This window comes from Ursus maritimus (assembly GCF_017311325.1).
Source record: "Ursus maritimus isolate PB19 chromosome X unlocalized genomic scaffold, ASM1731132v1 scaffold_X1, whole genome shotgun sequence".
NCBI lineage: Eukaryota > Metazoa > Chordata > Mammalia > Carnivora > Ursidae > Ursus > Ursus maritimus.
This window is the reverse complement of record NW_024423319.1, coordinates 45,770,808-45,842,896: the sequence shown is the minus strand read 5'-3', so window position 1 is coordinate 45,842,896 and position 72,089 is coordinate 45,770,808. Positions and strand designations below refer to the sequence as shown.

The 72,089-nt window shown below is 39.0% G+C and overlaps 2 protein-coding genes and 1 long non-coding RNA gene across 11 annotated transcripts in view; all 3 read right to left on the bottom strand.

The window, feature by feature from the left end:
- The window catches only part of LOC103674958 (nuclear RNA export factor 3-like), a 21,353-nt gene extending 14,904 nt beyond the window's left edge, over positions 1-6,449 (bottom strand). The window contains exons 1-7 of one of the 8 annotated variants that reach the window (XM_040619993.1): positions 6,410-6,449; positions 5,879-6,088; positions 5,453-5,511; positions 5,227-5,342; positions 5,092-5,134; positions 4,462-4,526; positions 3,509-3,664 (exon numbers count right to left, since the gene is read on the bottom strand). In XM_040619993.1, coding sequence (XP_040475927.1) covers positions 3,509-3,664; positions 4,462-4,526; positions 5,092-5,134; positions 5,227-5,342; positions 5,453-5,474 — 402 coding nt within the window. In that variant the 5' untranslated portion in view covers positions 5,475-5,511; positions 5,879-6,088; positions 6,410-6,449. Of the gene's footprint in view, positions 1-3,508; positions 3,665-4,461; positions 4,627-5,091; positions 5,135-5,226; positions 5,343-5,452; positions 6,089-6,409 lie in introns of all 8 variants that reach the window. The other 7 variants (XR_005831810.1, XR_005831808.1, XM_040619946.1 and 4 more) reach the window with 7 other exon arrangements.
- Positions 6,450-8,231: 1,782 nt separating this feature from the next.
- Positions 8,232-17,694, bottom strand: LOC121100110. Its single transcript, XR_005831838.1, has 6 exons — positions 17,441-17,694; positions 15,101-15,273; positions 14,652-14,712; positions 14,390-14,546; positions 8,506-8,613; positions 8,232-8,339 (listed from the first exon to the last, which is right to left on the bottom strand). It is a non-coding gene; the product is annotated as an uncharacterized LOC121100110 (long non-coding RNA).
- A 13,827-nt stretch (positions 17,695-31,521) lies between these two features.
- On the bottom strand, positions 31,522-67,781 carry ZMAT1 (zinc finger matrin-type 1). 2 transcript variants are annotated; one of them, XM_040629933.1, is made up of 7 exons: positions 67,382-67,781; positions 52,200-52,306; positions 45,477-45,578; positions 45,225-45,399; positions 43,424-43,492; positions 35,269-35,368; positions 31,522-34,055 (listed from the first exon to the last, which is right to left on the bottom strand). In XM_040629933.1, exons 1-7 carry the CDS (start codon positions 67,659-67,661, stop codon positions 32,732-32,734), a joined length of 2,157 nt encoding a protein of 718 aa, XP_040485867.1. In that variant the 5' UTR covers positions 67,662-67,781; the 3' UTR covers positions 31,522-32,731. The 2 variants fall into 2 exon arrangements, with proteins under 2 accessions (XP_040485867.1, XP_008702172.1); XM_008703950.2 differs by lacking the exons at positions 43,424-43,492; positions 45,225-45,399; positions 45,477-45,578; positions 52,200-52,306; positions 67,382-67,781 and adding an exon at positions 40,342-41,400.
- Positions 67,782-72,089: the final 4,308 nt, after the last annotated feature.

Genomic DNA, 72,089 nt, shown 5'->3' with positions numbered 1-72,089 from the left:
GTGCACTGGGTGTTATACACAACTAATGAATCATCGAGCCTTACATCGAAAACCGGGGATGTACTGTATGGTGACTAACATAATATAATAAAAAATCATTATTAAAAAAAAAATACTGATGACCAGATCTACCCCTAGAGATTCTGATTCAATTTCTTGAGTCTGGGCATTGGAGGGGACTTTCCTATATATCCCGAATTGAAAACCACAGATCTAAGAGAATAATGTTTTGCATTCTATAGAGGAGATTGAGAGTGTTGGATTTAGCATCATGTGGAAGGCATTTCCCCCCACCCCATAGCTCTCTTCTTCCACTGTTTTCCCCACCCCACAGCTCCCTTTTTTATTGTTCTATCCAGATCCCCACAGATGGATGGACCCAGAGATTCTCCCACCTCGTCATCCTATTATAAATCCAAGATCCATGTTAATTTGAGGCAAATTAAGCAGCTTCAGCCCCACTTCCAACCCTCCTTGCCAAGAAAAGTTAAGTCTCGAGGAGCCTCACCCTCTCAGATTCTGCCTGTTAGCCTGATCCAGGGTTCAGAAGTTACTTTCTGGCCTCTCAGTCCAATTAGGAAATGTGCAAAACATGAGAATCAGAGATTTTACTAATGGAAAATAAGCATATGAAAAGATATTTAACATTTTGAATCATCATGAAAATGCATGATAAAATATAAACACACTTATCAGAATGGCTAAAAAATAGTGACAATACCAAACACAGACAAATCTATGGATAAACTGAGTCTCTCAGACTTTCCAAGAGAACGCGAAATGGGACAGGGACTCTGGAAAACAATTTGGCATTTTTTTTTTCAAAATTAAACATGTAGTAACTGGATAATACAGCAACTGCACTCTAGGCAGTTTACCCAGAGAAATGAAAATTTGTGTTCAGATGAAAACCTGTACATGAATGTTCATAACAGTTTTATCCATAATAGTGAAAAGGTAGAAACAGCCCAGATGTCCTTCAATAGGTGAATGGTTAAAGAAATGGTGGTAAATCCATACTGTGGAATACTGTTTGGCAATAAAACAGAACAGATTATCGGCACACTTAACAACTTGGATGGCTCTCAGGGGAATTATGCCCAATGAAAGAAATCCATTTCAAAAGGTTACACCCCATATGATTCTATTTATATGACATTTTAAAAATTACAGTAGTGTTTGACAGAGGTTAGAGATGTGGGGCCAGGGAGAAGGTGGGTGTGGCTATAAAGGGTAGCATGAGGGAAGCTTGTGGTAATGACACAGTTTTGTATCTTGTTTGTAGAGGTAATTACAAAACCTACATAGCTAGTAAAAGTGCATGAAGTTATACACATATATTATATACAGACTAACACATAAAACTGGTGAAATCTCGGTAAGCTTTGTGGTCCATTTCTGGGTTTGGCTATTGTACTACAGCAATGCAAGATGCTATCATTTAGTGGGGCGCCTGGGTGGCTCAGTCGTTAAGCGTCTGCCTTCAGCTCAGGGCGTGATCCCAGAGTCCTGGGATCGAGCCCCGCATCAGGCTCCTCCGCTGGGAGCCTGCTTCTTCCTCTCCCACTCCCCCTGCTTGTGTTCCCTCTCTCGCTGGATGTCTCTCTCTCTCTGTCAAATAAGTAAATAAAATCTTAAAAAAAACCTTAAAAAAAGATTAAAAAAAAAGATGCTATCATTTAGAGAAGGTGAATGAAAGGTATACATGACCTCCCTGTAAATTTTTGCAACTTTTTGGTAAATCAATAATTATTTCAAAATCAAAAATTTAAAAACAACACAGGACTTGTGAGAAAAATAAGGTTTGGAACACAACATTCAAAAAGCTTGTCAGTGACACATTAAAAACCATGAGAGACTCTGGACTCTGGAAAACAAATTGAGGGTTGCAGAAGGGAGGTGGGTGGAGGAATGGGGTAACTGGGTGATGGGCATTAAGGAGGGTACGTGATCTAATGAGCCCTGGGTGTTACATGCAACTAATGAATCACTGAACACTACCTCAAAAACTAATGATGTACTATATGTTGGCTAATTCAACTTAATAAAAAATAAGATTAGATAAAGGTAAACAAAAAAAGAAGAACTTAGTAAAAATGTTAGCATGATTTTAGGCCTGGTAAATGATTATGAAATTCATAAATACTGTAATAAATATGGTACTTTACTTGATAAAGATGTTAATTTTGTCTATAGAAATTAATATAGGAAGTGTCTCAGCTTGTGAGTTACTGTGAAGTGGTGGAGGAAAGGTTGTCTGGACACAGGGAACAAACCTTGGATTTTAGGGTACTCCAAAAATGGAGTCCTTACACTATAATTTTCAAGTGCCGCGGAGGCCTGATATAAATGCTAGAGATTGCCAGAAATGAATGGGGGAGATGAGACCTTTTGGTCATTGGCTCATGGTTGGGGCAGAGGAAGACTAATCTAAGACACAGAATGTGCAAGGTCACTCTTCAATGTGAAAATAAACAAGGATCATAAGTAGGGAAAATACAGAACAACTGGCAAGTCTACCAGGTAAAGTTTGGCTTCATGGTGTGCCAAGCCCAAACTGAGTCATAGATGTGGCCTCAGGTTCGAGGAAACATATAACAAATATGATGAGGATGAAAATAAGAACATATAAGGGCTCCTTAAAATGGCTTTGTTTTCAAGATCCTAAGTCACTGCATGAGGGCCTCCTCTGGGATCCTACCCTTGGTTTGGAAAAAGTGAAGAGAGAGAATTAGGATGTCAGCAGAGCCAGTTGTCCCGAGTTTCATCTCCAGGACCCCTGACTTCTGTCCACCTACCCTTCCTAAAAACTAAAGATCCGTTTCCTTTTATCTCTGAATTCTCAGACTTCACTTTCTGATGAGTAAATAATTTTGTAGTCCTGGTATGGTCTAGTCATTGTACTGAAAGCACCTGTTGTGGGAGAGGGCAGACGACCTCCCTTCAGATTAAAGTGGAGACACTTTGACCACACGCTGCTAAATCTATGCTACAGAAACAAGCGTCCAAGTTTACCAAGTTGTATGTACCAGAATGAGCAGGTGGCACTGCATATAATGCTGATGAAGTAGTGAAAAGGTAAATGTCTATTAATAATAGCTTATGACCTATTGAGATTCAATTGTTTAATACAGAGATCTTAGAAGAAAAAGTAGCTTAATATATACTGAGAGAAAACTATAATACTAATAATACTAATATTATAATACTACTAATAAATAATAAAAATAATAAACTAACAAAAGAAGTTTCAGAATAATATGTACAGCAGGAAAACTGAGTTTTGCAATATATTCAAATATATTAGTATAAAATTAGGGACTTTTTCACATGTGAAATTTTGTAAGAAACAAATATAATTACCTGCATAAAGATAAGAGTAAGACACAAAAATAATTTTGTAGGAAACAAATTTTGTAAGAAACAATATAATTACTGGCAAGTTTCCATTTTTCCCTCCTCTGCTCCTCCCAACTCTCTGCTATCCCCATGCACACCCAGCACTCACTTCTGAGACTTCAGTTTCATCCCAGACTGAGTGGAAAAGCCTGCACCATTTCCTGCTGCTCTGGAGAGAGGGTGGGCATCGAGCTGCAGGAAGGTCTGGGCACTGCGAGGGAGAATACACTCTGGGTTTCCTTGGGGCTGGTGCCTGCCAAAACAACTAGCCATTCACAGTGAGGAATGGGGGAAAAATGGGCCCTCATGTAACTGAAAGAAGGACAACCCCCCCACCCCGATAATAACCCTGTTTCCACTGCCACTCGGTAACCAGACTTCTTCCATACCCCTTTGTCTGCCTCCCAGACTCCTTGGCTGGTACTTCTAGCCCTCCCACAGAGTCAACCTTTGGAAATTGTCTGCCACCTTCCCTACATTTATAGGTTTATACCCAAACCAAGGACAATTTTATTTTATTTTATTTTTTAAAAAGATTTATTTATTTATTTTAGAGGGAGAGAGTATGGGGATGAAGGGCAGAGGGAGAGTGAAAGGGAGAGAAACAGACTCCCCGCTGAGCACAGAGTCCAATTCCGGGCTCGATCTCACGATCTCACGACACTGAGATCACGATCTGGGCCGAAATCAAGACTGGGATGCCTAACCAACTGAGCCACTCAGTTGCCCCCAAACCAAGGACAATTTTATACCTGCATTTACTCTGTACAATAGCCCAAAGAATGGACAGTCTAATCTTCATTTTCAGAAGAATATACTAAGTCACAGAAAGGTCATGTGACTTAACCAAGGTAATACTCCTGCTGAATGGTGGGGTCAGGAAGATAATCCACATTTTGATTCCAGACCCCATGCCCTTGACCACTAAGCTAGACACTTTTGCTTAGTGTCTACCTGTTTGCTTTCTACAATATTGAGACAATCCCAAGGACTGCAACACAACATTCCCACACCCTTGAACCCAGGCTGGGCTGGGCGTTCCACCCACAAGACAGCACTCACCTGGAATTGCTCCCAGGGGTAGCAGTGAAGGGCCAGGTAAAGGCAGAACTGAGACATTCCTTCCACTTCAGCAGCAAATAACAAACAACAAGACTCCCTTAGAGTCACACGTGCTTCACACGCTCACACAGCTTTCTTCAGTCAGGGTCTCACTTGATATTCACGCTGAAGGGGACAATGGTTCTCTGGAGGTCAGAGTGTCTGGTATGGGGATGGCAGCAGTAGAAGCAATCTGCTCCCTGTTACAAGGACACTCCTATGTGCCAGGTCCTGTGAAAACCACTTCAGTAGTTCATTTGATGCATTTCTCACAGATGCCCAAGAGATGGACATTATTAGTTCCATTATCAAATGAGGAAACTTCCAGATTAAGAGCCCAGGGTCACAGAGTAAGGACCTAGGATGAGTGCCATCAAACTCCGCAGCCTATGTTCCTAACGCTTCAGTTGTGCCTAGCAAACATGCATGACGCAGGTCAGACTACGATGGTTGGAAGCAGAGTGAAGGCAGGAGAACATAGAGGGAATAGAAGGGAAGGCATCAGGAAAGCCTGGGACAGTTCTGAGAGGGAGCCCAGCCAGTGGGGAGGGAGCAGTGGGGCATCTGGGGAGGGGCTCTATGCACACTCACCTTCCTTGAACACCCCGTTGACAGAGAAGCAGAGCATCTTCTCCTGAAAGGGAAGAGCCCAGGTGCTAAGTCATCTAAACTTCCTACCCACCTGTGGCTTTCTGGGGCTGCCCTTGGGAGGAAACAGGTGCTCACCGTCTGGAACCACTTGTCCACCATGAAGGGGCTGAGGTCATGCTGAGTTTTGGGCAGCACACAGAGGGAGCGCATGATGTCACATTTTATATGCTTCAGCAGCTGAACACGCAGGGCTATGGGAGGAGGAGAAGCAAGCGAAGGTCAGGGGTTGCCAGACCCTGGGCCCTATAATTACCCCTGCACACCCCCTTTCCCTGCCCAGTCTTCCCCATCACACACGCACAGGGGTCCTTGAGCTTCTTCATATTCCTGCTTTCCTTGAAGTATTCGCACAAGCTGCTTCTAGGAGAGACAGAGGAACAGGAGGTGGTGGTCTGGGCAGTGTGGGTGTTTCCAGGAGCTGCCCTGTGTCTGCTGGGGAGCCACAGGGCCCAGGAGCAGAGTCTGAGCTTTGCTACTCATGGGGCTGGCTCCCCGGGGTTGAAGGGAATGGTCAGGGAGAAGCAGGCCTCATTGTCGTAGGCACCGAGGAGACCCTGACGGTCTCCAGAGTCGTAGATCAAGTAGTACCTGTGGGAGAGCAATGAGGTCAGTCTGTCTCTGTGGTCTGGACCCCAAATGAGGTTTCAAGACACAGTCAGCGGTCCTGAGCTCGGGTGGCCTCACCCATCCTAGGCATCCCCTTCCCCAGATTCCCAGGAGCACTTACTGCTGCAGGAATCGCAGGACTAGACTCTTCAGCGCATCAGATCCAAAGAAGCTTCCCTGAAATCACAAAAGTCCCCAAGACCACGGCGGATACCCCCTCCTCACGCACCACCCAAAACCCTGCTTGATCTGCCCTCCTCACCTTGCAGGTTGGTAACCTCTTGTGGGCGGCAATACCAACGCTCGTTGGCGAGGGTGACTCCTGGCTGTCCTGGGGAGAGGAAAAGGCAGTGGGCAGTGCAGACCAGGAGCTGGTGCTGGACAATCAGGGGAAGGATGGGCCCCGGAGAAGGTGAGGGTCAGAGGCCAGGTGCAAAAGGGCCCTGGAAATTACATGGCCAAGACTGATGCCCCTGGAGAACGTGGTTGAAGGAGATCTGCAGCCTTTGTTGGGTTAATACGTGGATTTGGACCTCCATGAGTTTTAAGGGTCATGAAAAGTGTAACTTCTGTAACACCTAAATGGCTTCAGGGCAGGTTTGGGGCAGCATCAGTGCCAGGAGAGGAGTCAGTGATCAAGGAATACACTTACCAGGCGTAATAACTTGGGAAACAGTTCCAGGATGGAGCTGCAGAAATCCAGACAAAACAGAAAAGTCAGAGAAACTTTGCAGGTGTCCTTCATTATGGGAGCAAGCACACTTACACCTGACACACAGCCCAGTATGTCCCACCTACACTACAGTGTCCCAGCCTCCTGGGGCCCTTGGCACCTCCCTTGTGGATGGACCTAGAGGGAAAGCACACACTCCCTTCCCCTCCTCTATCTGATTCCACTCCTCCGCCCCACCCCCTCTTCCCTCTCCCCCTGCGTGGATCCCACCTAAACTGTCCTGACTCCCATCTCCAGTGCCACCAGAAGCAACATTTGGAGCCCAGTCTCCAGGGCTGCCTTCCCCTTCCAGCCTCCCTTCCTTCCTTCAGGTCCCCACCAAAGGCTCCAGACAGAAGAGGGAATGGGGTGGGAGCCCAGGGCTCTGCTACCTCACTAGGGGTCCAGCACTCTGCAGGACCATGACACCCCGCAGGGGTGGCCCAGGATGCTGGGGCAGGGAGGTGAGTGAGGCAAGACCCAGGAGGCAGGGAGGGAGAGGGGGCGGATGAAGACAGAAGAGGGGCTGATGGTAGGAAGGGAGAGACGAGAGAGACATAGGGGAGTAGAGACAAAGGAGAGAGAGAACGCAAAGCAAAGGGAAGGGAAAGAAGTTCTACCATGGTGGTGGGGGTCAGGCAGGAAGAGAGAAGAAGGGGGAAATGGCCCTCTGCCTATAGTACTTTCCTTCATCTCCCTGGCTGGCCCTGGCACCCGAGGTAGGAATGGAAAACATGCAGGTGTTGGGCTGGGGCCCATTGCCTGCTGCTTGAAACTGTGTCACCTGTGTGAGCTCAGTCTGAGCCAGACATGGGGAACGAGGCAGCCACGGGGGCAGGAGACCTACCCCAGAAGGAGTAGAGGGTCAAGCCCCAGGTCAGCATGGAGCCGAGGGTCTGTGGCCCCCTCTTATGATCACTGCCTTCCCTCCTGATGGCCCCAGTGCACCTGTGCCTGTCTCAGTCGGTTCCTTGCCTGAGGGATTATACCCGTGTCCGGCTACCCAGGGCTCCTCCGAAGGACCAGTCAGGATCAAGTGACCTGCGGAGGGAGGGGAGGGGGCGGAGCCTCTGAGAGGCTTGTCCTTCTGTCCTCTCAAGCACCTCTGCCCTCTGTCTTTCATTCCTGCCTCAGGAAGCCCTCTGCTTACTGGCAGTCACCCACTTCTGGCCCCCCCAACTCAGGGAACCCTGGTTTCTCCCAGGGAGGGCCCAGCTCCTGGCAGCGGGTCAAAGGAATAGATGTCATGTTGGCAGTCCCCCAGGACCTCGGCCCTCAGCGTGGGGCAGGAAAGCCACCAAGGCAGCCTGGAATTGGAGGGGGGATACATTTGGTTCAAGGAAAGGAGGGTCCCTCTCAGAACAAGGGAGGGAAGCCCTGTTTCAGCAGGGAGGCAGGAAGGCCTGTCTCAGCATAAGGCCCTGGGCTGGAGGACCCTTGTCAGTCCAGGTCATAGCATGTGGTTCAAGGTGGTCACTCTGGCCCTAGTGAGGAAGGGCAGCCCTGCTTCGTGGATCACACTTTGGGCAGGGCACGCTAGAGAAGGCTGGGTGCAGATAGCCTGCAAACGGACCTCAGACCAGACAAACGGGTGAGCAGGTCAGAGGAAGGGAAGGAGACGTCTAAACACAGGCGAGGGACACAGAGAGGAGAGCATAGAGCCTCTGGTCCCCCCAAAGGCACAGAGCTGCTGCCTCCTCCAAACAGGCACTGTCAGGCAGAGTTCAGAGTCCCACGGGGTGACACAGTGTACAACTGACCTTATGTTGGTTGATTTATCAGGGAAGGCGGTGCATGGGGGGCTTCCACTGGCACTCATCTCTTCTGGCTGCAGACTTTTGCCCTGGTCCAACTCCCCTGCAGACTTCACCTACAATTATGAGGAGGAAACACACGGAGCAGAGAAAGATGGCCTGGATGACCCTGCACCCTCAGCCCTTCCCTTTTCCAACAAATCCACTTCTCTGACTCTTGTCACCACCCCGTGAGCTCTCCCCACCTTCCTTTCAAAGAAGGACCTGGGTACCACACCTCACCTCACTGTTGGAGAGGTTCAAGTTCTTGATGCTGGCGACATTCTGCAGAGTGTTGCACAGGCTGTCCAGCTGGCAGGGGGTCTTGTTGCTCGGGTTCGAGGGCAAAAGCTATGATGAGGGAAGAGTTACAGTGAGGACCCCAACAGGGGATATCTGAGACCAATCTGCCTCTGCTACCTAATCTCTCCCACCTTCACCATCAGTCTCAGCACTGGGCCTGAGTCCTCACCTCGGGCATGTTCTTTTCACGGGTCTGCAGGGTGGCAGCCATGCTGTTTCTAAGACTTGGTACCATTTCAATATCATGGGTGATCAAGTCTCCGAGAAGGCGAGAGGAGGGAAACAGAAGGCTGAAAGAGGCCCAGCTGGTACAGCTCCAGCACCAACCCCTCCCCACATTACCATCCGTAAGGCTCCTTCCCAGACAGGCTCCTCTGCCCTCACCTCCCCTAGAATTACTGATGGAGACATACCAGGGGCAAAGCGGACTCTCTGGATGTTAAGAGCTTTTGCTGGGAGACTACATATCATTTGTTCATGGTCAGCTGCAGAGTTAGAGATGGGGTCAGTGGCTCTTGAAAACAAACACACTTTTAAATAACTGATGAGTCAAAATATGTCTAGACTTATTTTGCGAACAAATTATTGGTTATCTTTGGTAATAAGTCTAGACTTATTTTGCAAACAAATTATTGGTTATCTTTAGTAAAATGAGGGTGATTATAGGACAAAATGTGTTTCAATAACACATCTTTGTAGATGTTAGATTTTAATACTATTTGCTATAAACTGTACTAGGTCCTGATTCCTCCTAGGGTCCTACAGTTGTAGGCCTGGCTACAACTTTCCAAACTAATATTGTGATTTTTCTCCCACTTTCTGACTTGAAAGCATTTAAGAACAAAAACTTCCCTTTTCCTGAGGTCCTGAAAACTAAATATAAATGACTTGATGTAAAGAAATCCCCATGCTAGCTCATTAACAGACAGTCTTTGTGCTTACTGCTCTATGGGCCACTCAAAAAGATCACTGAAGACATTTGAACTGCAAACCATGAAGATCTGTGAGATTGCCACTAGCTGTCCTCACTCTATCTAAAGATGTTTTTCTCCCTATAACTTCTGTTTATTTGATGTACAAAAATAAACAAAACAAATATATAGTCCTAAAAGTCAGGATGGTGGTTATTTGGGAGGATAAAGGAAACAGTAATGATTGGGAAGATACACAAGGAAGATTTCTGGGGTCTGGCAGTGTTCCACTAAACTCAATCAATGTTCTACACTCTGGTAATGCCCTATTAAACTTGACCTTTACCTTATACTATTCACAAAATCAATTTTTGTTCAATGAAAAGGAAAAAAAGGCGAAGTAGAAGAAAAAAACTGAAATTGATTTTATGCATGGTGTGAGGTAAGGATCAAGCTTACATTTTTTCCATATGCCAATCAATTAATGCAGCACTATCAGTTGAAAAGGATATTCTTCGCCCATTGCTCTACAATGCCAAGTTTTGCCATAAGTCAGGTCTTCAGTTCCACTCATCTATTTACTTGTACTTGTACCAACATTATATGTCAGTCTGACATCTAGAAGTCTCATCAACTGGCTACCCTCAGAACTCAGAGACTGGCTCAATGTTTGATCCAAACATTAACCATTGTTTTTCTTTTGTTTCCATAGAAACACCTCTTATTTAATACCTGATTACTTGAAACATAGGTGTAGCTTTCAGAATACACCTGCATCACTGCCTCCTGAAATGAGTTTGACTAAACTGACCTATTACTAGGACTAAGAGACGGCACCAACGAGATGAAATAATCCACCTGCTCAATATTTAATACGTGACACTCCCAAGGAAGTATTCGTGGGGGGGGGGACTGAAGGGGTTCAGGACACGCCTACTCAGAATATGCCACTTTGGCATGTGGATTATTTTGAGCTGAAGGCACTTGAGAACCTGCAGACTCAAGAGAAAGTTTTGTCCCTCTTTTAACAACACACAGAAAAACCTAAAATGGGGGTCTTTCCCAGAATAAGAGTTATGAACAGAGATAAATTTTATCTGAGGGGCGCTTGGGTGGCGCAGTCGTTAAGCGTCTGCCTTCGGCTCAGGGCGTGATCCCAGCGTTCTGGGATCGAGCCCCACATCAGGCTCCTCCACTAGGAGCCTGCTTCTTCCTCTCCCACTCCCACTGCTTGTGTTCCCTCTCTTGCTGGCTGTCTCTCTCTGTCAAAATAAATAAATAAAATCTTTAAAAAAAATGTTTATCTGAGTGACACATCTATATGGTAGGTCAAACATCTGATTGCCAAACATCTGCTCCTGTTATCACGTTGTGAAGTGCATTCCTTTCCTCTGAAATCCCAGACCGCTACTCCATTCTCCTTGATTCAGAATGACATATATACCTCATTTTGCCAGACTGCCTTTGGGATTTACTTGACTGTGGATTCCTCATACTACACCTATTAAATTTGATTTTCTCCTGTAAATAACTCACTCACTCACTCACTCACTCGCAGGTCAAAGTAGAAGTCTCAGGGGAAATTTTAAAAATTTAAACTGAATGAAGATGAAAATTCAATATCAAAATTTGTGGGATTCAGCAGCAGTGAGAGCGAATTTATACCACTAAATGCATACATTAGAAAAGACAAAAATGTCCCAAATCAATAATCCAAGCTTCTACTTCAAGAATCTAGAAAAAGAACAGCAAAAGAAACCAAGACCAGAATAAGGTAGACAATAATAAAGAGTAGAAATGAAGAACTTTAAGAGAAAAATAATAGAGGAAATGAATGAAATGAGCACCTGATTCTTTGAAAAGATCAATAAAATTGCCAAACTTCCAGCAAGACCACTAAAGAAAAGAGAGAAAAGACACAAATGACCAAAATCATGGTTTAAAGAGGATGTCACTACAGATTCTGCAGACATAAAAAATATAATCAGACTATATTATGCTATGGGCAACTCTACACACATCAATTTGACGACTTAGATAAAAGTGACCAATTCCTTAAAAAACATAATATACTATAAGTCACCCTATATGAAATAGATAATTTGAAAAGTCATCTCTTAAAAGAATTGAGGTTGTAATTTAACAACTCTCCCAAAAATCCAGGCCCATATGATACTACTGGAGAATCCAATGTTAAGGGGAGAATTAACATCAATTCTACAAAATCTCCACCCAGAAAATAAAACAGAAGGGAATATTTCTCAATTCATTTCATGAAACTAGTAATACCCTAATACCCAAACCAGACAAAGGAAGGAAGAGAGGGGGGAAGGGTGGGAAGGGTGGGAAGGGGGGGAAGGAAGGAAGGAAGGAAGGAAGGAAGGAAGGAAGGAAGAAAAGGGAAGAGAAGAAGTAAGAAAGGAGGGAGGGAGGAAGTAAGAAAGATAGAAGAAAAAAACACACCCTACATATCCTGCATGAGTATAGATGCAAAAATCCTTAACAACATATTAGCAAATAGTATTCAGCAATATATAAAAAATTATACACCATGACCAAGCAGCGTTCATTCCAAGGATGGAAAGATGTTTTTCATTCTGTTACCATGGTGTATTACATTGATTTTCTTTTCTTTCTTTCTTTCTTTCTTTCTTTTCTTTCTTTCTCTTTTCTTTCTTTCTTTCTTTCTTTCTTTCTTTCTTTTTCTTTCTTTCTTTCTTCTTTCTTTCTTTTTCTTTTTTGCCTAAAGAGTAAAATTTATTTACCTATAGAATAAAATTTTTTAGTTTTTTTTAAATACTTAAATTCAATTAGCCAACATATAGAACATCATTAGTTTCAGATGTAGAGTTCAATAATTCATCAGTTGCATATAACACCCAGTGCTCATCACATCCCGTGCCCTCCTTAATACATTGATTTTGTAATGTTGAAGCATCTTTGTATAAATCCCACATGGTCATGATGTATAGTCTTCTTAATATGCTGTTGGATTCAGTTTGCTAGTACTTTGTTAAGGATTTTTGCATTTATATTTCTAAAGGATACTGGTCTCTAGTTTTCTTGTAGTATCAGTCTGGCATTGGTATCTGGGTAATGCTAACCTCACAGGATGAGTTAGGAAGTGTTCCCTCCTCTTCTACTTTTTGGAAGCATTTGAGAAGGATTGATACTAATTCTTTAAATGTTTGAGAGAATTCAACAGTGAAGGCTTCTGGACTCAGGGTTTGTTGAGAGATTTTTGAATACTGTTCCATTAAAAATAAAACAGAAAGCTAATAAAAATGGTAGTGCTGTTTCAGACCTGTTAAGTGATTATGTATGTAAATACTACAATATTTATGGCAGTTTACTTGATAAAGATGTGAAGTTTGTTTGTAAAAGTGAGTGTCTAAAGGGTTACAATTTGTGAGTTTCCCTGAAGTGGTGGAAGACAGGTTACCTGAATCAGACAGAAAGTTCTAACACCTGATGTGGATGGGTATGGGTCATAGCAAGCACCGTGAACTGAGGGAGCTGGTCGACGTTCGGGGTATGTGTGTACCCTTTTGTGTGTTCTCAGGTGTTCAGCTGGGTGCAGTTTCCTTCTTTCACCTAGTGTTTCTCAGAAATAAACTGAATTTCAGTGAAACAGATTAATGTTTTTAAAACAAACTTGTTTATAAAACAATTTGCATGTACTGCCCTCACTGATAAAATGAGTATAATAATTTTTCCCAGTAATTTTTAAATTCAGGACAAAGTTACTGGCTGGGTGGTAAGATTAGGCATGATGATAATTGTCTTTCTCTGCTTGACTCATTTGACTTAGCATAATCCCCTCCAGTTCCATCCATGTCAATGCAAATGGTGGGTATTCATCCTTTCTGATGGCTGAGTAATATTCCATTGAAGACCACAGGGTAAGGGAGGGAAAACTGAAGGGCGGGAAATCAGAGAGCGAGACGAACCATGAGAGACTATGGACTCCGGGAAACAAACTGAGGGTTTCAGAGTGGAGGGGGTTGGGGGGATAGTGTGGTTGGGGGGATAGTGTAGTCGGGTGATGGGTATTAAGGAGGGCATGTGTGATGATGAGCACTGCGTGTTATATGTTATACACAACTAATGAATTACTGAATACTACATCAGAAACTAATGTACTATATGGTGGCTAACTGAACATAATTAAAAAAAGATTAGGCATGAAATATATATATTTAATTATGATATATATGTTTAATTATTGTATGTTATATGCATATATTTAATTATATATTTAATATATATTTAATTATTGTATGTTATACATATATATTTTTAATCTCATGCCTTGTACAGCTTTTCTTGCTGGTAATTACTACTGCTTTTAATAAGAATTCTTGGTTAATATCAGTTTCCCTGCTCTCTACTGATTTTTTATATACCCAGGATATTAATGCTATATCAGGCATATATGTGGGCATTTTTTTCTTTCCATCTCATCATCTTTCCATGTGCTCTTTAATACTGTCTTTCCCCAGAGAGGTTGTTTCAAAATTTGCATAGATTTGTATGGCTAAGAATTTCTACTGTTCTCTGTATAAAAACATTTGACTAATATACTAGGGGCACAGAACACCACCCCCAGGTTTATCAGAGTAATAGAACATTCCCCGTCTCAGCAGCCACATGGCTCTGGGGAGCATACACAGCCTGGGCTTTGGAGGGGTGCTCCAGGATTTGAACCTTACCCCACTGTTTCCCAAGAGTTGTTGACCCTCTGACTTTCCCTTTCCTCCTCAGTGGAACAGTGAACACAATACCTGAATGGATTTTGCAGGGATTTGGCATAACATGCAATGCCATTCTTTATTATCAAAGTAATTAGGGATACTGGGTGGGAGAAAAAAAGACAAAAACCAGTCATTTGGGTGAATGAGTGTCACCCTTACCAGATAACGTTTGGCTTCTTGGGTGAGCTGGGCCTCTCACCTCAATTGCAGGCCAGAGAAGAAAGATCAGGATTAGGAAGATGACAAGACCAGTGTCTCCTTTCAGAGTTTTAGGTTTCAGGATCACGAATAGCTTCATGAAGGCCTTTTCTGGGACCTTGATCACAACAGGGAAGGAGTGAAGGAAGGGAGTTGGGAGATCAGCAAAACCTGGAGCCCTGAGTCTCATCCTTCTCACTTGTCCTAAATTCCCAAACCTCACCTTGGGCACAGCAAGAATCTACAAGGCTCTGGTGCAGTCAAAGTGGTTGTCATGAAGGTATCTGGGGTGGAGGAAGAAAAGGCAACATCCTTTAGGACCAAAGTAGAGATACTCTGTCTGCACAGAGCCATTTCCTGACCTATGCAACAGAAACATGTCTCCACATTTACTGCATCACAGGAAGCAGAATGAGCTCTGTGGCAGGATGTCATGGGGAAAAAAATCCTGGTACCTAAATGTCTGTCATTAAAGGAGCGGTTTCATGAAATTCATAAAAGTAATGCACAACTGTTCAAAAACAACTAGCTGGCTTATATGTGCTGAGAGGGAAGTGTTACATGTGATAATGAGTGAAATAAATAAGCAAAACAAATCCCCTGCAAATTCCCAATATTTGCTCCCTTACTGGTCCCAGCTCACACCCATCCCTGCACACTTCAGTCACTTACTATCTTATCCAGGGGCCCATAAGGGCATCATCCATTGCTGCATCTCTATCTTGCTCCTACAGGGCTGAAGAATGAAACCCAGAACTGCTTTGTTCAGACAATGTATCATACTTCCCTTGGAAAATACCTCAGCATCTCGAGTTCTTTGAGAGAAGCTAATTTGGTATCATGCTCTGAAATTGGAAAAAAACACAGAAAAAAATGAACAAATGAAAAAAGACAATGCAAAATAAAACACAAAGTAGAAAACACCAAAGACCAAGAACAAAATCCTGGGATGCTGTCATGGCTAACGAAGAAATATCACTGATTTTTATAATTGAGAAAGAAATATAGCACAGAAGACTGGAAGGCTGCCCTGTACCTCCTGGAAGATGAGAGGTGGGGAGAATTCACCACCCAGGAGAGAACAGGCACAGCAGAAGGACTTGGACAGAGGGTCCGCTGTGAGAAATTATCCCTGCTCTGATGTGTTCAGCCTGGGTTAATGTCTGTAACCCTCACCTCCCTCCTGCGCTCTAGGTGGACAATTCAAACTACCCCAAACGTGTGGTGTTAGATTTTAAGGGACATAGTGAGTTCTCCACCTGAAAAAATGAAAGACAGTCTGAAGAAAATATCCAGAATGAAGCCTGGGGAGAAAAAAAAATGATGGAACATACTGAAAAAGAGGGGACAAGAATTAAAGATAATGCAGTGAATAATTCTAACACATTTAACTGGAATCCCAGAAGGAGCGAGAGAGAACAGGGAAGTCCTCCAATTGTTAAATATGATAAACCTGTCGGTTAATTCAGATCTTTAATTTTTCTCAGCTGTCCTTTATAATTTTTCAGTGAATAGGCCTGGCACTTATTTTGTTAAATTCATTTCTAAATATTTTATTCTATTTCATACTATTTTAGAAATTGATTTCTTAATTTCATTTTCTGATTGTTCCTTTCTAGTATATAGACATTATTGCTCTTTCAAAATTTGTGTATGAGTACTAGTATTTCTTTTATAGATTTCTTACGATTTTCTACATACAAGATCATGTTACCTGCAAATAAAGATAGTTTTATTTATTCTTTTTCAATCTATATGCCTTCCATTTCTTTTTCACACCTTTTTGCAGTGGCTCGTGTCTCCAGTACTATGCCAAATAAAACTGGTAAGAGCAAACATCCTTGCCTTTTTCCTGGTATTAGGGGGGAAATAGTCTTTTGCCACTAAATAGGATATTAGTTTTATTTTTTTAAGATTTTATTTATTTATCTGAGAGAGAGAGTGAGTGAGAGAGAGTATGGGGGGCGGTAAGGGGCAGAGGGAAGGGGAGAAGCAGACTCTCCCGCTGAGCAGGGAGCCAGATGCAGGGCTCCATCCCAAGACCCAAAGCAGGGAGGCCCCGACTAGGGGCTCTGATCCCAGGGACCCTGGGATCATGACCTGAGCCGAAGGCAGACCAGATGCTGAACCAACGGAGCCACCCAGGCGCCCCAGGATATTAGTTTTAGGATTTTCTGAGAAATGGCATTTTATCAGGTTGAGGAAGTTCCTTGCTATTTCTAGTTTGATTGTATCCTGAATGGGTGTTGGATTTTGTCCAGTGCTTTTTCTGCTTCTATTGAGTCAATCATGTAGTTTTTGTAAACACTCATGCATGACACCATAGTTAGTAGACAATAGTAATATCTATTGTCAAGCTTACAATCTTAATAAAAGTTCAAAAAAATAATTACTTTTAATTGGAAGTACTTATAACTTTTATTTGCTTCTTCATTTTCCTCTTTTTATAGAAATATTAAAATTATAGCCTAAGTTTATATCAGTAATTAAAATTAACACACTTTTAGGGACTTGGATCTAGTAATTCACTCCTATCAATACGATTGCTATTTAGTTTTTCCTTTATTGTTATTTATTTTTTCAATCTGGGATTCAATCAAGAATCATGAATTTCATTTGTGTGTTTTCTAGTTTTACTGAGATATAATTGACATATAACATCGTGTAAGTTTAAGATGTATAATGTCATGAGGTGATACACATACAATGAAATGACTACCACCTAAGGTTCATAAACACATGTAGCACCTCACACAGTCACCTCCATGTGTGTACATGTGTGAGGAGAACTTTTAAGATCTACTCTTCAGCATCCTTCAAATATACCATATACTATTGTTAACTATAGTCACCAGGCTATGCGGTAGATCCCCAGAACTTATTCATGTTATAACTAGAAGAGTCTCATGCTCTACTCACTGGGCCAGCCAGACGCCCCTCCCCTGGGGACTTTTCAGAAAAGCAGCTGTACAAAGCGCCTCACCCGGGAAGGTAGAGTTCAGACTCTGTTACCTTTCTTCCGCATCGTCTGCTATCGGGGACACCAGCTACACGGTGAAGACAGCACTAGGTCGTAGGTGGAACACTCCTGCGTGAGCCCGGTTCTGCCGCTTAGGTAGCTCCGAGAGTAGAGAGCACCAGCGCGTGGTGGAACAGCGCCCAGCCCCGCGATCTCTCGAGGGCGTCGTAGATCAGTTTGGCTGCGCCGGTACTTGGCGCTGTTCCTCTTGGCAGGGCGGCTCAGGGGGTCTTGGCCAGGAGCCCAATGTTCGCGGGGTCCTCCGCAGCCCCTCGTCGCGGCCGCTGCCCTCCAGCAGTAGGGTCCCGTCTTTGTCAGCTCCGGCCCCGCGCGTCAAGGTGATTTGGTCCAGGTCGCCGGGCGCCAGCCCCACTTTCCGCTCCTTGTCGCCGGCCGCCGCCGCGTCCCCTCAGGTGGGGTTAGCGGCCCCGCCGCCGCCGCCGGCCGCCCCCGCCGCCTTCGCGCCTTGGGCCCCGACTGCCTCGCCTCCGCCGGCCGCTTCGCCTTCTCCACTGCTGCTTCGGGATAAAGGGACGCTCAGGGTGCACGGATGAGGTGGCGGCGGAGGCGGCTGCAAGTCCGGGAACAACAACGGCACGATCCGCGCGCCGCTCCCCACGCCCCCCACCCCCGCACCCCCGCAGTAAGCAAAGGCAGGCCCCCCGGGGGGCTGGGGAGGCCGCACAGCGTAAGAGGTCACATCCCGCGCGGCTTAGCCGCGGGACACGAGGGGCGCGGGTCGGCAGCCGCGGGGAGCCGACGAGGGCGCACGAGGCTGGTGCGGAGGCGCTAGGGCGCGAGGCGTCGGGACGACGGCCGGGGAACCGAGACAGCGTCGCAGTTTACTTACAAGCCGGTTGCCAAGCTCCCGCCAGCCACAGGCGTGGCCGCAGCCTCCGCCCTCCTCCGCGCTCCCCGCCCCCAGTGCCTCTCCCTACCGGCTCCAGCCTCAGCCCCGCAGCAACCGCCGCGGGCCCAGCGTGTGCCTCCTATTGCTGTTTAAATATCCCCTGGCACGAGGCTTCTTGCAGGTGGGTTCCCTAGTTGCTGCCCTGTAGGGAACCCAGGAAAGTCTGACCATGTGCCCCGTATAGATTATCTCATTTATTCGTGTGAGGAAGATAATCATCATCTCCATTCTCTAGATGAGGAAGCTGAGATACAAGAAGAATATTGTCTAGGGTCATACAGCCACTGAAAAGAAAGACAGAGGTGGTAACAAATGCCCTTCTGACTGCCAACCCCTTATTCCTCCCCAGGACACCACCAAATTCAGCTGTAATCTAGAAAATCATATTGGAATTGAGGTCCTTCTGAACCCAAACCACTGTTCTTGTCTCTCTGATATACTCATTTGGCTGTAAATCACGTGCTTACAAGATTGGAAGATTTTTTTTTTGTATTGGGAAAATTATCATACCTTAAAATATGAAGGATATTATTCCATTTAACCATTTTAAACGTATAGACCCTTTGACCATACCATTTCTGGAAATGTACCTGGAAGAAATCATTGCTTCCAAGGTTTTCTATTACAAAGAATATATAGTTGTATGGAAATTCTGAGCACTGATTGGGACAAGGAGGATGAAGTGAGGAATTGAGGAAACTGGAAGGAGAATGGTTGAAGTGCTGAGATATGATTTCAGGCCAGCACCTTTAACACCATTCAACATGATCTCATCCTCAGTTTCCTTCTTGACTTTCATTCTTATCATGCTTCCTTTTCCTCGCTTTTTCCCAGCCAAACTGGCCTCTGCGTGGTTTCATGAATATGCCAACTATATTGTGTCCTCTGGACCTTTGCATTTGCTATTCTCTCTACCTGGAATACTATTTCCAAAATACCCCCTAGACTCTCTCTGTGACCTCCTTAGGATATTTGTTTCAAATTCATTTTATCACTGAGGCCTTCCCTAGCTTCCCTATTCATATCCCCTATTCATTACTTCCTTCTTAGCTATTAGTTCCCTGATCCCAACTCTCACTATCCTCCTTCCCTACTTTACTCCTTAGCGTTTATCACTCTATCCTACTAATATTGTACTTAGTTTATTTTCTGTCTCCCTCACATAAAAACAGAGGTTTCTGTCTTTTTTTGTTAAATACTGTATCCTCAATGCCTATAATAGTATCTGCACTTAGAAGGTGCTCAAGAAATACTTGTTGAGTAAATTAAATTTCTATAAATGCATGGCAAGATTATGATGACATGTTCCCACTTCTAAGGCATCTCAGGATCTTTAGGCTCATATTATGTGCCAGGGATGGTGTTTGTTGTATGATAGATGTAATCTTACATCTGACTTATGACAAAACAACAACAACAACAACAACAACAACAACATTCCTCTCATAACGTTCTTGCCACTCTAGGTAATGTCACAAGAAATTTTCCAACAAATATATGCCAATATGAGATCTCGTTGTGCTGCTAATTTGTTTCTATTTCAATGGAGTCACAACTGCCTAATATATATATGGATGGGAACATGGTTTTCCAGTCCCTTTCTACGAACCCAGGAGTCATGTGGATCAATCTTAGTTTTCAACACAGGTGCCTATGTGAAACATCTACACAAACAGATCTTCAGTAGTAAGGAGGGAGCAGCGTATTTGTGAGAGTGACAGTGGTCTAACAGAAGGATTGAGGGAGTGGTGATAAGGCTACTTTTTCCTTTTAATTGATTAATTTATCAGGTAATTATGAAAGCATCACTGTATATTACCTGAAAAATTAACAGACAAGCATAAAGCATGAAAAGTGAAATGTCTGTACGTGAGTCTTTTCTTTAATATAGATACTAAATAAATCTCTTGAACTTTCAATAGGCTGTGGGAAGCTACGGCCTGAAGTAATAGGTTATATTAACTGGCCCTCTTTCAATGGAAAAAAAATACAGTGCTGATGCCAGTGGCATTAGGAGAACTTCTGGATTCCTTGATATACACAGGAGCTTTTAAAAGCCCTTATTTCCCTACATATTTTTTTCCCAACCTCTTTTTCTCCCAGGCCTATCAGTCTGTCTGTTGCTTGTCCTGACTGTTGCCCTTTTCTAGGCTGATGTGGTCAATACTTTCCCTTTTGAATGCTGTATTCGTTTGCTACGGCTGCCATAACAAAATACCACAGACTGGGTGGCTTAAATAAGAGCCATTTATTTTCTTCACCATTCTGGAACCTAGAAGTCCAAGATCAAGGTGTCTTCTGAGGCCTCTTTTCCTGACTTGCAGATGGCCACTTTTTGCTCTGTCCTCACGTGGTCTTTACTCTGTGTGCACATATACCTGGTATCTTTTGTGTGTTCACATTTCCTCTTCTTGAAAGGACACAAGCCAAATCAGTTTAGGGCCCATCTTAAAAGTCACATTTTAACTTAATCACCTCTTTAAAGACCCTATTTCTAAATATAGTCACAATCTGAGGTACTGGGTATTAGGATTTCAACATATGAATTTTCATGGCACAGGACTCAATTCATAACAATCCACACTCTGGATCCCCAAAATTCATGTCCTTATCATATGCAAAATACATTCACCCCTGTCTCAACAGCCCAAGTCTTAACCTATTCCAGCGTTAACTCTAAGTCCCAAATCTCATCTAAATATCTAAATCAGGTATGGGTGAGACTCAAGAGATGATCCATCTTGAGGCAAAATTCCTGTCCAGTTGCGAACCTGTGAAATCAGATAAGTTAACCTGCTTCCAAAATACAATGGTAGGATAGGCATAAGATACAGATTCTCAGGGAGCCTGGGTGGTGCAGTCGTTAAGCACCTGCCTTCGGCTCAGGGCATGATCCCGGCGTTCTGGGATCGAGCCCCACATCAGGCTTCTCTGCTAGGAGCCTGCTTCTTCCTCTCACACTCCCCCTGCTGTGTTCCCTCTCTCACTGGCTCTCTCTCTGTCAAATAAATAAATAAAATCTTAAAAAAAAAAAAGAAGATACAGATTCTCATTCCAAAGGGACAAGATTGGAAAGAAGAAAGGAACTACAGATCACAAGTCTAAAACCTAGTGGGAAAATTCCACTTGATTTTGAGGCCCAAGAAATAGTTCTCTTCGACGCAGTCCTCTGTCTTCCAGGCCCACAGGGGTGGAATTTCCACTTTCTGAGCCCATTGAGGTGGCAACCCCACTCCCAAGACCCCAGGCTTTGCCCACTGAAACCAAAGGGGTGGCCCCGCCCTCTGAAACCCAGGAAGACACTGTCTCATTTTGGGGTCATTCTTATTTTTTTCTTGAAGGATAATACATGTTCACAGCTGGATAGGTCTATTGTTCTGTAGAATCCCAGAAGTCCAATAGCTTTTCTTCATCTCATCTCATCTTTGTCTTCTTCAGTCAAAGCTGGCAGGGTTTCTGTTGGTATAACCCCATCTCTATTTCTGGCTTCTGCTGAGATTGCTGGTTAGACTGTGAGTAATGCCCATCATCTCTTTTATGGAGTGACTGTCTAATCACACCTTTGGTGTTCTCCCCCGAACATGCTTTCTCATTTTTTGCAATATGGGTAGACAGAATTTGCCAATCAAGTTCTGGTGTTTTTTGCTTAATGATTCCTGCTCCGAATTACCTCTCTCTTCTTATATTTTACGATAAGCAGCAAAGAGAAACCAGGCAATGTCTTCAACTTTTTGCTCAAAATCTCCATGCTAAATATCCAAATTAATCACTTACAATTTCTACTTTCCACAAAATACTAGAACACAATTTGGCCAAGTTCTTTGCCCCTTTGTAACAAAGATCACCTTTCTTCCAGTTTCCTATAACATGTTCCTCTTTTCTTTTTAAAATCTCACCAGAATCACCTCGAATGTCCACATTTCTACCAATAGTCTCTTCATGGCAATCCAGACTTTTTCTAGCATGCATCTCAAAACTCTTCTAGCCTCTACCCTTCCCAATTCTAAAGCCACTTCCACATTTTTAGGCATTTATTAAGCTAGTACCTCACTTCTCTGTACCAACATCTCTGTATTAGGATTCTCCAGAGAAACAAAACCAGCAGGATGTTTATTTATTTGTTGGTCTTAAGGAATTAGGTCGCATGATTGCGGGAGCTTGGTATGTAAAAAATCTGCAGGCTACGCTTCCAGGCTGAAGACCCAGTTTGAATCCAAAGTCAGTTTGTTGGCAGAATTCCTTCTTGCTCTGGGTCATTAGTCTTTGTCCTATTAAAGCCATGAAATGGTTGGATGAGGCCCACCCATAGAGAGGGGGTTTTGCCTTACTCAGAATTCACTGATTTAAATGTTAGTTTCATCCCCCCAAAATCTTCATAGAAACATCCAGAATAACGTTTGACCAAATATCTGGGCACCATGGCTTGGCCAAGTTTGTACATAAAATGAACCATCACAAATGCTGTCAGCAATGCTGCCTGGGAAGTCATTGCAGCCCTGGGAACTCTCCAAGTCAAAAGAAACAATGGAAAGCCCTTGAGATGGTCTTTCACGGAGCTGCCAGTCCACCCGAAATACAAAACCACCATTCTTTGAGAATAAGGTCTGTACTGTTCCCTCTGGCACTTAGTAACCTGCACCAGGAGTCTTCATGGATGCTGCTGATTTGAGAAATGGGAATGGTAAGAGAGGTGTTTAAAATGCCACCACTCTCTCTTCCTTAAACACTGCAGCTTCTTTCTTCATTAAGTTTTCCCCTGGTTGTTCTAAGATTTTGACTAGATTTCTGAATTCTGTGAAAGCTGACTCTAACAATTTTGCCAGCTTCATTGCTTTTGTAGATGGGCCAGGCCCTGGAGTTTGCTACTTTGCTATTTTGAGTGGCATCACATCCTTAAATTAAACCATTTTCATGGACTCCTAAAAGTAATATGATACCTAGGCATTGTGCCTACTGTGCTTAATGGATAAGATCGCCCAGGGCCTATCTAGGGTCTTTGTACCCAGAGGGCATTCTGGCTCACCACCTCTCCAGGGATAATGAACTTCCTGGAACAGATTCAGAGGTCAGAAAAATGGGGATTCAATTCGCAGCTATGCCCTGAACTCTATGATCTTGGCCAATGGACTTAACTTCTCTGAGATTCATTTTCTCTCTTTTTTTCCTCTTGGTTCTCAGAATTAATTTAAGAATTCAAAGCTCTAACAAACGTGAAAGTGCCTAGCCCAATACTGGTACCTAAATCTAATTCCAATTCTCTCTCATCTTGAAATTTTCCTTGAGCTTTCTATTTCCTTTCTTGCCACTTTTCCATGGGGGAAATTAGTGGCTGGTAATGGCTGAATAAATTACCCCTTGAGTAGTGTTTGCATTCTCACAAAGGATAGTCTTTAGCCCATAGGATTTAAACCTTTTAGATGGAATTGAAAGTCTCATTCCTTCTGGGAGAAGAACACTTTAGAAAGAAAGACTATTTCTCTCCTCTTTCCAGATACTTTGGGCATTAGCATGTGCTTTTGGTGAGGGAAGATCTCTGGTAGATGATGGCATTCCACTCTTGCAGAGTGGAGCCTTCTTTCTCAAAGGATATGATGTTTGACAAATTAGACACACTACAGTGGATTTACAGATATTAACTGCCAACAGGTAGGGAGTTGTGTGATTTGAGGCGCATCACTCAAAGCCTCACATATGTGTACTTGGGATAATGAAGGTGGCATGTGAAAACATTTTAAAAACTTGAACTTAACCAATGGGTGGCAGTATAATTATTAATTTATAAATCCACTATTATAAAGTCATAGCTGATGGCAAAATGCCCACCCATAAAGCAAGAGCATAAAAACTGTGACAATGGAAGGAATTTGTGATTTATAATTACTTCTCACTTTCCCTGAAGACACACTTTCCCTACAAAATCTCTCCTAGAAATGAAACCACAAAAATGTTAATTCCTAGATTCAATTCCACTTATAATTTTTGTGAAATTTGTTTGCTTATTTGTTTATATCAGGCTTTATTTTTAAAAAAGTGTCAAGACAGCTTACAAAGATAGAGGCTTCATGACAGGATTTTTTTAAATGATGAAATTGTAGATAAAGGAAAGTAAGGTAGAAAAAATAAGAGTGAAGTTATGAGGGATAATGACAGTAAGTTTGGTGTTGAACCCCACATGTAATGCTTCAGAGCTCCCCACACATCCTAGTCTAATAATTAGTCAGCCTTTGAACACTGCTGGTATTCATTACCTCTTGAGATAAACCAGTTTCCCTTTGGACAGCTATGACCACTGGAAAGGATTTTTCTTGGGGTCATCACCTTGTAATGTAGCATTTAGTAATGGTCTCCTAACTGTTACTCTCTACTTGATAGTCTAATCAGTATGTATCGAGAGTTCAGTATCTGTCAAAACTGCATTGACACATTATCTTATTTCATTTTTTTCCATACTCATTTTACTTTATTGATGCAGTTTATTTTTTTAATGATTTTTTATTATATTATGTTAGTCACCGTACAGTACATCCCTGGTTTCCGATGTAAAGTTCGATGATTCATTACTTGCGTATAACACCCAGTGCACCATGCAATACGTGCCCTCCTTACTACCCATCACCGGTCTATCCCATTCCCCCCCCCCGAGGCCCTCAGTTTGTTTCTCATAGTCCATAGTCTCTCATGTTTCATTCCCCCTTCTGATTATCTTATTTCAAGTTCATCCTCAAATAACCTTGTGAGATGAGTTCCTTTAAATCTCCATTTTATAGATGAGGAGAAGTAAGGTTGCAAGAGGTTAAATGACCTCCTTCCAGTTATCTTAAAGCAAATGAGTGTGAGAGTGGTCTTTCAAACTTAGGTCTTCTGAATCGGAATCCAGTGCCGCAATACTCCATGTCATTTCACCATAGCATATAGGATTTTTTCTCGTCCTTCTGCACTATAAGCTACCCGGGCATTTGATAGGTTTCTGCCAATTATTGAATAACGGATATTACACTGAAATGAATTCAGAGAAAACATGAGGAATCACCTCTTGACTTCATTGGGTGTGCACTGAAGAAATCTATAAAGCTAGAATTTTCTTTCTTTCCAGGATGGGAATGAGCCCTGCTGCACCTAACCTCTTAAAGGTGCTATCAGCTATGGAAAAGAAAAACATAATGTGGATTACTTTCTTGGTTACTTCATGCAGTATTTCAGGATAAATGAGAGCTTGATAAGCCATGGCTCTGGCTTCTCCCCATAAATGTCCCTTTATAGAGTTTATAGATTCACCCATTTTACGGTGGTTGAAAATTCGAGGAACCAAATAAATCTCTTGCTTAGAGCATTTCTTAAACTAAAGGGAAAGAGTACTGCATACTTCCTGTTTTTCTATCTCTTTGGGGAGTACCAGACACACTTCCTTTTTTCTAACAAATCTCCTTGACCTGTGTATATAACGGGTACGGTAAGATAGATGTACAGTTAATCTTTTGAAAAGAATTACACAATTAGATTTCCCTGACACACTGTTCTACCCTCAGTGAGCCAATTAAAGACTTCATGAATTCTCCCTCTTTAATCTTGCTATAATATACCTAAAATTATATAAAAATAAAAGGATGGAAACATAGACAAATCTTTAGCACGATTGCACTAATAATCTTATTTTGTTTTTAGAATAGCAGCCCTGTGGAAAATCCTTTTTTAGCTTTCCAGAATATGATTTATTATTGCTACTCCCAAACATTTGTTTTCTGAGTGCTTATCTTAAATTGAGGTGCACAGTGAAGTTACACTGACACGTCCCATGGGTCAATTGTTACATACTTGAGGTTTTTAATCCTCCCAGGACTGGATTTAAAAATCTCAAGAAACTTGAGTCTGTAGCTATATTATTAGGCTTCTTTCTATCTGAAGGCTATCTCTTTCCTTTCATGGCATCACGACGTTAGATTGACTTTCTTGGTATCAGTCATTGTGAAATTAGACTGTCTGAAATTAAGTTTTGCTTTTCTCTCAGACATTTATGACTCAGTCCTACTCTTTCAGAGTCTTTACAAGAGAACTTCGTAATCTTTTTCTATCTGTCTCTCACGCCTAGTTTTCTCTGACATCATCCTAGTCCCTGATATTACATTTGGATTACCATACAGATTATGTGTCTCCTTCCCTGCTCATCCTTCCAACTTCACACTAACACTCTTTTTTAAATGAACACATCAGATTCATTTAAGACCATCCAGTCCAACTCCTTCTCATTTTCTGCTTCGAAATCCGCAATGACCCCTGTTACTTAACAGGCAAAGACTACAACCCTCTCTGTCAAAGCCTTTCATGTCTACCCTACTCTCCCTGTGCATATTCTCTCTCATATACCCTCAAGTGGGCTGCTTTCTCTATTTTTATCGCTAACCTCCCTGCATTATGGGGCTCTTCCTGGAAACACCTAGCCCTCTTATAGTCTGGCCTCAAATTTTCTGGCCTTTAGAGTGCACATAGACTCTTTTTACCCTTATCAGACCAACACTTCTCAAGCCATGTTAAGTTGTGATTTGATTATAGTTATTGGTCTGGTGACCAGCAGGAATTGTGGTGGTAGATGCTAGGGGAGGGGACGATTTTGGCAAGGCAGAGGGCTAAATATCCTCTTCAAGCAAGATGGGAATGCTAACAACCAATTGGGAGAAATGGGTAGGGTTGTCAGATTCAACAAAGAAATAAATACAAATAATCCAGTTAAATTGAAGTTCAGATAAATGATGAAATTTTGTTTTAGTGTAATTGTGTCCCAAATACTGCATCAGACATACTTATACTCAAAAATAGCTCTTTTTCTGAAATTCAAATTTAACTGGGCATTCTGTATATTTTTCTGGCAATCCTAGAATTGGTCCACCTCTTCAGGATAGAAGGCTCATGGGAGATGAGATTTCAAGACAGAGATGGAAATCCTTTTATATGCTACCAAATATGCCTTCTGACTTTCATATGTTGCTTTAAATTGGTAATTAATTCTCTAAACCTTTCATTTTCTCTCTCCAGTACAGAATGGCACTCAGCAAGAGTCAGCAGATTCTACATAATTGCTGTTTCCCCCCAATCCTCTCAACTGCTTGAGGTATTATATTTGCATGAACGTTCCTTTTCACTACTATCACTGGTGAAAGTTTTAACAATTGTACTGCTATAGCACATCATGGACTACCTACTAGCAGTATTTTATTAATTACCAATGATTGACAGGATGCTCACTTCCTGCTCCCCAAATCTCATTTTTGTGGAGTCTGTTTCCTAGGACTACTCCTGATACCACCTGTCTTAGGTAAGGTTCTGGGGGAAAATAAGGATGAAATGGAGATTTGTTTGTAGGTAGTTTATAGGGGCATGTTCAAAAGAACAACACTGTGAGGTAGTAAGAGAAGCAGAATTAGCAGAGAAATTGAACTGTGGTACAGTTACAACAAAGGTCTCAGCTGATCCCATGGAGAACTCTGGAAATAAGATGGCCTTTCAGAGGTGCCCAAAATTGAAACAGGAGACCTTGGCCTTTGTATATATATACTTACATTATCCCACCAATGGATGCATGTTGCCCCCAGGAGAGGGCATGATCTTACAAGACACAGTTCCCTTCAGACAAGGCCAATTACCCCAAAAGTTGGGGAAATGAATGCCTTTGTCCTGAAATGTTGGGGCAGGGGGCAGGGGTGGTTCTGGGCAGCACCAACACAGTCCATTACAACAAATTTATCTCCCACTGGCTTTAATTTGTTCTATCAATCTATATAATTTTCAAAAATTTGTCTTTATTTTCCTTTTTTTTCCTATTCTTTATTTCCCTCTCTCTGTCTTTTTTTTTTATTATGTTAGTCACCATACAGTACATCATTAGTTTTTGATGTAGTGTTCCAGGATTCATTGTATTTTCCTATCTTTAACATAGTGTCTCTTCTTTCTTATATTCCTGGCAATTTAATCTCCACTAGTTATTTTTATATTTATTTACTTAGTTCTGTCTGTTTTTGTTTTACATCTTTCTGTTGTCTATTTCTGGGTTCTTTTTCTGAATTTATGCTGTGTATCAAAGCTCTTAAATGTTTTCTTTCTTTCAGCTCATTTTAAAATACTGGGTTAGGTTAGTCTTCATTTGCTTTGTGTCTGCATTTCTCTGGTGTGTTCACATTCTATTAGGTCTGGCCTTCCAAGGTGCTACTCTCACCTTTACAAGTTTATTTTGCTGTCATAATACTTCCTGGGATCTGCTTTCTCTGGATTCTTCCCCTATCCACTACTCTCTGAACTTTCCTTTCCCCTTACCCACAGTGCTTCTGTCCTGTTCCATTTGATTTCTGAAACTAGCAGTTTTCTTTTTGTATGTGGGTTTGTTCTGCAGGAAACACTATGCTGGATAGTTCTGAAATCCTCAAGGGCCTAGTTCACCACAGCACTCTTTGATCTCTTGCTGATTCTGTGTAGTTTTTTTCCATTCACCTGTAATTCAGAAACTCTGATGGCTTCTTTGAATGTTTCAGTTGCTCTCAAGCCTATTTTCCTAGTTCGATCAAGAAATGATATCTCAGTTTAGAGTGGTGGCAGTGAGGATGAAGAGAATTGAACATTAAGAGAGATATTTTGGTGATATGATCAAGGAGAATTGCTTATGGACTAATGTAAAAGTGAAGAGGTTCTCAAAAATGGTTTTTGACTTGAGCAATTGGACAGTTTTACAGAAATGGGGGAGACTGTGGGTGAATGGTTGGTAATGGCAGAAGCAGGCACTCTAGGTAGCTATCTATATTAAGTTTGAAGTACCTATTAGATAGCCAAGTGGATGTATCAAAGAAATGTCTTTGAACTGAGAGGAAAACGTCTGCTTAGATGTCACTTCCTTTGGGAAGCCTTTCCTGAATGCCCACTTCCCATTCCATTAAGCTTGTTACCCTTCTATCCACAGCATCCTTCAGCACTCCTATTGTAGCCTTTATCGAATTTATATTGCAATTTCCTATTTCTTGGTCCATTTACTCTGTCAGACTGTGGGCTGTTTGTGGAATAGAATCCATGCTCTTCATTTTTTCCCGCAGGTTCCTTCCTGGCTCAATGCTGACAGTCAGCTCTTATTATTTGTTTAAGGAATGCATATGACAAGGCGGTCAATTCCATTTTTTCCCTATAGTTGCAATTATTGAAAATTATTTTCCAAATTCAGCCAAAATTTGCCCCTCCATTTCTATTGAGGACATACCTATGAAGCTAGGTGCTATTAAGTTACTTGTCTGAATACTGACAATTTGTCTTAGATCATATGTGGTCTTATATCTGGATGAGCATATTAGTCTTTCAAACTAAGCATGTAATAAAAATCAACGTTGTTTTCATACGCAATATCTTAAAATTACACCTCTTCAAATATATTTTTGTATTGTCTTCTACAGCCAAATACAAGATTTAATATTTATATTACTAAATTTCATCTTACTAGATTCAGCCTCAACTCCTGAAGTAAAGATAATTTTGGATGCTGCACATATATTTAAATATCTTGACTTATACTGTAACCTCCTAGTGCTCAGAGGCAGAAGTTGTGAGTGGAGCAAATGTGCCAAAGTCAGACTCCAGGTCCTTGTCCCCAGCTTCAACCAGAAAATACTTTCTGGTTAATAGAAAATTAATTTTATAATAGAGTTAACATAAAGTTTATTTTTGTCAAAGCAGTTTTTGTCCTAAAAATTTTCAAAACCACTTTCTAGAGCAAGTCACTGGTAACTTCCCCAAGAATGTAGTCAACAGCACACCCTTATCCCTCCCCCAAATTGCCACCGCACCTCATTTAAATGATTTTAATGTTAAAATTTTGTGTGATTTACACACTATTGATGAAATTGTGTGCTGCTAATTTTAATAAATCATTGATCTATTTAAGTTATTTGGAAAAGATCAAAGCAATTTGGTGTCTTAGTGAATATTCTGATGATGTATAGTTTTGAATTCCTACCCTCCACCTTTCAACAAAAAATGGACTTCTGCAAAAGAATTTATCAATTCTAAAAATGCTTACAATTCAATAATCTTCTCTTGCACTTTCTGTGGAAAAAAGCTGCATTTTTTGCCAAATCCAGAAAATAGATTTTGCCATTCGTGTGGCTAATTCACAGTCTATTTGCTCTGCTCTGGTTCTTTTCCCTCTCCTTTCACCAGTATACCAGATGTGTTAAAAAGAAGAGTAGTATTGTAGCACCAGATAATCTTACACCAACAGTCTTGTGGAAGAAAAGTTAATTTGGGAACTATTAAACTCCCTTTCAGACTATTCATTAAACCTGGTATAAACCCAATCAATCATATTATGCTTCAGCTCATGTTTACCATTTCAACAAAATCTCAAGGAAAAAACACTATTAAATGTGTTGCCTACATGCAGATGCATCACCACCTAAATTTATTTACCTTTTTGATAAGATTAACACATCAAAGGAATACTATAGCCTATTTTTCCTATTCCTGATGACTCCTTGTTGGATTCTGATAATATTCCCACAAGGTCACATGGCAAGTTGATGGTACAGCTGAGACCAGAATCCTGGGATTTGGATTCCCAGGATTACTCTTTCTACTGTACCATGGTGATGTTCAAATACTTACAGGAGGTGTTAATCATAAAAAAAAAGGGAGTATCAGTGTAAAAAAAAAAGATGAAACAATTTAAAGGTAATGTACTCTCACAACCCTCTCCCACTTAGAAAATCCTTCCTTCTTCAGTTTCAAGTTATTTAGTTGGTCAAATTTTTTTTAAAGATTTTATTTATTTATTTATTTATTTATTTGACAGAGAGACAGCCAGCGAGAGAGGGAACACAGGCAGGGGGAGTGGGAGAGGAAGAAGCAGGCTCCCAGTGGAGGAGCCTGATGTGGGGCTCAATCCCAGAACGCTGGGATCACACCCTGAGCCGAAGGCAGACACTTAACGACTGAGCCACCCAGGTGCCCCTACTTGGTCAAATTTTTTAACTTAAAACTGAACTCAAGTCTGTGTCTACTAAGCAAGATGTGAAATAAATGAAATTATTAAAACCTTATATTGTGATCTCCCAAGAGGTACAAACTGTATAATTGTTTCCTCTCTCTTTCCCAAAATAAAATCATCTTTGAGTGGGAAATGACTGGTTACACAAAACAATATGTAGAAATTAAAACACTTTAATATAATATAAACATTTCCAGAATATAGACTGATTTTGTATCAGTACCTTTTGAGAGCTTTTTAAAACTATATATCATCTAAACTTATTATAGACTGTTTCATTTTCACTTTCAGAACTAGAAAATACAAAAATACACTGCAAATTAGATTTAACAAACAAAAAAATCAGTCTAAATCATTTCAGTCATTTTTCTTGGAGAAAACCAAGAAACAAATAAACACACGACAACAACAATATAATACCAACAACACTAACAAAAACCCAAACAAGGAATGGATTCTGTAATGCCTGGTAATTCTCTCATTTAAAATAAATTATCTCCCATGGGTAAATAATTCACCACCACAGCAATTTGATGAAGAGAAGTAGAGACAATGTAAGCAAAATTACATTATATGTAAGAAACATAATTTTTCTTTTTTTTTAAGAAAACGAGGAAAAGTAACTTGAGGAAAAGGCATATTGAATACTTTTACTTCACTTGGCTTTTGTTAGAGGTTAAAGTTAACTGTTCACTTAGGAAAATTCAATAACAACAATTTCATGAAACCAAACTCTTCAACTCATTTCTTCAATTCAACCTTAAGAGAACAAAACTAAAAAGTTCAAAATCCAAGAGTAGACTCATCCCAAAGCATTATCTTTCTTCAACAGATTTCCTTTTCTTTTCTATTCTTATGTTCTTCTTTCTCAGAGGCTAGGTTTATGCTTGTTTCTTCTTTCAATTCAATTTCAATTTTCTCACCCCCCCAAAAAAACTGAGCTTTCCTGAATTGACATTGACCATATTCACCTCTTCTCTTCTTCATTGAATATTTTTGTTTTTTGTCTAAATCTATTTTCTAAACTGATGTCTTCAATTCATCCTTCGGTAAACAAAATGAAATGTTCAAATTCCTAGAACAAACTCCGCCCAAAACATTGACTCTTGTCTTTTCTTCAACAGGTTTCCTTTTCTCTTATGTTCTTGTTGTGTTTTTATGTTTTTCGTACATTCTTTCTCAGAGGGTAGGTTTAAGCTTGTTTCTTCTTTCAATTCAATTTCAACTTATACACACAAAAACTAACCTTTCCTGAACTGACACTGTATCCACTGCTCCTTTTCTTCACTAGATGTTCCTGTTTCTCTAAATCCATATTCTTAACTGATTTCTTCAATTCATCCGTGGGTAAACAAAACTAAAAGCTCAAAATCCAAGAATAGATTCATCCCAAAGCATTTCTTCTTCTGTCTTTTCTTCAACAGATTTCTTTTTCTCTTTCTTGTGCTTACGTTCTTCTTTCTCAGTGGGTACACCGTGGCTTTTTTTCTTTTTTCGATGTTTAAGCTTTCCTGAACTGACACTGACTTTATCTCCCTGTCTCTTCCTTTGTCGGATGCTCTTGTCCTTGTCTAGATCAGTATCCCCATAACTCTTTCTCCTTTTATGCTTGGACTGCTCTTTCTCTGGCCTTTCTTCACCTTCCTCCAGGTGCCGCCTTCTCTTTTGATGTCTCCGTTTATGACCTGCTTGATGGTCACTGGTACTGTTTTCTGAGGAGAGGTGCTTGTAAACTTCAGATTCTACACTGTATGGGCCAGAGTTATTTTCTTGCTGACTAAGGCTCAGGGGTACTGGTTTTTCTGGGAAATAGTCTCTGATGGGTTGACAAGAGGTCATGGAGTCTAGTTTCTGTTTGCTGTCATTAGCTGGTAAGCAATGAGGTAACTGGTTTTCTACTGCTTGTGAAATACTGTATGATCCTGTGTAGGTCTGGGAAGTCTCAAATGGGAGTTTTTGCTCAAACATTCTATTTTTGGGTCTAGAATCAACCATTTCTTTGTACTTATGGGTTTCTGTAGAGCTATCACTAATCTTTCTAAAACAAGTCTTTGGCTCTAGTCCTCTGGCTTTCTGCACTTTAATATAATCTTCAAGTTCATCTTGGAAAGAATCATAAGTCCTCTTTGAATGAGTTGGTAACCAGTGATGTAATTGGCTTTCCACTGGTGAAATATTATACAGTTGTTGGTAGGTCTGGGAAGTCTCAAGTGAAAATCTTTGCTCAAACATTCTTTGTCTGGGTCCAGAATCAATTTCTCTGTACCCACGGGTTTCCACAGAGTTCTCTCTTACCTTTCTGAAACAAATCTTTGGATCTAGTCCTCTGGCTTTCTGCACTTTGATGTAATCTTCCAGTTCATCTTGGAAAGAGTCATAGGTCTTCTTTGAATGAGCTGGTGAGCAATGAGGTAACTGGTTTTCTCCTGTTTGTGAAATATTGTATGATCCTGGGTATGTCTTAAAAGACTCACATGGGAGTCTTTGTTCAAACATTCTATGTCTGGATCTGGAATCAACTACTTCCCTGTACCCACGGGTTTCCAAAGAACCCTCTTCCATCTTTCTGAAACAAGTCTTGGACTCTGATCCTCTGGCTTTCTGCACTTTGATGTAATCTGCACATTCATCTTGGTAAGAGTCTTGTGTCTTCTTTGAATTCTTCACTAGATTGATGACAATGGATTCTCTGCAAAGAAGAGAGTGGAAAGTTCTTGTTACTAGGTTATTTTATTCTGAATATTTTCTTTGCTTTAAAAAAGGTTAGTTTGGAAAAACAAAAACAAAAAAGCCCAAATTTTAAAACCTACTGCAATATAAAAAAAGCTATAAATCATCACTTTTTATGTCAAAAATAAGTAGCAGCAGGGACAGTCAGGTATTTCCCATGTACCTCACAATTTTTTACACACAAATAAATTTGCAGGGCTGAGATAAAAGGGAAGATGTGTACAAAGATGCAGACATAGCTGCTACTGTCTTAGTACTTAAAATGTAAGGCATGTTGAGATATGTAGGAAAGGACCAATAATATTTAATGCCCCAAAGATGGTCCGATCTGAATGTCACATTGTTTTAAAAGTTTTAATTAGTTCCTTGTATAGATCTATAAATGTAATGGCTATTTATTCTGGAACCGTGAGATTAAAAAAAAAGTGTCTAAATGAAGATTAATTTGTTGAATCAGACAATTTAGCTCCTAAGTATTCAGACTCAAAGTAGAAATATTTTCTACCAGAATAAAATAATGTAACAGAATCACTATGCTTTGATTTTTAAAGCAACAAACCCAAAATACAATAGTTAAGTGCCCCTCTGTCCTGCTACCTGATTTATCCAGTCAGTCCACTTAATCCTCTCCTCCTTAAAACAATAAAATAGAATGGAATAAATATTTATTGAGCTCCTATTATATGCCAGGCTAGGCACCTTACACATATTTTTAATATTTGATTATAACCACTTCATAATGGAGCTGTCCAAAGTTATACACTTGTTAGAAAGACAGATCTGATATTCCAATCCAGGTCTGTCCAACAGCAAGACACTTGTTCTTAACCACTGTACCTCGCTGCAAGGATGATGACCAGATCGCTGTATCTCCTGGAACTAAGCAACCTTCCAGGAATTATTTGAGTTTGTATGGCTCAATGAGAATGATTCTTTAGCATCTCTCCAGAGAAGGACAATGCTGTCTGGTCAGGAGGGGTGCCAATTACCCAGCTCTGCCAGTATACTATCATGGCTAGAGAAGTCCCTAGGGGATTCAAATACCATCACCTATAGCAGTATCAACACATAGGGAAACGAATGCCTAGAAAGTTTGTAAAATACATGCAAGGATACTTGACAGAAGCCCTGCTCTTTGGTATCACAGAAGCATTTTGGTAAAAAATACTTACTTAATTTGGTGTTCACTTCCTTGCATATGGGACCGGAACATTTCTAAAGATGTAAAGGTGATATTACAAATATGGCAAACGTAGCTTCTCATACTAAATGCTGAAAAAAATAGAGAGTCCAAATTAAGGAGGTCAATATGGACACATTTAGAATCACAAAGCTGGATAGGAATTTACTGAGATCATCTACTGAACATTCCCAATTTAAAGATAAGGCCCAGAGAGGTCAAAAGACTTGGTCAAAGTCAAAGATCCAGTTAGTAATAGAGATAACCTCTCAGCACCCATACTTCTTAATTTAGAGCCCAGAATTCTTTACACTATGCCACACTGCTTCTCTAGCCTTGGCCTCTTTCCTAAGGAACTGCTATCTGCCTGCCTATTGTTTCTACATGAAAGTACATCAGGCACTTCAAATTTAGTATGCCCAACCAACATTTGCCTCTTAATTCCTTAACCAACCTTTTTGCTTGCTCCTAATTCTCTTTCCACCCCAAAAAAACCTGAAAGGTCCCAAAAGATTAAACAAAAGCAAATTTTTACTCTCTTACCTGAAATCACTGTAGTGCATTAGTTTACCAAAAGTAATTTCCACAGACAGATTTTAGAAAGGAGAGAGGTTCAGTGAGCCCCACTCTCAGGATAAAAGCTGAAAGCAAAATTCTAAAACAAAACTACTAGTTACCACTTCAAAAGAGTCAAGAACTATAGAATAGGTATAGCAGCTACCTCTCTATTCTGCTTCTTAGGTAGAATTGAAAGGAGGGGATAAATTAATCTTTATTTTCTTAATCTCATTATTCTTCCACCTTCTCTTTGGTCAGAAGTAGCAAATTAGTCAATTTCATAAGCCAAATATAAAATAATCCCACCCTAAAAAAGAGGCAATATATTGATGGCTACAATAATTTTAGGGTCAAGCGAGGTCATCTTTTAAATCAAACAGCAACTTAATCATTCAAAGGATGCTAAATTAATCATTATCGAGTGTACTGGCCTTGTCCAAGCAAAGATTATTCATAGAAACAAGAAAATATTGTCAAGGGGAAAGAAAGATGCTAACTTGGAAGAACACGAGGACACTGCTAGTATTACTATTGACAGATACCTCTAGTGGACCCAGGAGAGCTCAGCAGGTTATGCCAAAGACTGAATGAATGATTGTTCATAACCATCCTCTCTCTCAGTGCTCTGATTTCATGCTCACCAAGTCACTTTCTGATTATAAATTGGTTTCCCATATTCTTTGATCCCAAAAAAGGGATACCCTGGATGATAGATCCAAGTTTTAAAAACCCTGAGAACTGAAAAAATATATATCTCCTCCTACCATAAATCAATACCAGAATGACAATGTAGTAACTTAAATTACAATGTTTCCCAGACTTCTCTGATAAGAATTACTTGGAGTATTATTCAAATATAGATCCCCAAGCCCCTCCCCTGGAGAACATGATCTGCTGTCTCTAGGAGAGGGAATTTGTATTTTAACAATACCCCAGGTAATTATTCTTAGAGAACGTGTGGGAAATACACTAAGGGAATACCTTTCTAGTTCCTTGATTATTTATCAGTGTTTGCCAAGTTTGTTTGTGGTCTGGTCAGTCCCTGATTTGAGGCTGACCTACCGTGAAGATTCTGGACTTCCTGCAAAGTTAAGGACTAAATCCAGGATTATGCATGCTCACAACAAACCTTTTCAAAAAATTATTAACATCCTTATTTAACAAGTGCGAAAACTAAGACTCAGATTTGCTTGGCCAACACAATACATTTTGAGAGCACCCAAGTTATGCAAGATAAGCAGGAATCCTGGTTTCCTCTAGGATAGTGGTTCTCAGTGCTAGCTACACATTAGAACCATGTGGGAAACTTTAAAAATATTCATGTTACAGCTCCACATTGGACCATTTAAATCAGGCTTTCTTACTTTTTGAAAGCATTTTTAGAAGATTTTTTTATACAGCCATTGTTGAGCACCACTGCCCTAATATTGAGCCAATGATCTTCATTATGATTATAAACTCAGATTCTATTTCAGGGGTTTTACATATTTGTTTAGTGCTTATAAAGTATACAGTATAAATAATATTCTCCTCAGTTCCTCCTTTGTTTCCTTACAAATTATATTAGAAGATTATAATATAGGTAATATAGAGGTTTAGAGAAGCTGCAGGTCACATATAAAAAGTCCAGAGGCAGTTCTGGAACTTTGTGGTCTGATTACTATTACCTTAGCCCCTGTCTTTTTCATACACTGATATTCTTTATCTTTTTCTAGATATAGACATCTCAGGAAACAATATATAAAAATGATGTAAACACTTTCTGTGAAGATATGAAGCCTATTTATTGGCTCCATTCATGGTCTAATTCTTCTGTAACCCGCCTCCACTATGTTTCTTTTTCTTTTCCTTTTTTAATTGAAATATAATTAATATATAGTGTTAACATTAGTTCCAGGTGTACAATATAATGATTCAACAATTTTATACATTACTTAGTGCTCACCAAGATAAATATACTTTAAATCTCTCTAATCCACTATGTTTCTTACACTTTCTATTCTCCCATCTTGGTCTGCTCCTTGGCCCTGTCCAGCTCTGCTGCCCTCAGCTCTGCTAGGATTCCTTGTTTCTGACTTCATCCAGAAACTCAAGCTTCTTTTCATCTCATACCTTTCAGAATCTTCCATAGCCTAACACTTGCGTGCCCATTTTTCTCCTAATCACAGCTCTATCTTGTAACTCCCCAGAGTAAGATCTTAGTTTTCAAAGCACAGATTGGGGAAGTACATGTCTTTATAGTCTAATGTTGTAGTTCTCAATATTAGCTCTATATCCTAATCAATTGGGGAGTTAAAAAACAGAAAACAAAACACTAATGTGTAGGTCCTAGGGATTCTAATTTAATTGATTTGAGGGATGGCCTGAGTATTGAGATTTCTAAAATCTCCCTGCATGATTCTAACATGAAGTCAAGGTGAGAACCATTGGTCTAACAGCTTAAATGGGAAATAATCAATTGAGAGCTACATATAAGCAAAAATGCAAATTAATGTGGAATTTACTTTATGAAGAAAAGTAGAAAAAGTCTAATTTACCTGTTTTTAAATTACGACAGGAGAACAAAGCATTTCAAGAAAAAGTAACATTTGTTAAGGACCTATTCTGTGATGGGTACTGTACTGCTTCATTTCATCTTTTGCCAATCCTGTGAAGTAGCCTTATTTTCACTTTACACCTAAGGAATCTGAGGTACAACTGGGTAAGTGACTTTAAACATATCTCCCAATCTATGTTTATCCTTTTACATGACACTGCCTCTCAAACAATTAGCAAATACTGAAAAAAAAACTATGTACTTATTACCATATAAAGTGCTGAGATGGATATTGCAGAATAAAATATAATCCCTTGTCTCAAGGAGGCTAATTCAGTTAAGGGGCTATAATTAATGCAATTGTCAATGAACAGTGAAGTCTATGAGGAATCAAAGGATGGGGAGAATACCAGCAGCTAGAGCAGTGAGGGAAGTTATGATGGATCTTGGAAGACAAGAAGGATTTGAATTGTAAGGAAGGCAGATAAGGCATTCCAGGGGATGAAACAGTATCACATATGGGAGAGACAGAAATGAGCATGTGTTGACTTCAAATAATCTGTTCAACAAACTCTAAGCACGTATGTGGCACTAAGCATCATTCTAGATTCTAGGGGTACAAGATGAAAAAAATGGGCAAGTTGCTTACAAATCCAAGTGAGAAACAGTTATATAAACAAACGATTTCAATCTCATTTGGTAAAAGGTATAAGGTATGCTTAAGGGGTATGGGAGCTCAAAGAAGCAGAGGCACTTAGCACAGTATGGTCTGAAGAAGGTTACTGGAAGAGATGATGACTTAGTTAAACTTGGAAGGATGAACAATAGTTAACTTGATAAAAAGAGTTGAGAACAGTATTGTATGGAGAGGGACTAGCATGATATAAGCATAGAAGTGTTTGTAAGAACTTAAAATTTGGAACTGTTGTAAAATAAAATATAACAGGACAAGACAGGAGAGGCAAAAGGGTGTCAGATCAGAGAGATGTATATGTTATGCCAAGGAGCCTAGACTTTTTATCCTGTGTATTGGGAAAACTTGAAATGCTTTAAGTAGTAAGTGACATGGTCAGCTGTGTGAGGGAGAAGTCTCTCCTCTAGCTGCAGTATGGAGGATAAATTTGAGAGGAACAAGCCTCAAAGTAAGGAGACCACATGTATGAAATAACTAGACGAGCCAAGAGATAAGGAGGGCATGAGCTAGAACACCATAGGGATAGAGAAGAGCAGGGAGATTGGTGAAATATACCATTAAAACTGGCAAAATTTTAAAAAATGTCAAAACTTGGTGACTGATTGAATGTGGGAGATAAGTTTACCTGAAGGGTGTGAGAAGGGGAAGTGTAGAAGAGTGGAAGAGAGTCCTGGAGAGTGGTGTGGGTTTAAAATCATTGTGAGAGGAAAGTGAAGGAAAAGGTAAAGGATTAAATAGGACTACAAATCCACAGAGATTGGATCCCAAGACTCTGTTGAGATACCTGATCTCTAGCTTTACATAATTTTCCATAGCATCACTCAGTATCCTGAATGTAAAAGTAGAAAAGGTGACTGTGGAATTGATCCAGGGTTGAAATCTTGCTACTAAGGAGTGAGAGAATAACAATGAGGTACATGTAAAGCCTTCCAGAAGGTTGTTAAAGCATTGAAGTGTGAAGTGATGGTAGTGGAAATGTAATGGAAAGGAAAAATAGTTCTAATAAGACTTGATAAGACTTGCTGATGGACAGGATATAGGAAAATTAAGTAGTTGAAGACGCCCTCAAAGATTCAAATGTAGGTGACTAATAAATAGTGGTACAACTGGCAAAGACAGGAATCTTGGGAAATTCAAGTTGGTTTTAGAGAAGTTTATTAATTCAATTTTAGGTATGTTGAGTTACAGGTGAAGGTGAAATATCTAAGTGCAATAATGAGGCTAGAAATTAGTAAGATAAACAAAACAAATACAATAAATAAAAAATACATACATACTTTAGTTCCATATCGTTATGGTAGCCATTCCTGTGCTAATAAGATCTGGGCTGGATGAGGGACATGAAGAAAGCAGTGAGAATGATGAAGACAGACAGGGATTAGGTATAGCAGGAACATATATAAACAAAACAGATGGAAAAAAGGCAGAGACAGAAAGAAGGGAGAAAATGGGGTGATGAATGAAATAGTTAAGTTGTCATATATCAAATTGTTTCTGTCTTACCACTTGCTCGCTTATAATATGGGATTCTCTGTTCTGTTCATTGAAATTCTCATTAGTTAATTTAAATTCTCCAGCTATTTTTTAATCCCCAAATGTTTACTGTTCTTAAAATGGAACAGTCAAAAGCAGGGCTGAAAATTTGTTCTTTGAGCTCTGTTATGCTAATGGTCCGCACTCCCTCCCTGGCCAGACGAAAATTTCACCAAAATCCTCCTTCTCGTATTCTAATAACCTTGAAACTTCAGAATGCTCACATGACTCTCCCTTTAGAAGTGACTAGAGTATACACACTTCTCATAGTTGACTCAGTTCCAATTTTACCTAATGCCGGCCCCTTATTTCAGATATCCTCACCCCAGCAATAGGAAAATAGCCTAACAAGTTAAAGTTTCTTATTTCTCCAAACATCTACTACTTTCAGAAGCCCTACCACTTTTATTTCTACACTTGCCTAAATCAACATTCTTCAAATTCCTAGATAAAAACACAGATCTCTATGTAACTTTTTGGGATATGTTGAATTACATTAATTAGGAAACTTAGATAGTATAAATGCAGGGTTAGCACTCAATACATCAAGATTAGTAGTTCACTGATTCTATATTAAACTAATTGCTATTGAGGTAGGCCTACTCTGTACCAGTTTCTATCTCTAGCACTGGAAATACATATGAGTTAGGTGTAACCCCTCCCTCAAAGAACTTACATATTCTAGTGGGAGATAAAGACACACAGAGAGAAAATTAGACATGCAGGCTAAGGAAAAACAGAAGATGTCTTGAAGGAAGTGAAAAGGCTTCCCGGGAAGTAGTATGTTAAAGAATAAGTAGGAATTAGATAAAGAGGAGAAACATGGAGATGTTCCAGGTAAAATGGCAGCATGAAAAAGGGCACAGAGACAAGAAATAGGGTAATGGTTTCTGGAAACCATAAGCAGTTTGTAGGTTCTGACCTATACAGATCACGGCAGGAAGTAGCAGGGGATAAGCCTGGAGAAGGTAGGCAGGGAAAGATGGTAAAGAGCTATGAAGCTTAGATTTTTATCCTCAGAAAAAGGAGAAACAAGTAAGGATTTTAAAGTAGGGAATGACATAGAAAGATGTGCACTTTACGTGAAACACTCTAGTGCTTAAATTGAGGGCAGATTTGGAGAGACAAAACTGATGGCCGGGAGAGTAGTTAGGAGGCTGCGGCAATATTCTAGAACAGTGCTTCTCAAAATTTATTGTGAGTACAAATCACCTAGGGATCTTGTCAAAATGCAGTTTCTGATTCAGTAGGTCTGCAGTGAGGCCTGAGATTCTTTTTTCTAACAAGCTCCCAAGTGATGCTGATGATGCTGGCCAAAAACCACACTTTGAGTAGCAAAGCTCTAGGAAAGATGTTGAGGGCCTGACCAAGTATGGGAAGAGTAGGGCTGAAGATAAGGGAATAGGTAAAACAGTCATGGCTTAGTGTTTCATTAGATATAAAAAGTGAAGAAGGTAGTGTTGGGGGATTCACAGTTAACTACAGGTTTCTACTCTGAATGATGGAGTGGAATTGAAATGGATATGAGGTATCCAGGTAAAGCAGTAGCTGCCAGTTGGATATATGAGTCCAAAGCTTGACAGAAAGGTCATAAGCATACAGATAAGAGATGAAATCAGGGGAACAGCTTAGATCATGTTTGTAGTAAGGTCAAGAATGGAGCCACAGGAACACCTACATTTAGGTAATGAATTTAAAAAAAGAGCCCCCAAAGAAAACAGAAAAGAAACAGAAACACAGAAGAAGAACCAGAGCATAAGGAGTTACATATGACAAAGAATAGGGCTTCAAGGTGGGAGTAATGAACATTTTCACATGAAGCAGAGAGGTCTAGGAAGAAAAGAATTGAAAAATAACAGTGAGTGGAGGAAAAGAAGTGGGTGGAAGAAAGAATATGAAAAAGGAATAAAATACACTAGTAGTGAGAAGGTGCCTGTGGGGGAAAAAATGAAAAAAAAATATGGTTAGAAGAGCAAGTGGATTATTCCAGTCAGGATCAGAATCTTTATTGTGCCTGAATTCTTGCCACTCTTTCTAGCTCCTTTGTTAATTCTCTCTCCTTCCCACTTCTACCAATCTAAATCATATACTTCCTCTATGAAGGTTTTCTGAACCATGATGTTTCACTCCTCTAGTTACCAAAAATATGTACACAAAAATTCATGTCTGTAGCCTCTTGCAATGAAGTGCTATTAACCCAACTAGTTTACACACTTGCTCCTTCAGGGAAAATGGTATATCCTCATTTGTATTCCCAACAATAACTAGCCTAGCACTCTAGAGACACTTAAGCCATACTTAGTGACTGAATAATATAACCACATGACACTAATTAAAAATACTTCCTTATGTACCTATGATATACCATGGAACCATGGGAATACCATATTTGATTCTATGATTAATAAACATCATCTAAACTTTTCTGAGTCTCATTTTCTAGAAAACCAACAGACAGAACTAGGTGGACTCTGAAGTCTTTACTCATCTAAAATTCTATAATCCCATCAGTACTATCAACCTACAGCGAAATGATATATACATAAGCCAGTATGTTTTATAAAATATAAACTTCCTATGAAAGAGTTTTGGGATATTTTTACTGTTTACCATTTGCATCTGATTTTGCTGGAAGAGGTTTCTCTCTTATGTTGTCTACAAATTTCTTCCTAGCTTCATTTCTTTTGTGTTTTTTCCCAACATAATGTTGTTGGGCCATTAATGGACTATTAAAGGAAGCAGGACAGAGCTTGCAATACTTGTTTGGATTATTCAAATCCAAAGCACTGCTGGAAGAGGAAGGCATAGTCTTGTCTTTAATCCCACCTGGAGGAAGCTTGACAGCAAGGGGCTTCAGAAAAGTTGATTCTGCAGAAGTAGTAAGAGGCACACCTGCTGAAATAGTTGTAATGAGAAGTGATCAACATATATTCAGCTATTAGAGCTGCATTCATTACAAAGTATCAGGGGAATTCAGAATTCTTTGAAAACTGCTATCTTTGGACTTTTTTCCACACAGGGCTGTTGGATAAAGGTATTCAGGTTAAAAAGAATTTCCTTCTGTGAGAATAGAAATTCGAATAGAGTCTGTCAACAAGTTTCTTCAACAAAGGTACAGGAAAGAATATTCAGCATCAGGCATTGGCTAATTATATTCATTGGAAAAATCGATGAAAGCATGAGAGCTTAGGATGGTTCTTAAAATTAGGGTAAAACAGATAGTACCAACTTCTAAGTTGGAGTCTGGCCAGTCCAGATTTGTGGTGTTTGTATCAAAATAAAATTTATGCAGTTGTTTAAGGCTATAAAATTATGTTTCCACAATTATAGTTATTTTAGAGCTCTTACATTTAGTATCCTACCTGAGCTCAAATTGATGAGTTTGGGGGACTGAAAATAAGACTTTACAAGATGCTTTCTTATTGTAGGCCATACTGACTCTAACCCTCTTTAGATGACAGGAAGAAAAACAAATATACAAAAATTATGGAGACTAGAATAAGTTTAAAAATAACTCTGATTTAATCATTTTATTTTATTACTCATAGCATTATTATTCATAGTTATTTATATTATTATTCATAGTATTATTATTCATAGTATTCTTTTTTATTGATTTTTCATTATGTTCAGTTAGCCACTGTATAGTACATCATTAGTTTTTGATGTAGTGTTCAATGATTCATTAGTTGCGTATAACACCCAGTGCTCATCATTATTAAGAAAACAGTATGTTTTAAGCTTGGATGAGGCCTACAATATGAGTTGGAAATTAATGTTCGTAAATTTTCCATACTAGGCATGCCTTATTCCTAAAGTGTTGAAGCTAGTGAGAATGCGGTAAATTATTTATTCCAGAGGATTAATCATCTCATTTTTTTCTTCTAGCACACAAAATTTTCAAAGCACAAGTTTGGTTTTCCAGGGTGTACTCTGCCACCCTAGGCCAGAAGTGAGATCTTTAGGTGAGATTTCTCATGTGCTGGTGACTCAATATCACTGGAAGGAGGAAAGAGACAATGTTTTATAGTTCTCTGTTTCTTTGGGATCTAGAATAAAATAAGTACCCATTACTGAATGATGATGTTGGTGGTACTTTATATTTATAAGAAGAAAGAAATGAACTATCAGGGTAGAAGGAGAATCCATAACTTATTTTTTTTTTGCTTATAGTTATAGTCAGAAAATGTTACAGCATAACTATATTACGTGAAAATACTGGTGTGAACGCACATGTGAGATAATGTTCTAGAAAGTACTAAAGAAGAAGAAATGAGATAGATGGCAAGGGAAAGAAGAAGGAGCTAAGTAAGATTTGATGATTTGATTAAAAAATGGAGAGCTCAGGCTGCTTTTTGTTGTTTCTTTATAGCAGCATAGCAAATTACCTGCTTTCATTTATACTTAAACTAAAACGGAAAGGTCATAACATTTCTTAAAGTTCAGCTAGGATTATAATTTCCATGTTAAGCAACAAAGACACAGAAAGAAATTAACTGGGCAGGAGAAGAATCAAGTTATTACTCCAGAGTGGGAGTCTCTCCAATAAAAAGAATGGATAGCAAACTTGGGAAAAAAATGATAAGGAGCCCCTGTATTGAAGCTGAAGAGGTGAATGTAATCTTACCCATCTCTGGCTGAAATCCTGATGGAGATACCTGATCATGCTCCTCCATTAATTGCTTCAGTTTTTTAGCATGGACTTTTCCCACATAGTGAGACTGAGCAACAACTGGGGAGCTAAATATCATGTTGCAGAGATCACAAAATTTGTTTCTGTCCGCTACTTCACTCCTATGGACCTGAAATAAGCATAATCTTGTTGGAATGATTTGATAACTCAAAGTTTAGAATTACGACATCAATATAAGTCACTTACCTCAAAATTCCTAACATCCATCTTCATTTTCTTACCAGGCACTTCATTTTGATCCCCATGCATTTGAAAATAAAACCTAACATTTTGAGCATGTTTTTCACTCTGAAAAAAGATATAATATGACTTTGTTTATTCAATAACAGAGGCACACTGAGTTTACACCTCTTTGAATTTGAGGATAGCACGTGTGAGTTGTAATATATGCGGTGTGTACCAAGTTTCTGAAAGAGCTTCACATGCTTTTTCAAATCTTGAAATCTCAGTTAAAATGAAAGTAATGTTATAATTTAGAGGTCAATAACTTTTATGTTCTTGGTTTTGACAGAGACTCCTGGTTGCTTCCTAATATCAAATTTCTTCTTAGTTACATGTCTTGGGCAATATACCCAGCTAAAAGACTACATGTTTCAGCCTCCCTTTAAGCAAAATGTAACCATGTGACTAGATTCTGGCCAATAAGATATAATCTGAACTATTGGTTGGAACTTCTGGGAAATCTCCTTAACAGGCTGAAGGATGAGCCCTTTTAACCTTCTTCCCTTCTGTTTCTGGAATTAAGATGGAAAGGTCACAATTCCAACAGTCATCTGGGACTATAAGGGATCTTGAGGACAAAAGCTAGCTCAGCAGAACAGAAAATGCCTAGGTTCCCAATGTCATGGAACTGTCATATGAGCCCTGCAACGCCTACCTCTCAAATGCTTTTATGTGAAGATTTTAATCCTTCTAGGTTAAGCATATGAGAAAAATCTCTAAAAGATGTGTAACAAAATATGTAAGAATAACAAAAATGCTGATGTAGGTAGAAGGGAAACTAACATCCCTGAGCACATGCTGTGATACAATCACTATCCATAGAATCTTAAATTATGAAATATATCCATCTTACAGAAAAGTATAGAAACTAATGTAGCTGAAGCCAATACCCACCACCCATTTTTAACAGATGTTAATATTTTGCTATCTTTCTTTCAGATCTCCTTTTTAAAAGAGGTAAAATTTTATATATATGGTCCTATCTCTTATTATAAATTACCATTCAATATGTGGTTTGTCTTTTAACTTTATGATGATTTTTTTCATGTAAAATTTCACTGCCACATATCTTCCTTTTAAAGCTATAGTAACGAGGTGAAACTATTGTACAGAAAGGCAAACAAAGCAATACAATAATATAGAATAATAGCTTCAAAACAAAAATATATATGAAATTTAGTATATGACATAAGTGCCACTACAAATCAATGTAGCAAGAATGGACTGTGAAATATACAGTGCTGGGACACCTGGATATCTGTATGAAAAAATGTCATAAACACCCTCCATATGCAAAATTCAATACTAGATGGAGTAAATACTTTAACATGAGAAACAGAACTTTTAAAGGTATTAGAAGGAAATATCTATATGGCAAAAGTGCAAAAATAGTTGCTTAAATATATGAGTATAAATACAAATGGAAATATTAATAAGCACAACATCATTAAAACTCAAAACTTCTTTGTCAAAGATTAATTGACCCTATGGTTGTGGGTTCATTTTTAGGTCTTCTATTCCATTCCACTGATCTATGTGTCTATTTTTGTGCCAGTGCCATACTGTTTTGATCACTACAGCTTTGTAATAGAGCTTAAAGTCCAGAATTGTGATGCCTCCAGCTTTGCTTTTCTGTTTCAAGGTTGCTTTCACTATTCCAGGTGTTTTGTGGTTCCATATAAATTTTGGATTGTTTGTTCTAGCTCTGTGAAAAATGCTGATGGTATTTTAATAAGGATTACATTAAATGTGTAGACTGATTTGGGTAGTATAGACATTTTAACAATATTTGTTCTTCCAATCCATGAGCATGGAATGTCTTTCCATTTCTTTTTTTTTTTTTAAAGATTTTGTTTATTTATTCGACAGAGATAGAGACAGCCAGCGAGAGAGGGAACACAGCAGGGGAGTGGGAGAGGAAGAAGCAGGCTCATAGCAGAGGAGCCTGATGTGGGGCTTGATCCCATAACGCCCTGAGCCGAAGGCAGACGCTTAACCGCTGTGCCACCCAGGCACCCCTGTCTTTCCATTTCTTTGTCCCTCTTTAATTCCTTTCATCAGTGTTTTATAGTTTTCAGAGTAGAGGTCTTTCCCCTCTTTGGTTAGGTTTATTCCTAGGTATCTTATTGGTTTTGGTGCAATTGTAAATGGGATTGATTCCTTAACTTCACGTTCTGCTGCTTCATTATTGGTGTATATAAATGTAACAGATTTTTGTAAGTTGATTATGTATCCTGGAGACGTTACTCAATTTGTTTATCAGTACTAGCAATTTTTTGGTGGAGTCCTTTTGGGAAAACTGGACCACAACAGGGAAAAGAATGAAACTGAACCACTTTCTTACATCATACCCAACAATTAATCCAAAATGGATTAAAGACCTAAATATGAGAACTAAAACCATAAAAATGCTAGAGGAGAACACAGGTAGTAACCTCTTTGACATCGGCCGTAGCAACCTCTTTCTAGATATGTCTCCTGAGGCAAGGGAAACAAAAGCAAAAATACACTATTGGGACTTCATCAAAATAAAAAGCTTCTGCACAGTGAAGGAAACAATCAACACAACAAAAAGGTAACCTACAGAATGGGAGAAGATATCTGCAAACAACATATCTGAGAAAGGGTTAGTATCCAAAATATATAAAGAACTTACCAAACTCAACACCCAAAAAATGAATAATTCAGTTAAAAAATAGGCAGAAGACATGAATAGACATTGTTCCAAAGAAGACATCCAGATGGCCAACAGACACACGAAAAGATGCTCAACATCACTCATCATCAGGGAAATACAAATCAAAACTACAATGTGATATTACCTTACACCTGTCAGAATGTGTCAACAAGACAAGAAACAACAAATCAACAAGACAAGAAAAAACAGGTATTGGCAAGGATGTGGAGAAAGGCAAATACTCTTGCACTGATGGTGGGAATGCAAACCGGTGCAGCCACTCTGGAAAACAGTATGGAGGTTTCTCAGAGAATTAAAAGTAAAACTACCCTATGATTCAGCAATTGCACTACTAGGTATTTACCCAAAGAATACAAAAATACTAATTCAAAGGGATGCATGCACACCGATGTTTATAGCAGCATTATCTACAATAGCCAAATTACGGAAACAGCCCAAGTGTCCACTGACCAATGAATGGATAAAGAAGAAGTGGTATATACATACAATTGAATATTACTCAGCCATCAAAAAGAATGAAATATGGGATGCCTGGGTGGCTCAGTTGGTTAAGCGTCTGCTTTTGGCTCAGGTCATGATCCCAGGGTCTTGAGATTGAGTCTTGCATCAGGCTCCTTGCTCAGTGGGGAGTCTGCTTCTCCTTCTGCCTGCTCTGCCTGCCGCTTCCCCTGCTTGTGCTGGCCCTCTCCCTCCCACCCTCCCTCCCTCCCTCTCTCTCTGACAAATAAATAAAAACTTTAAAAAAAAAAGAATGAAATCTTGCCATTTGCAAGGACATGGATGGAGCGAGAGAGGGAGAGTATAATGCTAAGGAAAATAAGCCAGAGAAAGACAAATACCATATGATTTTACTCATATGTGGAATTTAAGAAACAAAACAAACTAGCAAAGGGGAAAAGAAAGAGAGACAGAGGCAAACCAAGAAACAGACTCTTAACTATAGAGAAAAAACAGATGGTTACCAGAGGGGAGGTGAGTGGGGAGATGGGTGAAATAGGTGATGGGAATTAAAGAGTACACTTGTGACGAGCACCAGGTGTTGTATGGAAGTGTTGAATCACTGTATTGTACACCTAAAACTAATATTATGCTGTATGTTAACTAACTGGAATTTAAGTAACTTAAGAAAAATTCAAAACTTCTACAGTACCGTTTTATTTTAGATGTGCAATAAATACTATATACTGAGATAGTCTGAGAGTATTAACCAAGCTGTATACTAAAGAGGAAAAAAATCACCTTTTCAAATAGAGTATTTGTATGGAAATGCTTTAAAATATATGGAAAGTTATAAATAGTTTTGATGATTTAATAAGTATAAGCACCAAACTCACAGATGGCACTGAAATTTAAATTTAAAAATATGCTACATTATTAACAATAGCCAAATTATGGAACAAGCTCAAATGTCCAACAACTGATGAATGGATAACACACACAATGGAATTTTACTCAGCCATAGAAAAGAATGAAATCTTGCCATCTGCAATGACATGGATGGAGCTAGAGAGTATAATGCTAAGTGAAATAAGTTAGTCACAGAAAAACAAATACCATATCATTTCACTCACATGTGGAATTTAAGAAACAAATGAGCAAAGTGGAAAAAAAAGAGAGAGGAAGGCAAACCAAGAAACAGACTCAACTATAGAAAACAAAGTGATGGTTACCAGAGGGGAGGTGGGTCAGGGATGGGTTAAATAGGTAATGGGGGTTGAGGAGCACACTTGTGATGAGCACCAGGTGTTGTATGGAAGTGTTGAATCACTGTATTGTACACCTAAAACTAATATTGCACTGTATGTTAACTAACCGGAATTAAATAAAAACTTGAAAAAAAGAAAAAAATGGTAACCTATAGAATCTAGAATTAAATTGATAAGAAATGGAATTTTGAGAGACATGTACAGCCCATTTTCTATTCTTATTAAAACCATACTGCTTTTCAAAAATGTTTTTGAAATCCATACATTTTAAAAGTACTTATTTCATAATACAGTGAACAGCAAACCTGACTCTTCGGAAATCTAGCTTTGCTCTCCCCAAATTTTCCCAGAGCAGAACAGCTTCTCAAAGGTTCAGAATTCTGTAAAATATTTTTAAAAACTCAGTCTTTCTGAAAATGTATAACCTTTCAAAGTACTAGAATTGGCAATGCTTTAAATATCAATTTCATTTTATAAAGTGCCAACTTTTTAATTGTAGGTTAGTAGCAAACATTTTCTAATTATACAATGTGTAAACTTATCTACGTTTGCTTTTTAATATCATAAAATTTATTTTGCAATGTATTTTTACTGCCTGCATTATTTGCAGAGTTTTGTGAAGATAAGGACATTGTGTTATTTATCAATATGTATAGTTTGTATATGTATAATTTAATCTTTATAACCATCCAAGCTCTGAAGTATTGGAAGTTCTCAATAAATATTTGTTAATAAAAAAATGATCTAACATTACATAATGCTTTATTGCCATTAAAATATTACAGAAAAATAAAAAAGTGTAATGATAGGACAGGTGTCCAGAATATGCTCTTGTATGAAAAAACAAGTATAAAACAATGTATACGATTATCTTTTGTTAAAGTGTGTGTGTGTGTGTGTGTGCACATGCGTATGCAGAAAGCATACTGGAATCATATTAGCAAAACAGAAGTTAAATGATGGTTACCTACAAGTGACAGAATTATAACGGAATGTGATTTTCTCGTATTTTTGTATATTTTCTACACTGAATAGAACTTCATAAGCCCACAAAAAGCTATTTTCTCAAATTTAAATTCAAATGGTTCGAACCACAGTTATCACAGAGCCCCCTGATTGTCTCTCTTTACTAACTCTAAATCTTTGAACTATGGGGTCTGAGGATGTACTCAGCACTGTCACGTATTTCATTTCTTTTAATTCTCACAAGCTTAGTAAGAGAAATTTTACCACCCCTATTTTGCAGGTTCAAGAAACATGCTGAGAGAGGTAAAGTGACTTGCCCAGGGTTATACAACAATGATGGCGTTAAAGCTTGAATGTAGGTCCTCACAATCCACAGCCAACAAGATTTCCCTATCTGTAATTATAGTAATTGAATCCCAGTCAACATAAGAACTGAAATATAGCTGCCAATAACATTAGCAATGGGCAAAATGAAATGTGTTTAAAAAAGTAAAGCTGGCATTGTATTTTTTAAAGTAAATTTATCAAGTACGTTTGGTAATCCAGACACTAGATATGAAAGAAATCCAATAGCTCATCATAGGATATAGAAATGGGGGGGGGTAACACCAAATGAAAGAAAAGAACACTGGACATGAAATCAGAAGAAATCATTTTTAAGCTTAGTCATGCCAGTGATGCTATGAAGAGTCACGATCCCTCTGGGTCTCAGTTTTTTAATCAATAAACCAAAGGAGTAAGAGCATTAAACATCCCCTCTCCTAGCTTTAGAATTCTATGGTTCTGTGCTTAAAAAGATGTTGGCTAAGTCAAGTGCAAGACTGGTTCGTTTTGTTTTTACAGCCTTCATTTACTATAATGGAAGACTCTGGAGTTCTATAATATCGCTTTATTCACATTAATAGTTTCCTACTCAAGCTTTATAATGCCTCCTTTATATTTACTATGAGGACATGAAGGTTATAGTGGCTTGGTGAATACAAAGTGAGACAGAATGGTGTGAAGAAAAGAAAAGAAGCTTTGGAGTCAAAAAGACTGATTTTAAACCCAAATTCCCCAAACTTAAGCTAGTAAGTTACTGTCACTCTCTGAGCCAGTCTCCTAGTCCACCAAAGGGAAATAATATCACCTAATTCATAGGATTTTCATAAGAATAAAAAATGATAAAATATGACGTTTATCTGCTACATTTAAAAACCTCCTTTAAATGAGTTTGGAGGATAAACAAATATATAAATAAATATATGTATACATTAAACCATAAAAAAATAAAATAAAAACCTCCTTTAGACTCTATTTCCATTATTCTTAACCTACCTCATAATGTGAAATCCTTTGTGATTCAAACTGAAGCACCACTCCACATATATTACAAAAGTTATCTGTATAAAGTTCAGTCTTTTCCTGTTCATTCCAAGTCATATCTATGAATAAAATAAAGGGAGGTGAGACTGTATATCATACTAATGAATATTTAGAAGTATTATTTTCATTCTTCAACTATCTATTGTTTTATATGTCACCTCAAATCTGAGTGCCTGTGAGGCTACATTAATAGCTTTTTACTTATCAAGGATGTAATTTAATATGGGTATATTAAGTATGCTTCTAATGTCTGATATAGCAAGAGTTACTTATTTAGCATGATAAGTCTAGGCAATATCATTCCAAAGGAAAAGTTATGGGAGTATCAGTAACTTCATGAGCTTCATTGGGTGAACTAGGGCACCGATAATGAAAGGCAGGATTAAAAAACCCACCCTTGAAATTTTGTTTTACAGGAGATAATCCTAAGAAAAACATTGTTTTAAGACTGTCACTTATCTAGAGCTACGGCTCCAATGTTACCTAAAAATCATTTGGAACCACAAAGAAACTTTGCTCATGGTGGGCAAACATCCTCCATTGTTTTAAAAAGATCAGCATACCTATCTGGCAAAGCATGTCTTGCACAAGCCCCTCAAATCTAGAAATTATGCTATAGTGTTTCTCACTGTAGTAATAACACATACTGAAACTTTCTGCATTTACACTTGAGGTCCACACTTTTTTTTAATAATAATTTTTTGTGAAGTTATGTTAGTCACCATACAGTATATCCTTAGTTTTTGATGTAATGTTGCATGATTCATTATTTGCGTATAACACCCAGTGAACCATGCAATACGTGCCCTCCTTAATACCCATCACCAGCCTATCCCAATCCCCCACCCCTCTCCCCTCTGAAGCCCTAAGTTTGTTTCCCAGAGTCCAAAGTCTCTCATGGTTCATTCCCCCTTCTGTATACCCCCCCCTTTCTTCTTCCCTTTCTTCTCCTACTGATCTTCCTACTTCTTATGTTCCATAAATGAGTGAAACCATATGATGATTGTCTTTCTCTGCTTGACTTATTTCGCTTAGCATAATCTCCTCCAGTCCCGTCCATGTTGCTGCAAATGTTGGGTAATCGTTCTTTCTGATGGCTGAGTAATATTCCATTGTATATATGGACCACATCTTCTTAAGGCAGTCATCTCTTGTTAAAGGGCATCTCGGCTCCTTCCACAATTTAGCTATGATGGACAATGCTGCTATGAACATTGGGGTGCACATGGCCCTTCTCTTCACTACGTCTGTATCTTTGGGCTAAATACCCAGTAGTGCAATTGCTGGATCATAGGGTAGCTCTATTTTTAACTTTTTAAGGGGCCTCCACACTGTTTTCCAAAGTGGTTGTACCAACTTGCATTCCCACCAACAATGTAAGAGGGATCCCCTTTCTTCACATCCTCTCCAACATTTGTTGTTCCTTGCCTTGTCAATTATTGCCATGCTAACTGGCAAAAGGTGGTATCTCAATGTGGTTTTGATTTGAATTTCCCTGATGGCTAATGATTTTGAACATTTTTTCATGTGTCTGTTAGCCATTTGTATGTCTTCCTTGGAAAAGTGTCTGTTTGTATCTTCTGCCCATTTTTTGATTGGATTATTTGTTTCTCATGTATTGAGTTTGAGAAGTTCTTTGTAGATCTCGGATACTAATCTTTTATCTGTAGTGTCATTTGCAAATATCTTCTCCCACTCTGTGGGCTGCTTCTTAGTTTTTTTGACTGTTTCCTTTGCTGTGCAGAAGCTTTTTATCTTGATGAAGTCCCACAAGTTCATGTTTTCTTTTGTTTCTCTTGCCCTTGGAGATGTGTCATGAAAGATGTTGCTGTGGCCGATGTCAAAGAGGTTGCACCCTATGTTCTCCTCTAGGATTTTGATGGATTCCTGTCTCACATCGAGGTCTTTCATCCATTTGGAGTTTATCATTGTGTATGGTGTGAGAGAGCGGTCAAGTTTCATTCTTTTGCATGTAGCTGTCCAATTTTCTCAGCTCCATTTGTTGAAGAGACTGTCTTTTTTCCACTGGACGTTTTTTCCTGCGTTGTCAAAGATTAGTTGCCCAAGGAGCTGAGGGTCCATTTCTGGGTTCTCTATTCCATTCCATTGGTCTATGTGTCTGTTTTTGTGCCAGTACCATGCTTTCACAGCTTTGTAGTATAGCTTGAAATCAGGCAATGTGATGCCCCCAGCTTTATTTTTCCTTTTCAACAATTCCTTGGCGATTCGGGGCCTTTTCTGGTTTCACACAAATTTAAGTGCTGTTTGTTCCAGCTCTTTGAAAAATGTCATTGGTATTTTGATCGGCATGGCACTGAAAGTATAGATTGCTCTGGGCAGCTTAGACATTTTAACTATGTTTATTCTTCCGATCCATGAGCATGGAATATTTTTCCATCTTTTTGTATCTTCTTCAATGTCTTTCAAGAGTGATCTGTAGTTTCTAGAATATAGATCCTTTACCTCTCTGGTTAAGTTAATTCCGAGATAATGTATGATTTTTGGTGCTATTGTAAATGGAATTGATTTCCTAATTTCTCTTTCCCAGGACCCTCAGATCATGACCTGAGCCAAAATCAAGAGCCAGCCAGTTAACTGACTGAGCCACCAGGCACACCTAAAGATATTTATTTTAAAAGTTATATCAGATATTTTCAACTAAGCTTAATTTTCAGTATCACTGTATGCACTAAAAAGGCTTTCTTAAAAAATTGCTTGTCCAAGATAAGAATAACTATAATTAACATCACTAATCATCAGAGCAATGCAAATTAAAACCACAACGAGGTATCCCTTTACACCTGTGAGAATGCTTAAAATCAAAAACACAAAAATTAACAAGTATTGGTGAAGATGTGGAGAAAAAGGAACCCTCATACACTGTTGGGAATGCAACACTGATGCAGCCACTGTGGAGAATAGTATGGAGCTTCCTCAAAAATTAAAAATAGAATTATCATATGATCTAGTAATTCCACTACTGGGTATTTACCCGAAGAAAACAAAACCACTAATTTGAAAAGATATATGCACCCCTATGTTTATTGCAGCATTATTTACAATAGCCAAGATGTAGAAGCAACCCAAGAGCCTATCCATAGATGAACGGATAAAGAAGATGTGATGTATATATCTACAATGGAATATTACTCAGCCATAAAAAATGAAATATTGCCATTTGCTACTACATGGATGGATCTAGAGGGTAGAATGTTAATTTAAGTAAGTCAGTCAGGGAAAGACAAATACCATACCATTTCACTTGTATATGGAATTTAATAAACAAAACACATGAACAATGTAAAAAAGAGGCAAATCCAAAAAGCAGATTCTTAAATACAGATGAAAACCTGGTGGTTTCCAAGGGAGGTGGGTGGGTGAAGTGGTGAAATAGGTAAAAGCATTAAGAGCACACTTACACTGATGAGCACTGAAAAACATACAGAATTTTTGAATCATTATATAGTACATCTGCCACTAATAGAATACTATATGTTAATTATAGTTTAATAAAAAGAAAGAATAACTGTAATTAGGAACATGTCAGAAATGCCTTGACAAACACTTAAAAATTTATCCCTATAATATATCAATAGTATCCCCTCTGAACTATTTTTTTAGATTGTTTTAGAATATATGATTTATCTTTGACTCTAAAATCAGCAAGGTGAAGAGGTTAAAATGTATTTCAGGACTTCCCTTGTTTCAGAATTAACTATTATATGCAATTTGAGCATACTGGTAGGATTTTGAATTCCCCTTTAAAATCTTTAACTAGGAAATATTATAATTTATTGGCAATATAACTTACTACCAAAGGTAAGTTTCCTTTAAGAAGACAAAAGGAAACTACTAATTTAGAAGTTTAGTAATTCCTAAAATATAACACTCATTTCTCTCTTAGATCAATCTTTAATTCCAGATTTCCCCAGGTCTAAGTACTCAATGTTTGAAACTCAGTGTTTCCCAACTCAAGTTGGGAAATACGAAGGCCAAGTATTTTAAGCCAGCCTTTCATTACTGGTGCCCCACACCATCTCCATGAAGCCCGTGAAGTTACTGGTGCCCCTGTAACTTTTTCTTTAGAATGGTATTGCCTAGACTTATTGCCTTTGACTCACTTCCTCAAACAAGTTTTTGGTCTGTTTTTCTTTATTAAATGGCACAATGTTTCAGGCTCAAAATCTCAGCCATTCTTCTCCCCAGAAAATCACTATTTCATGTCAATTCTAGCTTATAATGTCATTTCATATCCATCTCTTCCTTTTCAATTCCCATAACACTACTCTAGTTCAAGCCATCAATGCCTTTAGGCATCATTTAGCTTTATGATAATTATTGAAGTTAGTGTCAAAGTACTATGGTTGACATTTTGGAAAGAGATAAGAGAAAAGAATGAGCATCTATTGAAGGCCTCCTATGTGTCAAACAAAACAACAGCTTACCCCTTTAGTCCTTAAAACAAATCTGCAATGTAAGTGGCATTTCACAATTCTGAAGATTAGAAAACAGGGATTCGGTACAATCAAAATTATTTGTCACATGTGTTATTTGGTGGAGCTAAAACTTAAACTTTATCTCTACTTTTTCTATTATATACATAACTGTCCCACATGTTAGAAATGATGAATTCCTAATCTCAAGAAATTTACAATTTAGCAAATTTACTAAGTGTATAGTTAGTATATAGAAAAAACTATGATCCCAAGATCAAATGTCATAAGTGATAAAAGACACAAGGTACAGTGTGTTCCTGCTGAGGAGTTTGAGAAAAGTTTTCTAGAGAACAGGTTTTGAACTAAGATTTAAAAGGTGTAAAATTCAGATAAAAAAGTGGAATAAACATTTGGGGAGAGGCAAGTATATGAAGGACGATAACTGAAAGGTTGGAATGAGGCCAAATCATAATTGTCTTCACTAGGGCATTTGGATTGAATTCTGCATTCAAAAAGGGAAAAGTAGCAGCTCAAAATGGGGATAGGAGTTAGGAATCAGTTGCAGGCAAGAGTCATTGAGGCTTGAACCAGAGGGGCAGCAGGCACAGAAAGGAAGGAATGGATATAAGAGATGTAACTATCAAAACCAGAGGGGCATTAAATCCTGAGCTTAGAACTTGCTATGAATATGATAAGCTTTTAGCTCTATCACATCTAAGCTTACACAGTGTTATTCCTGATGCAAGAAGTGGAACTCTGACCTTAAATCAAATAAATTCACTTATAATTACTTGTCAATGGGATATTCTTTGTGATTGTAATAAAATGAACGTGCTGATATTCTGACTTCAGTCAATCAAAAACTAAAATATACAAAAATCTGTAATTAAAAAAGAAGATACTGGAATCATGATGCACATTAAAATGCACTTAGGAGGACTGACCCTAATTTTCTTTAAATAGCATGTTTCCCTAATAAATTCAAATATGATTAAATCTACATTCAAAATTTCAGGTACAAAAGCTCATGTAAAAATTATTCTCAATCAGGGTATCACATCAAATTCACATGCAGTTTTTCAAAATCATACGTGCTGAACTAAAAATCTCTGTGGGTGGTCCAATCCAACCACAAGTGATTCTGATAATCAACCATGTTGGGAATCACTGCCCTACAGGACAGGCTCAGATCCTTACACATAACGGCTGCCCAATATCTATTTGGTGACTAAGCTGATTGACATACCCCCATTCCCCTATTTGAGAAATGATTTTTGGACTCCCAGAAGTAAATGGCCTATAGCCAATTCTGAAAGTGGGAGATGAAATTGGTGATATATAGTGCAGGTGTTTCCCAGCCTGTCTCAGGGGGAAGACCTAGAGGGCAGGCCAACTTCAGGTAATAGATGTTAAATTACGGGTCATTTGAGTAAATGATGTTGGCTGTGAGGAAGATGGCTGGAACAGGAACTAATGTTTATTGTGGACTCACATATGCCAGAAACTAAAATAAGTGTTCTCACAAAGAACTGGGGCTTTGGAACTGGTTCTGGTAGGAATGAAGAGATGAAGAAACTTGGCAATTTGTTTCTTCCTCTTTTTCCTTTTCTTCTTTATACTCTCTTCACATCTTTTCTCTTTATAAACTGGTTAGAATTTGAAACAAATGTATTTTTATCGGTTGGTTGTTAAATATGGGCTTACACTGATTCTTAATTCCAAAAGCAGTAAGAGTTGTAAAAAGCACTAGAATGAGAGACTGCATTAGCCTTATTTACCCTATTAACTAGCTATACGACTAAGAACATAACACAACCTTTCAGACTTCCATTTCTAAAGTTTCTTTGTACTTGACCATATATGGATTGATAGTTATCAATAAGAAAAGGTTGTATTTTAGATAGAAATACACAGAGAAGTAAAATTTTGGTGGGGTACTTATNNNNCTTATAGAAGAATCCAAATATCTTAGCTCCTTCCAAATAATGTCTATCAGGAAACAAAAGATGATTTGAAGTTTTAAGCAGCTATACAATCATACAGACTTTAGGGCCTAAAAATTCAAAATGTCCCAATATTTCTTCCCTTACTCCTCCATTTTCTGCATTTCCTTATCTATGTCCTAACCCTTAAATTGGTTCTCTCCAAGGTATTTCTTTGCAAAAACATACACAGCATTTCTATTAATAAATATAATGTTTTGGTCATTATAGCTAATGTCAACAAATTTTTTTTTATCAAATTAGGGTATTATTTTGGTTATAATTTAGGTACGAGTGGCTGAGTTTTCTTTTCCAACAATGAATACACCAAATTCATGGCAGATGGTCCTGCATCTTCCAGTCTAATTTAGTTAGAATTTAGGAGAGCTAAGGTTAAAAATATAAGTAGATTACACATTAGAATATCAAATGACAAAATAATAAATGCTGTGAAGTGTGACTTCATCCTTCATCTGCAGCAAATAAAGTTCTTTGAACGTGGGAAGGTAAATATCTCCCAATCTTAGACATGTTGCTTTAATATTCCTAGCATAGTACTTCTCAACTGTTCTTCATGCTCTGACATATTTGAATTTTATATGCCATCATAAACTTGGAAAAGAGCTATGGATAGGGGAGCAAAATTTTATACGCAGAATCAAAGCCCACCTTAGTGTAGCTTGATAATGAGATCTTAGTGATACAATGCTGTGCTCCCAAATAAAGACTTGGATATACTGTCTTTGAAACATACAGGAGTTTCTCACGCTGATAATATTTCTTTGCATTTTAACATAAAAAGAGCAATGGGAAATAAGAAAGCACTATCAAAAACTAGGTTCAAAATGGAAAAAGACCTAAGGCTGATAACGGAGTTACGGCTTAAAGGATATGGAACAGATGAAATAAAACCAACATTTAATGCATGGTCTTGTTTACATTCAGAGTTAATAAGAGAGTAAAACTGCTTTGCAATGCTGTCCTCTGTGGTCACAATAAACAGTACACTTCCTCAGGTGGCCAACTGTTAACAAATTAAGCATAACTTTTAAATACTTTATTTTCCAGAAATTAGACACATCGGAAAGTTCTTCAGATTGGAGAAATATGGTCATATAACAAAACTATGACTTATAGGTACAGAGTTGCAGTTTGGGACAATGAAAAATTTCTGGAGATGGAAAGTGGTGAGGTTGCCTAATAATGTGGATGTACTTAATGCCACTGAGTTGCACACTTCAATATGCTTAAAATGGCAGTTTTATGTTATATATATTTGGCCACAATAAGAAATGTAATAAAATACTGAAAAAAAGTTAAAATAAAAGACAAAAGCAAACTTCTCCTCCCTCAACCACAGGATGAAGGGCAGGCAGTTCCCCTAGAGTCAACCTATCATTCAGAGGAAAATGCATGAGCAAGTAATAAACCTTTGTTTAGCTATTTATCACATAAGTGATCCTCTCTTGAATAACAATTATAAGGGTTAATTAATAAATTTTCATAAGGGTTATTTTAAATGAAAGAGTGGTTTTGTGACAAATCATAAATGGGATCTGATAAGAAAGTTCATGTATTTGGTGCTCCTACAATTTGATTATATTTTTGTGTGGTGTTAGCCTTTGGCGAGAGAAAGAATCAACTAATTTTCTGTTAATGAAAGTATTTAGTCTTTTTAAAAATTTTACTATTTGTCAGAGACAGAGAGAGAGTGCACAAGCAGGGGGAGCGACAGGCAGAGGGAAAAGCAGGCTCCCAGCTGAGCAAGGAGCGCGATGCAGGGCTCCATCCCAGGGTCCTGGGATCATGACCTAAGCTGAAGGCAGATGCTTAACCGACTGAGCCACCCAGGTGTCCCAAGTGTTTAGTCTTTTTATTTTCTTCCTACAGGAGTGTTTACATGACTTGAGAAAGCAAAGCTTTCGTAATAATTTGGATTGGGGGGAAAAACTATGACCTACAGTACTGGGTAGAAGGAAAAAAATAAGCTTTTGAGTTGGTCAAACAGATTCAAATCCTATCTCTACCTCTGACTATATAGCCTTGAGCAATTATTTAACCACTCTGAGCCAGTTTTTTTATCTAAAAAGTACAGAAAAACAATGTCTCTCCCAGGACATGGTGACTATTAAATGAAACAAAATAAAATGTTTAACACACATAATCACTTGAAAAAGTATGCTTGTTTACTAATTCAGTAGCTGAAAGTTTTACTTAATATTATATATAATAACTTTTTTTATGATCAGAGTAATTTTAGAGATCATCTAGTCCAACGTTTCTGAATCTTAGTACTATTGTCACTTGGGGCCAGATAATTCATTGTTGTGAGGGGCTATTCTATGCATGGTAAGACATTTAGCAGCATCCCCAGCCTCTACCAACTAGAAGCTGGCAGCACTCCCCAGTTGTGACAAACAAAAATATCTCCAGACATTGACACATGTCCCTTGTGGGGCAAAATTGCTTCTAGTTTTTAAGTGATTAGTCTACTGTTCTCATTTCAAAATAAGGAAGCTAAAGCGCAGAGGTCAAAGGAAACAAAGGATTGGGGAAGTTAAAATATATGATTCCAGATTCAGGTGGATTTTTTTTTTAAAGATTTTATTTATTTATTTATTTGACAGAGATAGAGACAGCCAGCGAGAGAGGGAACACAAGCAGGGGGAGTGGGAGAGGAAGAAGCAGGCTCATAGCAGAAGAGCCCGATGTGGGGCTCGATCCCACAACGCCGGGATCACGCCCTGAGCCGAAGGCAGACGTTTAACCGCTGTGCCACCCAGGAGCCCCTCAGGTGGATTTTGACATGAAAACGTTCCAGAAGTCTGAAGGGAGGCATTAGTAATAGCTGAGGGATGTTTTAAAGTAAGTGAAATACAAATGTTAGTACAAATAATTAACATTCTGTGGATTAGAATCCCTTATGTTGACATAAAAATATTCAATTCAGCTTGTTTGTCTGCCTTTGATGATATAAAAAGCAAAGAGGATTCACTTCCCAGAAACTCATTTTTAGAGACCTTTGTTGGATTGTACCTACTCCAAATAGCTGCATTATTATATTAAAGTAAAATACCATTAACTTCTGTATCCAAAAATGCAATTGAGTGTGAAATCCAAATTATCCTATTTGAAACTTTTTTCTAATACTACTAGATAACACCAGACAACTTAGGATGAAATAGATTTTTGTGATAAAAGAAAAACATTTATGGCATAAGTCAGAAAAAAATACAATGAATCTATTCCTATGATTTGGTCCACTCTCACGAATGAAATTAAAAACCATACAGGATCTGGGGTGCCTGCGTGGCTTGGTCGGTTAAGTGTCTGATTCGTGATTTTGACTCAGGTCATGATCTCAGGGTCCTGAGATCAAACCCTGTGTTGGGGTCTGCACTGGGTGGGGAGCCTCTTTAAGATTCTCTCTCTCCCTCTCCCTCTACACCCCGGATGCACCGTGCATGCACTCTCTCTCTCTCTCTCTCTCAAATAAAAATAGATAGATAGATAGATAGATAAACAAACAAACAAATAAAACCAAAAAACCAACCACACAGGATTTCTAAGGAAAGGAAGATTGTAACATACCTTCAGTTCTAAGTACAAGAACTTTCTCTGTTCACTCCAATTAAATGTTCTTTGATTATCTTGATAAGAAGTTTAAGCTTATTAAAATTAGATGATTCTCTATATAAATGGCTATAATTAACAAAATGAAACTTACTTACATTTATTGCTGACAATTAGATTTAGTTGTACAAAACATCAAATTTCTTCCTCAAGACAACCCATCAAATGTTTATGGCAATAACTAGCTATTCACTGCTTTAATGCTTTGTTGAGGTGGGAATTTCACAGTCCAACTGATATTGATGCAAAAAAAATAGCATTGTAAAAAAAACCTTTTTGCATCCTATTTTAATAAAGTGACAAGAATGGAGCAAACCTCAGAAGAGCTGGCTGCAATCATATAAACATAAATCTCACTCTTAGTCACAGATTTAAGTCAGGTATTAATAAACCAGAGAAACCATCATTTTAATTCTGCAAAGCGCAAATGTGCTGTATTCTCCATGATTACACCTTTTGAGATAGCCTCCCTCAAACATTTTGATTTAAAAGGATTTTTTAATAGCTGACTTGACCTTTGCAATTTTTTAATGCCATCATATAAAGTAAAGATAAACAGGCTCAACACTAAGTTATGGTGGAAAACGGACCACGTTAACCTTGCCAAGGTGTTTTAACTCTTGTTTTCCCCTAAATGTCATAACCCATTTAAGGAGTTTTCAGAAATATTATTTGCACCAGAAATGCAGATTTGTACCTGTGAGCATTATTAACACTCAGTTATAATGCTATCTAGTATCCTTACTTTCTCAGTTTATAAGATTAGCACCTGACCTATAAGTTTGGCAAGTTTTGGTTATTTTACACAGATTGTTACAATAAAAAAATAATGAAGGTTTTCCTGTAGCATATTAACAATTACAAAATACAATGTAATTAATAAAATTACTGGGAGTACTAATTTTATGTTTAATATTGACTTTGTCTTTATTTAAACTAAGTCCCTGACCTTCATAATAATAAGCACTCTCTGGCTAGTTAGCTCTGGAGTCCTGCCTGCTTGTGAAGTTATAAAATGAATTCAAGTCCTGTGTATATCCATTAATTTACTTGATCCTATGAGAGCTACTTGGTGTCAGAAAGCCACCATGCCATTCATTCCAACAGGTTAGTAAGTGTGAATGGATCTACAAGACTGGTTTCAGGTGGAAAAGAATCAAAGTTCATACCCTAACAGATAGATGATGAATATAGGAGGGGGCACGCTTAGTCAATATTATCACATATTGACACCTAATAAAGACAGAGGGTCAGAAGCTAACAAGTGGTCATTAACCTCTCTCCAGATATCTCCACCCTGCCAAATGTAATGAACTAAAAATTAATTCTAACAGTTTGCTGATTATTCCTTCCTAGATACCACATTTATAATATAATGTGTTTTAGTGTGCCTGTAGTATATAAGACACCATGGGTAGAATAGATTTATAATGAACAATGGGACAGCCCTGATAGTTTAAGAGTTTGACAAGTGATATTTAAAATCGTATTTTCTCCCAGTTATTTGTTCATTTTATAATTTTACTATCAAGTACTACTATTGAGCTCTTTAATATAGCTGTGTCTAATTCATCTATATCCTCATCACTGAGCATAGTGCCTGGCACACACGCATACAGGCGTTCAATAAATGATTCCTGAATAAATGAAGGAAAGGCCATTAACTAGGTTTTCTTATAGTGGGCTTGAAACTTTACCAAATAATAAGGAGACGAAGGTAATTGTTAGGTAATTGCTATGCAAATGAATTATTAATTAAGTAAAAAGCCAGCATGTCCTCCAATTTAAAACAGAATCCACTTAATAATTTATTTTTCTTAAAAGGAAGAGGTAAATAAACAAGAGGGATTTGTTTTTGTTTTGCTTTTTACTATGATTACATTGGAACATCAACACTGGGTCAAAACTCATTTTTGAGCCATTAAACATTTTTGAAAATGTTACTGAATGAAATATGAAGTGTCCTACAAAATCTCATGACTCCCCTTACTGTGAATTCTGGGCAGGTGTGTGTTTTGTCATATGTCCATTTACTTGGCATTTCTTTTGTTTGTTGTTTTCTTTTTATTACCCAATTTCCCATTTGTAACCTCAAAAGCTTCTATCTCCCCTGCTTGGCAATTTCTAATCTCCACTGACATCTGCTCATTACCAACCCCAAGAAAGATGTTGGCTACAGTTGAAAACAGTTCAGCAAATGCTTGATCAAACAACTTTTAATGGTCCTATCTGGAGTGGACTTGTAATAACTGGAATCTTGACAATTCTTTGTCACCGTTTAGACCAATTTCCTAACCAGGGCTTAAAAAACAAACAAGCAAAAGATAACGGCAGACCATCAAGCAACATTTTTCTCTCTTCTCCTTTATCCACTATCGTACAACTGGCAACCATTTATAGTCTTTATAAATATCTAAACAAAAATATTTTTGAGGCCTAATAACGTTTTGGACAGTGTACCATATCACAGATTTATCTTCTGTTAAGGGTAAAGGTAAGAGAGTTTTGGTTTGCAGTGAACAGTTAATGAAGGATATTTACCTAAAATGAAATGGTAAGAGGTAATTTTTAGATAGCAATATTTGGTTTTTCATATCCCAGTAAATGGTCTCAACACTAACAACACAGATTTCATTACTCACTGAATGTCAAATGATAACTATGGTCAAAGTTTCTCATGGCTTATGAATTACTGTCCTAATGAACAGCCATGGAAATGCCATTGAGAATATCAATGCAGAACTGCAAAATCGTGGTTCATACTTTCAGATCTGAAATCAGCCTTGGAGTCTGGCTGGTCCAACACCTCTATTTCAGAAATGTCAAAACCCAAATCCAGGAAGTTTGTGATCTGTTCAGGGTCACAAAATCTAGTAGATAAACAACAGAACCTAGGTTCACTGCACCAAACTCCTATGCTAGAGCTCTCCTCATTTTGCCAGCTAGTAATAGTATATACAGGGTATTGCTGCTACTTTATGAATTTCTATCTCTTAAAGCCATCAATACCTATATAAATTCAAAGATACTATAACCAAGACAGTCACAGAGACAAGCAAAAAGCCATTTGCTCCATGAGATACCCATGAGATACTGGTCCTAAAGCCTACTGTGGAAAGGCCATGACAGCCAGATTGAATTGTGATCTCGACCATCTCTAAAAACTGTTCTCTCGGGGCGCCTGGGTGGCGCATTCGTTGAGTGTCTGCCTTCAGCTCAGGGCGTGATCCTGGAGTTATGGGATCGAGCCCCACATCAGGCTCCTCCGCTGTGAGCCTGCTTCTTCCTCTCCCACTCCCCCTGCTTGTGTTCCCTCTCTCTTCTCTGGCTATCTCTATCTCTGTCAAATAAATAAGTAAAATCTTTAAAAAAAACCTGTTCTCTCCCTCTTTGTAGTTATACATAGTTTGGTATAAAAACAAAAAAATACATGGGGCGCCTGGGTGGCTCAGTCGTTGAGCGGCTGCCTTCGGCTCAGGGCGTGATCCCGGCGTTCTGGGATCGAGCCCCACATCGGGCTCCTCTGCTGGGAGCCTGCTTCTTCCTCTCCCACTCCCCCTACTTGTGTTCCCTCTCTCGCTGGCTGTCTCTCTCTCTGTCAAATAAATAAATAAAATCTTTAAAAAAAATACAGATTTCATATTTTCATCCTGAAACAACTGTACAAATTCAGGCTGACTTAAGACACTACAGTCTTTCAAAGGCTGCCTTCAGTAAGTGAGTTAATAAATAAAAAGACATCACCATATCACAGTGTATTTCTAACTTCCATATTTAGTAAGTGGCATTTATGTAATGTGCCTATGACCAATATTGTAAAGGAATTATTTTTTACTTTGCCATTCCTCCAAAGTGAAAGGTGTGAAAGGTTATGAAACAGCAGAGGGCTATAGCATTTAAGAATGTGAAGAGAAAATCATTTTTATGGGGTAATTTTAATGGGGTGTTCTAAGAAAAAAGAACTTAAATTATTCTACTCCATTTTGGCGTCCACGTCTTTCACTTTGGAGGCAAGTCAGCAACATAAGGTAACACACAAATACTGGAAATTAATTACGAAATTGACGATGGCAAAATGCTTTACTGAGCTCTTCTGTAGTGGAATCGGTCCCAACAATCTAAGAAGCATTTCCAAACACTGCTTTAAAACACATTTCAATGGCAAATTTTACAGTTTGCTGTTAGTAGGCTGTTTACTAGTATATAGTATTTCGTGTGAACTAGAAACCACTTATTACTGAAATCATCAAGAAATATCTTTTTTATGTTAGGAGTAGTATGTGTTGGTAGGTACAACAGCACTTATTAAAATCAAAACCATCTCAAAGATGGGCCCCTAAACCTTGCTCTACAAGGTCACACCCTCAAATAGCCAAAGAAAACTCTCCAAAGTGATTTCTGAAATCTGTGCTTCTACCACACTCTCTTCCTTTATTCTTTTCTTAGTACAACCCCCTCCACCAGACCCTAGGACCCTAAAGTCTCCTACTTTAAAGCTAAAGTATACACTCTAACCTCCCCAAATTCCTAACCTCCTCTCTCTTTAAATACCCTACTGCAAGTTTCTCCACTGCAGGACGCTGAATTTCACCAAACGGGGTTTCCTCCCTCTTACTTATTTCTTCGGCCTTTTCTCTTTTATCTCTGCCCCCTTTCTCCATCAGTCCCCTTTCCCTTTCCCTGACCCTCCAGTTCCACAGCACTTCTACCTTGCCTCCTCTTTTTACCAAATCACACCTCAGCTTCGTAGACCATACTGAGGCACCCTGGCTGGGAGAAAAACTATGTGGTATTTTTCTTCCCTTCAAATTCCTGCCTTGTGAATACCTGCAGCTCCTTTTCCTGGGGAACCCCCACCCACCCTTCTTGGGGGGGGGAAAGAAGTAGGGAAGCCCCTCTCTGCTTCGGTCCATCTTGCACACTCGGGGCTACTACGGCGGGGCGGGGCGAGCTTGGCCTTTACTGCGCCACAGCAGGTGGGGGGTGGGGCGGTGACGAACCGCGCCCAGTCCGATCTCGGACGGGCTGAAGAGAGGCAGCGAAGGAGATGGGGCCGCCCCCACACCCCGGGACGGGAACTCACCTTCTCTGAGGCAAGGGCGGGTGTCTACTTTAAAACTACTGCCCCCCCTCCCCGCCGCCGCCATAGTGGAGCCGCCAAAGCTGCCGCCGCCGTCGCCACAGCCACCGGCAGGCGGGCTGGCAGGGGTGGAGGTGGCGGAGGAGGCAGGCACAATCACTGCCGCCGCCACCGCCGCCGCCGCGCAGGCGGTGTAGGAGGAGGAGGAGGCGGCAGAGACGGTAGCTTCCTGAGGGGAAGACTCCGCCGCCAGCGGTGTGACTGTGCTCGGCGCCGCCGCCATCGCAGCGAGGCGCGGACAATTGCACTTGCGCCTCGCTCCCGTTAAGCTCTTTTAGCCCCGCCTTCCGCTTAGCCCCGCCCCCTTCGCCCCTCTTTTCCACGCTTCAGCTCGAGCCTCGTTCTCACTCCTTCTCCCCACCAATAGGAACACTTTGGACCCGCGGGCTTGCTCCTCCCCTTTCCCCCACTGCTTGGCGTCACCCGCTTCCCTGTGGAGGGGAAGCGATGATGGCCAAGGGCAAAGGGCAAAAAGCGCGGGATGTAAAAGCACGTGGGCCTCACACAGTGAGGCCTCTTTCTTTGGAGGAGCTGGTCTAAAACCAATTAAAGGTTAAAAAAAGTCTGGAAACCAACTGATTTCACCTCCAAAATATCTCTTTCTTGTAGCCCTCAGTACAGAGTACAGAAATAAACAGAATACTTGGTCATGGCATTTTCATCATGGGGTCGTAAACAACTACTTATCTATCCGTCTACCCATTTAAATAACAGGAAAAACCTGTGAATCTGGTACCCAACTGAAGAACTAGAATATTACAGATAATTTAAAACTTCTCAACATTTTCCCCCAACTGCCCTCCTAAAGAAACCAATATCTTGATTTATATTTATTATATTCTTATCACATACATGTATGACTAAACAATGTATTTTACTTTTGTTTTCAAATTTCACAACATTTTGCATCTTTTTCTAGGTAGCATTTTGGGACTTTTATCTTTTGCTAAACATTTTCTTTATAAGGTTCATCCATGTAGCTGTAGTTCATTCACTTTTAATGCTGTATAATATCCCATTCTTTTCCCTGTTGATGGATATGTGTCCTGGTGCTTCTGTGCAAAAGTTTCTCTTAGGTATGCTCTCCTTTCCAGTCTCATTTCCATTGCCCTATTTCAAGTCATCATCTCTTGTCAGAACTATGGCTTCTGTCTTACTGATCTCCTTTCCTCTGATCTCAATCCCTTCCACTGTCCCCCACCTCACCACTCTTACTTTATGATTCAGCAATATTAAATAAATTACAGATCCCTATGAAGACTGTCATTTCATTATGCACAGTTGTATATATTGTTCCCTCTTCCTGAAATGCCCTTTTCCCCACATTGGGCACATGTCTAATGAGCCCTTACACACCCCCTTGAAACCCAGATAATGCATCACTTCTTCCAGTAACCTGTGCTGTCCTACAGACTTACTTCCACCCTCCTCTGTGCTGCCCCTATATCCTGTGCATATTTGTATTGTGTGCCTTTCTTCTCCATAGCCTGGGAACATTTTGATACAAAAGACAGTTTGTTTTATTTTTGAATCCTTGTGCTCTAGCACAGTAAAGTCCTAGAGCCAAGGTCACAAGCCAGTGGTTCCTAGGGCTAGGTCCCTAAGTCCCTAGGTCTGGCCCACAGATATGTTTTGTTTAACTGTAAAATTGTTTATTACTTCCTTGTCACTATTTGAAAGGGTCATTTCATGCCAAGAAAAAGTTTCTTAAAAGCATTTGAAAATTTGGCAGTATTGGCTGTGCATTTCTGACTAGCAAATTTGAAGACTTGGAATGCTGGGCTCTCAGGAACATGTCTTTGCTGTTTTGTGGTTCAGTAATTTACCCAAGATTACCTGAGGTGTTTTATGGTTTCTCTAATTTTCTATTCTGTCCTTCTGGAAGTTACTGCAGTGTTTACTCATCAAAGAAATGACTGGATAGATCACACACAAGAAATATTCCACTGAAATAGCCAATAGGACAAGGTAAGCCTAAAGAGGGAATGCAATTTTATCCCTTCTAATATTGTGTGTAGGGGGGAGGAAATCCCTCAAAAACATTGTTTCTCAAAATATGAATCACCATCCACTTGTATAAAAGCCATTCAGTCAAAATCTTTGGGGAGTGTACATCACTCAGGATTTAGTCAACAAAAGAGAAACTGCACTGAGCATTTTAAACAGAAAAGATTTAATATAAGAAATCTGATATGTTAAAAAATCATCAGAAATGTTGGAGGAATAAAACTCAGAGGACTTTTCCAGATATTGTCAGCTAGCCCTGGGAAGCCTTTCTACCCCTTTCTATGCACTCCCCTGTGTTGCAGAAGCTGGAAGACTATGAATTACATTTCTCAGATTTCTTGGCCAGCAGGATTCTGAATATGGTTTAGGTCCTACCGATGATATACATTTGTATGACATTGTATGACATTTTAAAATGGAATGGGGATGAAAGCCATTCTTTATATGGCTTCCAAAAGATATAAGACATGAATTTTTGTGGTGGCTTTAGCATTCTTCCACAAGTCTTGCACCCAAAGGCTCTGGAGGACATGTAAGATTATCAATGGTTTTCTGCAGTCCCCTGACCTCTGTGTGGTAGTTATAATTTCCTGTCTTTGGACTACAGCATTCAATAAATATTTATTAAGTTTTTATTGTTACTCTAGTTAGTTATCATACAGTGTTATATTAGTTTTAGGTGTACAATATAGTGATTCAACCCTTCCTGTACTCATCATAACAAGTGTACTCCTTAATCCCCATCTCCTATTTAACCCATCTCCCCACTCACCTCCCCTTTAGTAACCATCAGTTTCTTCTCTATAGTTGAGTCTTTTTCTTGATTTGCCTCTATTTCTTGTTTTTTCCCTTTGCTTGTTTTGTTTTGTGTCTTAAATTCCACATGTGAGTGAATTCATATGGTATTTGTCTTTCTCTGAAGGACTTATTTTGCTTAGCGTTATACTCTCTAGCTCTATCCATGTCATTGCAAATGACAAGATTTCATTATTTTTTATGGTCAAATAGTATTCCGTTTTACATATACTACATATTCTCTATCCATTCCTTCATCAGTGGACACTTGGGGGTCCTTCCGTATTTGGCTATTGTAAATAATGCTGCTATAGACATAGGGGTGCTTGTATCCCTTTAAATTAGTATTCTTGTATTCTTTGGGTAAATACCCAGTAGTGAAATTACTGGATCACAAGGTAGTTCTATTTTTAACTTTCTGGTGGACCTTCATACTGTTTTCTACAGTGTCTGCACCAGTTTGCATTACCCCCAACAGTGCACCAACAAATATTTATTAAGTTATGGAATTAATTCTGCCCTCTTAAGCTCCGTGGAAAATTATGTGCCTGTTTTTCAATCAAACAGTAAAAAGAGGGAGAGGATAATGCATGAAATAAAAGAAAGTAGTTAATTTTCTCTGCATTCCCCAGCTCCATTTGTTGATGTGTCATAACACAAAAAAAATGCCACCAAATCTCAGTCATACATAATGAGAATGAACACATACTTTCCTTTTTACACTTATCATTGCTCTCTATGATGGTAATGCTACTAAGTGAATGCCAAAGTAATTTCATTCACGGAAGGGAGGAAGTGGGATGTGAAAAAAAGTAACAATTGACAAAAGCCTGCCACGGGCTAGAACTTTTCCATAATTTTTATCTTCTCACAACAGTGCTGTTCTATTAGGCTTATTAATCACATTTAAAAAATGTAAACTGAAACTCGTTGACATAATTAATTATTCCATGGTTTTTAATTTAGTGATTGAAATGGTCTGTTTACATCACTGGGCTACAGGGAGGACACTGTATTGCCTCAACTAAGCTTTAACTACCAACTCCCCAAATCATAGAAAGAAAATGTAGGTAAGGAGCATATGGAAAAGGTCTAAAGTGGAGGTCAGAGATACCAAAAAGAAATAAAGGAATGTATCTGCATATTTGAGAAATAAGTAAAAAAAAATGTATACCAGTGCTCCTTTCACTATTTTTACAGTGAAATATAATACATTTTGTTTGGAATAATATGAGGAAATTAAAAATTTAGTATCACCAAACACAATACACTTAAAGCCATCAGAAAATGAAAGAAATAATTAAAACATAATTTAGTGGGATATAAGTAATATAACTGACATAAAAACGAATGTAAGAAGAACGATGTTCAATTTTATTAACAAATAAATCAAAGGTGAAAAACAATGGCAATCAAATATCCAAAGTTGTTAAACAACACTTAAGTTAAAGAAAAACAAATAGACAGATTGAGATATACAAATAAGTACATGAAATAGGGGCGCCTGGGTGGCTCAGTCGTTAAGCGTCTGCCTTCGGCTCAGGGCATGATCCCGGCATTCTGGGATCGAGCCCCACGTCAGGCTCTTCCGCTGGGAGCCTGCTTCTTCCTCTCCCACTCCCCCTGCTTGTGTTCCTTCTCTCGCTGGCTGCCTCTCTCTGTCAAATAAATAAATAAAATCTTAAAAAAAAAAAGAAATACATGAAATAGTACACATAATGTTACTTAGTTTTATTTATTTTTTAAAAGATTTATTTATTTATTAGAGAGAGAGCGCAAGTGGCAGGAGGGGCAGAGAGAGAGGGAGAGAGAGAGAAAGAGAAGCAGACTCCCCACTGAGTCCGAAGCC

Coding starts and splice junctions, on each gene's coding strand:
- ZMAT1 (XM_040629933.1), bottom strand. CDS start 67,661: ATGGCGGCGGCGCCGAGCACAGTCACACCGCTGGCGGCGGAGTCTTCC. Junction 45,579..52,199: donor AAAGGATTTCACATTATGAG/GTAGGTTAAGAA, acceptor ATCTTTTTTCAG/AGTGAAAAACATGCTCAAAA. Junction 35,369..43,423: donor TGCTGTCAAGCTTCCTCCAG/GTGGGATTAAAG, acceptor TATTTTTTTCAG/CATTTAGTATGAGAAGCTAC.